Source organism: Cylas formicarius, unplaced genomic scaffold (genome assembly GCF_029955315.1).
Source record: "Cylas formicarius isolate icCylForm1 unplaced genomic scaffold, icCylForm1.1 PGA_scaffold_10__41_contigs__length_53128322, whole genome shotgun sequence".
In the NCBI taxonomy this organism is placed as follows: domain Eukaryota; kingdom Metazoa; phylum Arthropoda; class Insecta; order Coleoptera; family Brentidae; genus Cylas; species Cylas formicarius.
In genome coordinates, this window is record NW_026844214.1 from 44,860,724 (window position 1) to 44,932,812 (window position 72,089).

General features: G+C 33.6%; 5 protein-coding genes across 8 annotated transcripts in view; 2 read left to right on the forward strand and 3 right to left on the reverse strand.

The window, feature by feature from the left end:
- LOC132708277 (protein madd-4) overlaps nucleotides 1-4,595 on the reverse strand; it is a 535,295-nt gene extending 530,700 nt beyond the window's left edge. For all 4 annotated transcript variants that reach the window (XM_060680501.1, XM_060680499.1, XM_060680500.1 and 1 more), the window contains exon 1: nucleotides 4,329-4,595. The gene's annotated coding sequence lies outside the window, so the exon portion shown is untranslated. The remainder of the gene's footprint in view (nucleotides 1-4,328) is intronic.
- Nucleotides 4,596-20,706: 16,111 nt separating this feature from the next.
- LOC132702463 (uncharacterized) lies at nucleotides 20,707-21,618 on the reverse strand. Its single transcript, XM_060671134.1, has one exon. The coding sequence runs from the start codon at nucleotides 21,616-21,618 to the stop codon at nucleotides 20,707-20,709; it is 912 nt and encodes a 303-aa protein (XP_060527117.1).
- Nucleotides 21,619-39,145: 17,527 nt separating this feature from the next.
- On the forward strand, nucleotides 39,146-40,315 carry LOC132700878 (uncharacterized). Its single transcript, XM_060668458.1, has 2 exons — nucleotides 39,146-39,559; nucleotides 39,620-40,315. The coding sequence occupies exons 1-2, from the start codon at nucleotides 39,146-39,148 to the stop codon at nucleotides 40,313-40,315; spliced, it is 1,110 nt and encodes a 369-aa protein (XP_060524441.1).
- A 1,323-nt stretch (nucleotides 40,316-41,638) lies between these two features.
- Nucleotides 41,639-42,705, reverse strand: LOC132705919 (large ribosomal subunit protein uL24m). The gene is made up of 2 exons (XM_060676887.1): nucleotides 42,203-42,705; nucleotides 41,639-42,147 (listed from the first exon to the last, which is right to left on the reverse strand). The coding sequence occupies exons 1-2, from the start codon at nucleotides 42,492-42,494 to the stop codon at nucleotides 41,687-41,689; spliced, it is 753 nt and encodes a 250-aa protein (XP_060532870.1). The 5' UTR covers nucleotides 42,495-42,705; the 3' UTR covers nucleotides 41,639-41,686.
- Nucleotides 42,706-42,831: 126 nt separating this feature from the next.
- LOC132705910 (lysosomal aspartic protease-like) lies at nucleotides 42,832-46,967 on the forward strand. Its single transcript, XM_060676875.1, has 9 exons — nucleotides 42,832-43,036; nucleotides 43,295-43,436; nucleotides 43,758-43,884; nucleotides 43,940-44,058; nucleotides 44,116-44,303; nucleotides 44,379-44,534; nucleotides 46,339-46,498; nucleotides 46,556-46,648; nucleotides 46,705-46,967. The coding sequence occupies exons 1-9, from the start codon at nucleotides 42,942-42,944 to the stop codon at nucleotides 46,858-46,860; spliced, it is 1,236 nt and encodes a 411-aa protein (XP_060532858.1). The 5' UTR covers nucleotides 42,832-42,941; the 3' UTR covers nucleotides 46,861-46,967.
- Nucleotides 46,968-72,089: the final 25,122 nt, after the last annotated feature.

Below are 72,089 nucleotides of genomic sequence, written 5' to 3' on the forward strand. Positions count from 1 at the left end.
AGTCCGAAATTCCGAAAAAAAAAACTTGGAAATAGATTCGTTACTGAGAAATCAATTTACAATTAAAAAATATGTATATCACAATTAAACGAGCGGTACATCTTTAAAATTGGATGCCAGGATTGAGGGGCCCCTTTTTTGTCGGTGAGTGTATAAAATTCAGCATTATATTAATTTTTCTGTTCCCTAAAACCAATTTTTGGACTATCCTCTTACATTTTAGGATCCACTCAAATGCAGTTTTTTAAATAAATTCTTGAAATTACTAGACTTGCAATAATAGTAGTTTTAAAAAAAGTGCAAATAAATTGTAAGTAATCTCAAAGCAAGGTTATTAAGCACTGTTTAAAGAACTTGTTATATATTACTTATTAAATTAAAAAAATAAATAAATGTTTTCAAAAATATTGAACAACAAGTTTGGTAAACGCAATTTTAATTACCGAATTTGATTTGGTGCGAGTGGAGAGGTTAAACGACTGAAGAAGTTTATCAACGTGCTTTATATTGTACTTTTTCTGGTGAAGCGACCGCCAAAATTAGCAAAGTCAAAAAAATGGCCGATAACTTCCACACCCGTGGCTAAAGTACGTAGCTCATTCTTAATGAAGCAGATATCTTAAAGGGACGCTTTTCGCATGTTTGATTAATGTAGCAAGGAGCAGAAAAAAAGTATTTACACTATCCATAGTCATCTTTGATGTTTTCAACATTTTTCGTTGTAGTAAACTTGTAAAAACAAACGTCTTTCACGCACATTTTCTCAATTGGAATATGGAAATTGAATCGTCTCTACGGGACCATTATAATGTTTTTTCTTGGGAAATCCTGTTTTAATTGTTTAGTATACTTACACAACCTACCCACTATAAAAATGAAAAATAAGTAACTATTTATATAAAAAAAATTCCAGCTAGGCCAGTCATCCTGTAACATATTTGATTTTATAAGTTAAAATAATGGTTTTTTGTACAACCCCCCCGTATCACCGTCAAATTTCTTCTTTCACGGGTGTTCTAGAGAAATCGCCACGCAGGCACGTAAACTCTCTTGTTTTAAAGGGTTATTAACTAATATCAGGCAACGGATAACGACAATTTGGACGATTTATGGATATAAACGCGAAGTCTTTAGTGTAAACGTATTCGTTAAGGAACATTAGGAAAGAAAATTTTCATTATTTCTAATGGACGCGGCTTTGCAACTTTGGCCGGGTTCGATTGCCGCTAAAGAATAGAACAACCATTTTGCTCATGAAAAAATCGCGCTTCTTTCGTTTATTCTATTTTGAAATTAAAAAAAAAATTGTAGAGTACTGAGAAAAGACGAACTCGTTCTTTGACGCGTTTTCATTTTTACAAGACGACATGATCAAATTTTGAAAACAACGTATCCTTTCGATACGACCGTCATCTAGATTTTGGATAAGATGTATAAAACGCTGGAAAAATAATGGTATCTGTCCCAAAACGACACAATTTAACTGTATCAAATTAAAATTAATTATTATGCCACATCTTGAAATATTTATGTACTGTATTCTTGTATAGTTTGTTGCAAGTTTGGATTGTTAAAAATTATTACCAGATTGAAAGTCCCAAGCAATTTAAATTGAAATAAGGATCGTATAAGGTAACTGCTGACGTGCGTCTTGGACACTAATTCAATTTCGATGTTATCAGATAATGCAAAAAACATTCCTCAAATCTATTGCCCGTTCAAACCTTATATGTGGAGAACAATAGAACTCGAACCTTATATGACTGTATAGGTCTGCTATAGACTGTTTTGACTGATATCGGTTTGATAAAATAGCGGTAGCGGCTGCATTTGTCGAAATGTCAACCAAATCATGATTTTTTAGTATTTTATATGTGTATAAAAGCAAAAATCAAAATTATATCGACTTTATCAATTTTGGTATATTTTGATAAGAATGAAAATTTTAAACAGAAATTGTTAAATATAATGCTGGAGTTGTTCTTAGGTGGAGGTTGTAATCGTAAAATTCTATAAATTTTTAATTTTACTCCATCACAGTGTAGATAGATCTTTATCAAAAATCTAAAATACATACTAGTATTATATGAATTAAATATTTCATCTAAAATATTTACATATCTTAGTGATATTTTGAAATAATTAAGAAAGGGCAACAAAAGTACTGACATCGATCTCTTAATTTTGAAGTTTATGTTTATTTTATTATTAATTGCTAAGAGCTTAATTAGTAGTAGGTATATTTTCAATTTTAATTTGATTTTTAATTCGGACTAAGTTATTAAATTTAAATTGCCCAACAAAATGCAATAGTATAAATAGACATAAATACATAAAAACACATCCACTGCTTCACATAAACATGAAAATTTTAACACAAGATAATAAGTATCAAAAATTGGCAATCAAAGAAATGATTCGTTTTAAATATGAAATAAATACTCTAAATGATCGAAAATATATTAATAATTTAAGTCCGTTATACCACAATTTAGTAACCTAATAAATTAAAAATCAAATCCACTTTCGTATAATAATAGTGTCATAAATTTGCAACCAATAATAAGCATATATGATAAAAGTATATACGATAGTTTACTAAAAAAATGCAATTTTTACATTTTTAATTATATGAGAACATAGCTTAGGGAGGAGTTAAAAAAAAATTAGGTAGATAATCAATATTTTAATTATTATTACCATTAATTATAATCAGAATTAGCCAAACTTTGTTATAGATGTAATAATAATTTTCATAAAAAACGTCATAGTAAAAAGCGCAAATGGATGGAATATCTATGAAGTTACAATGGTGTTGTTGAAAAATGTGCATTTTGAAAATATCGCGTTTTTGCTATAGAAAATTTTATCAAAACATTTTCAATGCACACTTTTACCAAGACTTTTTATAGTATTAATTAAAAATTAATAGTTCAATGGTTGCCAATAGAAAACTTAACTTTTTGTATGGTAGAGTATGGCATATTTTTGAATTATTGAAATTAAAATGGCCTTTCCGAAAAATATAGCACACTTGATATTGGAAATCGAAGTTTGGTAAAATAAAAATGTTCATAAGAACGTCATGCTTCAATAAAATGACACCACAAAAAGTCATAACCACAGCTTAACAACACAGAGTTTTTTAAATCATTATTCAGGTTTCCGATATACAGGGTGCGTCACTTTATTATTTTAGAATTTAAATATCCATCATAGTGTGTCCTATTTAAGAACAGTCACTCTTGTGAAATCTTTGTTCGTAGATCGATTTTGATTTTTTTGTTTGGATAGATCTCTGAAAGATCCACTAAAACCTTGTTTTGCTTATTGCTTCAACTTAGTCATGCTCACCTATCACCTATAGAGTGTTTATTTATAGTTCAATTTTAATAATTGTTTTGTATGTGATTTTAAAATATTACAAATTTTAATTATACAAATTTCAAAAATAGTGACAAAAAGACTTTTCAAGGGATAATTATTATCTTCTTAAAACATTAATAAATCTTATTATTCGAAAGGTATAATGTAAACAAAATTAAAATATAAATTAGCGAGTGAATTTGGCAGTCCAATATTCGCTTCTCATGGCAAACTTGCAAAACAAATAGTATACCGACGTCAATCAATTTTGATATTTCTGTTATTTTCGTTATTAGATGAGAATTAAAAATCATTTTAAATATAAAATATACAGCGTTGTAAAGTCTCTTTAGTTCATATCTAATCCTCTCTAGTCATATTAAATTTTACGAGAATCGTTAATGTCTTTTAACATAAAAATAATTAAATAAAAATTAAAATTAAAAATAATTAAATAAAAAAAAAATAATAATTAATAATTTGTTATTATGTAGTACTGAATAAGAATTCGTTGCCACTTTGTTCTTAAAGAAATTCCTAATAGCCCTTCTCGATATTTGACATCAAAAAGTAGTCCCAGTTAACCATGGCTTCAGATTGACGCAATAAGAAACATAAGGGTTTAGTGCGTTTTTAAGAGATATATAAAAATCAAACCGTAATCAAAGATTTTACAACGATATACAGCCTTAAGCGGGACGCAAGCGATATTTCAAACACCCTGTATTAAAACATCATAAAAATTGGGTTTTTTTTTAATCCCTTATAGTACTTCTCTCTTCTCTCGCTTTTGTTAAATCGTCTCATAAGTTGAAACAATATGGAAAACAACATCTTGGTTCATTTTCAGAGACGTATAAATAAACTATTTACAAGGATGTACAGTTCATAAGTGGGACACACTGTATAATCAAAGGACAACAAGTTAGTTCAACCTGGTTATTTGATTTTGTTGCACTTACCGGCACTTAGTCGACGCTCGCAGCCGCCTCCGCCGACCCCCTTCGCAAACAACACCCCCGCCACGTATTAACACAACGCAAAAATAGTCGGTGAAAAAATGTTCGCGACACCGGAAATTATAAAAGAGTCTAGGAAAAAGAGCCGTCGGATTCTGTGAAAAAAGCTGCTGTCCCGTCTCCCGATTGTTTATTCCGATCTCCCGCAAAATAAAACTCGACGCCGGGCGTCACTGGTCGCGCGTACGCACACCGTCGTCGCGTCTCTACTTCGAGCCGGCCAAGAAACGAATGAGTATCGCCTCCGCTTTGCTGCTCTACCGCCGCTTGCGGCAAAGCCACCAGCAAATCCGCCTCCATATCGACCGCACTTATTCCCATCATCCCCGTAGACGACGACTACGACGGCGACGATTCGGTGGTGCGTCGCACGTTGTCGACATGGTAATGGACGTATTGGTCACGGATCACCTGGTCACTGATTCCAAGTGATTTTAACCCTGAAATGTGCGAAATTTCGTTGTAAACATTCAAAAGATTTGTAAAATGATAATACATACTTTTTATAAGGTGACTTTTAAGTTTTATCAAAAAGTATTTATTTATTCATAAAAATCAATGTTGTCCCCTTCAAAGTAATCCCTCCGAGATATAAGACACTTGTACCAATGTTTTTCCCAATCCTCGAAGAACTTCTGGTATTCACTTTCTGGTATAACCTTGAGTTCTTCCTTTTATGAATTTCTTGAGTTTTGGGAACGAAAAAAAGCGGCAAGAGGCCATATCCGGTGAATATTATGGCTGAGGCATTGTGGTTTTGTTTTTGACCAAAAAGTTAGGCACAAACAACAATGATTGAGCAGGTGCATTATCGTGATCCATGAATTGTTTTCCAGACGTTTTCTTCATATTGCTTCTCGCAAACGGCGCATAACTTTAAGGTAATACTCCTTTTAGACCGTACGACCTTGTGGTAAGAACTCTTGATGTACTACGCTACGATAGTTGAAGAAAAGAGTAAGCTTCTATTGGGACGACTGGGCTTTGATGTCGACGTCCTTACCATATACCTATGATTCGTCACCAGTTATTTTTTCTCAAAAGTGTAAGTCATTTAACTAATTACACCTTTAATTTCCAAAGTTTAATATAAGGTATCCCAACAATGGGTCAGGTGATAATTGATGTCTTGGAAACTAAAATTTTACCCTAACCATATGGCTATTAAATAATATAGTGGCCCTTCAAGGGTAAAAATTGATGCACATTCGGCTTTGATATTTTCGAAGAGAATGTTATGATTTTCCACGCATGACTCTACCACCTCTACCACACTGCGCCATTTTCTCTCTAACCAGCGATTTCCGCACACTAAAATGTTTTCACTGAACATTTAATGAGAACTAGGGATATTTTGAGAAAATATGTTGATTTTTTAATGTCGCAATGTCATTAAAAACGAAATTTTAAATCTTGGGCATGAGCAGGTTGATTGGCCTTCTCAAAAATCTGTTCATATTTGCCTCATACATTCCTGTAGTATCGGTATATAGGGCCTCTATATATTTCTTATATTTCGAGTTAAAATACGAAATTTTAAGGTTTGTGGTGTGTTCCTTCTACTATAACGTCGTATCGGAAAACTCCAATAAATTTTATTTCACTTTTCAAAACTTTTATTAATAGATCAAATATGAAAAATTACAAAATAATTGCAATTTTACATCTGTTACTCTGAAATTTCGAAAAAATTAGCAATGATATTCAAATTATTTTTCGTTTTGGTATTAATATATGTACTTTTTGAATTGAATGTATTATTGTATTATCCTAATCATACGAAATAAATCAAATTAGAACTTAGACTTTTCATGATGTATGTTGACAGTTGACGTATTCCCGACAAAATTCCGATTGGAAAAAAATGAACAAAAATCTGGTTAATAAAATTTAATAAAGTTAGAGAAAAAACAGTTCACTTCTTCTCTTGAATATTGAGGGCCATAGTTGATAGTAACTGGTCTTTATTGAGTTATACATTTCCATATTTAGCATGGCTTCCAGAAAGAGAGCATCGCTTCGATTTTTATTCAGATGCAACCAGAGACCTTATTACCACAGAATATATACTTGGGACAAGGCACTCGCTCATTACGTCGTTTGGTTGATTCCCTAATAACAGAACAAAAATTAGACTACTAAAATAGCAGAAAATTAGGTCCCCAATGAATATAACGATCAAGGTGTTATATGTTTGTCCTTTACCTAATAACGCCTGAAACGCTTACCTTTACCGTAACAACAAAATAATCACGTTATTATTGTGTAGGTGTGTAAATTGCGGAACAACGGGGCAAAACTTTTAACGAGATTCCGAAAGCTAGAAATTTCTCCCTTTCAAATGCCAACCAACTTTACGCAATCCTTACCTGGCAAGGCAAACGTTTATAATGTAATTGACGATTAACTTCGTTCAAAAGTTCTGTTGCTGGATTGTTTTGCGGGATACACCATTTGCATAATTTTTGTTTCGAAGTCCGCGACGATAGATACAAAACAGCCTCGTTGAATATCATTTCATCGATACAGTTTTGCTTCTTTAAAACTATTTTTTGTGAGTTTAAAAACAGAAATGTCAGAAAGTGTTATACTAGCCATCTAGTTAATTGATCTGCATCGTTGATTTTCCTTCGTCCAGGTGTATCGCCAACCCACTGTCGGTATGCTTACTTAATCACGTCACAGTCACGTTCATGTTAACATAACCTCAAAAAAACATAACCCCCTGTAGTATATATCTTGCAGTCAAAGTGTACATTCCAGTCAATGTATACATTTACTAGCCAATGCATATATTCTCTTCCCAATTTATTGGAATGAACACTTTAACTAATAACTGCATGCATTAACTAAGTAATGCATGCAGTTACTAACCAACTGCAGTCAAAGCGTTAATTGATGAATTTCAAAATAAAATTTAGTCTCGATGATTATTGCACTAGAGCTAGTTATAACATAAAAATACAAAAGCACCTAACATTTATAAATAAAAAAACACTTTATTTGTTTCAACAATACAAACTTCCATGGCACTTGGAATTGCACATTTTTTTTGATTTAAGGCATGCAACTCAGCTTTATTCTTAAGAGCTCTAAGAATGACAAACTTTGTTAAGTGGTCCTGGTATACCAACATAAATTTAAATTTATCATCTGGCTGTGATTGGAAATGAATTAAATCTACTTGACATCTTGAATTAAAATGAGAAAACAACATTGGCTTAACCACCAAGCCTTTCTTTTCATTCGCCCTTTTTTTAAGTCACACTTCACAATTATTTAAAAATGTTTGAATATCTTGTGCTGTTAGATTTTTAAAGCGAAGGTTGAGTTCCTTTTTCATTCTGTCTCGTCCACCACGTCCAATTGATAAATGAGTTTCATATAAAACTTCAAACAATTCTTCAACAGTAACATAATACAGCACTTTTTCATTTGCTATTGGTGCAATTAGTTTATCCACATCACATACATACACTATATCATAATGTTTTAGTAACCAGAAGTGAAGATTTTTTTTCTGATCAGATTTAGCGGATTCAACATCATTTATTAGTTTTGTACATCTTTCCACAGTCAAACGAAAGCCGTTAGCTTTTTGTGGAGTTATGTTAATATATTCGTAGAATTTAAATTTCATCGCTTCTTTATCCATTTTATATTTATTACTAAAAAAATAATTAATAATTATTAATTACTCTGGACACATACAATTTAATCAATTCACTTACCAAGAATCTCAAACGGAAAAACAACAAACAGCAAACGGTGCAGCATGAATAAAGAGGTTAATTTAACCCACTTCCCACTTTGACTAGAAGCAGTCCGTGAATGCATACATCCACTAGCAAATGTGTTCATTTCGGTTAAAATGAATACTTCATCTACGGAGTTTAGCAAATGTATGCATTTACTAAATGAATGCTTTGACTGCAACATATATACAAATATTGAATTGTATTGAAATCAATGTCTGTGCTGATTTACTCTAGTTTTCTGTAGATGATCCATCTTTTTATTTTATATACAAATATAAACCACTTTTAATTTTTTTTTGGCATTTCTGTTTCTGGTTTGACAAAATTATTGCCGGTATGATGGTTAAAAACAGACAAACCCAAAGTTATTCGTAGAAAACATCAGAAATAATAACGGTCTGAGAATTATTGACTCTTGCGTCCAGAATGACCTGCTAGTGATGAATACTTTTTTAATCAAGATGTTCTTAAATACACTACAGAAGTAATCATTAGAAAAGAAAAATCGATATTTGACTGTGGGACATCTTTTTAAAGTACGATACTAAAAACAAGCGCAGAAGTATGTGGAGTAACAAAAATTAATAGAAACATAAAAAACACAGCATGGTGGAATTGATAAATTAAAATAAAAAAAGAAAAATGGAAAAATGTCTAGCAACTAAAAACAACGACAGCTATCAGGAAAATAAAATACAAAAAGAAAAAGTTAAGATGGGAAGATTTTGAAAATAAAATCTACTTAGACCATACCAACCATTGTTCTACAAAACGCAAAAAAATTTAAGGACCAAAGATAAGCTTGGAACTATAAAACAAATAAAAGACATAAATGGAAAGATACTGGACAACGACAACGATATAATCGACAGGTGGAGAACATATTTCAAAAATTTATTGAATAACAGCGATGAAAATGATGGAATTGAACAGGGCACTGGCGGCAAGAGCACAAACCACTACCTAAGGGAAAGGTGCCCGAGCATTGGAAAATAGGAATCATTGTGACAATATTTAAAAAAGGGGGATAAAAGAGATTGCAGTAACTATAGAGGAATAACATTATTGAGCATATCATCGAAAGCATATGAGCAAGTCTTACAAGAAAAACTTTCTAAAGTCTTAAAACCACAACTAGAGCAATTTCAAAGCAGATTCGTGGAAGGAAGAAGCATAAAGGACCACATCTTCAATATAAAGCAAATTATGGAAAACGTACAGAGATCTATCGAGCTTTCCTAGACCTAGAGAAAGCTTTTGACAAACTTCCAAAATACGCTATGAGGGAGAGTGTGATAGAGCGAGGGGTTCAAGGAAGACTAATTTTAGCCATAATGTCCACATATAAGAGCAGCAAAAATTGCGTCAGAACCGACAACATCATACTTCACTGCAAACGAGGGAGTTTCACGGGGAAGCGTGTTATGTCCGCTACTACAACAACAAGAACCACTACATCCGGTTTCTTAGTAGGGTATAAAGATCTGTAAGGGAACTTCAGAAGAACTTGGAAATATGGAACAACAGGCTAAATGAGAAAAAACTTAAAATCAACGATTAAAATAAGAAAATTATGGTAATAAAACAATTCTGAACATCGAATTAAATAAGAAATGAATAAAGCAAGTTGAAGTTTTTAAATACAGTACGACTAAATAGCAACGGGTGCCACCAAACAGAACTAAATGCGAGAACCGAGAGTGCCTCAAGAGTATTTCACACCTTAAAATCAAGCTAGGAAAGAGGAAAATATCAACTAAAACCAAAATAACAATATACAAGACAATATTCATCCCATTTTTAACAACTATTTGTAAACATTAGGCGAACAGTCAATAGTCAAATATTCCATCACCCATCAAGGTCCGTTTATGGTCATTTTGAAGGGACTTAGAATAAAATTGGCCTTATTTATCTCATGAACATGGGTAAATCATTCTTCCAGTCCCAAATCGAGAGCATATCAGAAATTAATCTGAAGGACAGTAATAAGATCGATATTGAGTTCAATACTTCAGAATTCATTCGCAAACGCCTATATCGCCAATGAAAAATTTGGTGCAGCCAGCTGGTGGAAATCCTACATTCCTCATCGCACATTTCAGTGGGCAACCGAAAGAAGCAAATTCAGATGAAGAAAGGTTCATTTAGTGGACGGGTCTGTCGTCTTTAAAACCGAACCATCGAATAATTCTGTCGTAACCTTCGACGGAAATCCCTTTCTGAGCATGTCTCAGTCTGCAATAACAATCGTGTCGTTCAAAAGTATATTGGCTCGGTATGTTATTAAGAGTCAATATACTTACTAGAAGGATATGATCAAAGAGAGTATAAAAGGGCTCTCCTTGCAACTTCAAACAGAGTCAGTTCCACGCTACTAGATCAGTCCCAAAATGACAGCTAATCGGATTCTAGTATGGAAACCAGCGAATGCTCAAGAAAGTTGTAATTGGTTCAAAGACTTGACGGAATTTGTCAACCCTTTAGATGAAGAATCAGTAGCCTATATTTATCAAATTCTGGTCCAAGTACAACTCAGGGAGGCTGTTTTCCGACTGAAGTAAGGACGTAGTTTAAAAAGGGTAGAAAAAAATTAAAATCTTTACCAGCCTACTTGATCCCCAGTCTAGACTCCTGCAAATAAGAGACTTTTCCCGCCGTATCCTTTTATTTAACGAAACCCGTTTAAAGATTGGCATTAATTTTTTCCAGGTTCCGGAGGATAGAACACGCGGATGTGGTAAAGTTGCGGCCTTTGTGAGGAAATCCACTAGATAATGCCGTAAGTACAAACAGAATTAACAACGCTGATAGATGTCAGATTGTTGCTGTTGAGCTGCGTGATTTGCACGTAATCTTTCAATAGATAGCTAATCTGAATGTGAGAAACCCTCTATTGTTGTGGGTGCTCTTAATGCACTTAGGTTGGATCCAGGCCAATAATCTTTTTATTTTAAATGATGGCGGTCACTAGATTAACAGAACCTGAGGTTCCTAGCGCTCCGGACATTTAAATATGCTCACATAGTCTGGGCTCGTGTACTTCCTTTAAGGGCTTAGATGATGGAATTAACAGCGATCACTTCCCTCTGCTCTGTATAGAACTAAGCCAAACCACTATTGCAGCCCCTCCTAGGAACCAATTGGCCTCAATACGCTCTATAGGTTTCGATATTCATAAATAATTCTCCGCCTTCCTCATGTAGTGATTTTTATGACATTTTCTATAAAGCAATCACCAAAACTGTCCCTGAAAGATTGGAACCCTTTTTAAATGAAATTCTAGGAGGCTGTGAGCAACATTAGACCCGCATATAGCGAATTTCTTCTTAGACTGAAGAATAACGTTTGAATCGCCTGGTGCCAGCGCTAGCTAGGACAAGCTTCAAGCGAAGGTCTAAATTATTGTGTGCACTTTGAAAACCCCCAAGAAAACTTGGTGCAATAATTTTCTTCTTAACCGAAAGGAAGTCACTCCCATCTGTCGCATGAGAAGCAAGCAAGCATTATAACTCTCCGGAACATCTAGGAAGAATAAACGACGGAGATTTAAGGAACTGTGTCTGCGGAGAGCCAGGAAATCTCCGCCACATATTATTTGATTGTCCTTTGCGATTGAGAAATTCTCACCCCTTGTATGAGGCGCTTGCTTCTTTTCTGCCATGTCCATTGTCATATAATTTTATTGTTTTCCACCCATCCGAGATCGAATTGGCTAGAGGGCGTGACGTTCCACTTCTATAGAATGTACCGCCTACTCGCGATGGGGATTTAATGAGTTCTTGGAAGCGTTTCCGAACACCACTGGCACGTGATCTCCAAAGGTGGTGACGTCTTGGGCAGCCAAAGCCCTTTGACTTCAAGAGTTTTACGTCAAATATTGTCTCAAAAAACAAGCGAACACCAGCAAAAGTTATGGACTTCCCAGAACCGGCCAGAAACTTTTAACTGAAATAATATTATTTAGGAAGCGATTGTGATGTACGATTCTTCATTATGTAATATTAGATTTGCCATTTTTCTATTTTACATTGCAGATCTGTGATGCACGGTTTAATACCAATATCCAAGTAATTTTGCCATTTTGTTACAGGAATATTTTTTTCTACACATATTTATCACTAGACATTTTTTTGTCATTTTTTAAACAAATTTTCACATCAATGTAAATCTCCTTTTATAAGTTATTGTTTCTCCGACTTTTCACTTAAATACTTAGTGGTTATGAATAAACGTTCTTGTAAAAACATCTTGCTGATTCATATTTTAAAAAAAATCCCTTACTTTTGTGTCTTTTAGGACTCTGTTAAATTAACTAAAAATGAGAAGGGGTTAAACGTTCGACTTCAATCCTTTATTACCAAGTTGTAAATAGTGGTATAAATACTCATCTCTCCTCTCTCCTCTATCAGCACAACATAATAACATAGTATAATAATAGAAACGAACTAAAACTAACCTAATACTAGCTTATTTTGGTACAATTAAAATGCAGAAAGCTAACATCAAGAATGGATCAAAATTTTGTAAAATGTTCGGAACAAGCACGACATTGACATTGACATCTGAATCCAGACTTGTTAAGTTAAGTTAAGGTAATACGCGCATTGCGGAGCTAGGATAAGCTGAACTAAATCATTATTTTATTTAAAAAACTTCCACTTGGATTCCACCTGCTTTGGTTGTTGACGAATCGAACTTGCTGATATTTACCCAATCATCCTGTTGACTTCTTTACAGCTCAAGTGAAACTGACTCGCATTGTACTCCGTACCTGCTTATATACTATTGGAAGGGGTTATTGGAAGGGGTTAAGATTATTTGCTTGTTTAGAAATTTCTGTGGATTCTCGGATTTTTCTTTGGCAAGAAGGATCGATTACATTCAAGGATTTTAGTTTTATCGAATAAGATTTGATGGCCGTTTTCATGATTGTATTCGGCAACTTCTGATGAGTTATGGTGTATTTTGGAATGGAACGCTTAGTATCTCTAATATGGAAATTATTAGAGAAAAGAGCAGATGTAAGGTGTTTTAATTATGGGTTCAGTGACTCGGGTTAAGATAGTTTTACCGATATGTTTGTTCTGTTGGGTTGTAATGCGACAATGCATTAAGTATCGGTCTGTGATCGTCGAATTTCTGTAAACAGAATAACCCAACGTTCTTTTCTTTTTATCTATAAATTTATGGACCCAGCGACATATTTGTATAACTATTTTTCTGTGATATAGGTATATTAATCATTTGTTTTTTGAATGCAGATTTTGACATCATTAAATTTTGGTAAGAATGACAATTTAATTATTTCCAAATATAGTAAATGTCAAATTTTTCAAAGTGCTTAGAAAATTTTTGTTTAATCTTAAACGATTAGGTTATTCTGTGAATAAATTATTGGTTGTACAGTAACAAAAGGTTTTAATTACACTTTGGGGCGCGGTCCGTCAAAAGCCAAATATAAGACACACTATAGAGAATCCGACACACTCCTAAATTAGTTTTGAAATAATTTGCGAATGCGTATATTGAATGTCCGTTCTCAACATTTTCTGATGTTGATATGTTTAGTAAACTTAGTCACTAAAATTGCTGATGTTGACTAATATTTTTTTACAAAATCTTGAGTATTTCTATTTATTGTAATTGTAATTCCGGTAATGTGGTATGAAACAAAAATGTTTTTAATGCTTTCGTCGGTTCCAAATCAAAAAGTATGGGTCACATCGTACAAAGAAGAATGTTCGTTGATCTATTATAAAAAACAAACGTGGTAGTGTCGATATACTGTGGGAATAAGAAAGGATATCGCACGAGGACGTTATTTGTGTACAAGACGGTAAGCTTACGCGTCATGTCGGCCGTTATTTGGATATTTTATTGGTTTTGAATGAAATTGGAAAGATTTCGCGGGCGTTGTTTGTCTTGGCGACGAGGCTCAAGACTTTTGCTATGATGTCACGTATACGACAATGCGGGAAAAAATCTTTGGCCTCGAGTCCTCGGATTTACACGAATACACAGAAGAACAAATTTCGCATTTTTAATTTTCGACTTAAAATTCATAATTTCTAAATTTTGTGTTTTTCTTGAATTTATCGTAAGAATGTCCTATATCTGTCTGTTACAATTTTGGCTGTTAAGGGAGGATTCCGTTTTCAACGTAATAAAATGCAACTGGCAAAAATTCTTCTAAGAACTTATTAACCAATTCGCTGTTACACAAATAAGTGTCATGTATTCCTTTTTATCAACCTTTTAGAAAAATGTTTTTTTTTTTGGAAACATTTCTTGACGTCTGAGTGGGGTTGTGGAATTTTGTTCTAAAAGTTGGTAGATTGTAGCTTTTGTTGGTGTTAAATGGCTAAATTTTATGCAATAACCTTTTTACTACGCATATAATAACTTCAGAGTATATCAGGAAAATCCATAACCCTAACATACTAAAAACGAGAGAAATGAGGATATTTTGAAGTACTGTAAAAAATCCGACATGTATAAAAAGGAATTTTATTAATTGATGTGTTCTCTAAAACTAGTGTCTGTGCAATTCTTTTATAATTTAGACTACATATTGAAATGAGGTTTTTAAAACAAACTGTATATTGACTTGTTTTATAATAGTCTTTAATTTTCGTGGTTATATTATGCTTTTTAAACTAATTGTCCATTGGCACTCTTTACAATTCTATTTTTGGAATGCGAAACTTTCATCTGCAATTACTAGACTTGCGATGAAGACGGTGGTTCTTTTTTATATATATAATATTATAAATTTACAACATAAGTAGAAATTAAATTCACTATTTACAGTACTTTTCAGTGCCTTTTACCCGCCACCGGCGTAAACTAACACATATACTGAAACTGATCTAATTAAAAAAAATGCTAACATTGCTTTTATTCCCAGATTTAAAAAATTGGACATCTTTTTACACAGTTTGAATTATTCTGCAAAAGTACCAGTCACTGTGACGCCGTTATGGCCTGGGGCTGAGTATATGTTTCAGTTCCCGTGCTCATTAGTTAGTTCTTGAAAAAAAACCTATTTCCACATATAATGACTGGAAAATAAGGGCATAGACTTGAATTAACTATAATTTGGTATTTTGGTTATTGAAAGGCGAAACATAGGTATATTTAATTACAACTTATCGTATGAAAATGGCGTTCAATTTAGTAAGTAGATTCAAATCACATATTTTGAGAAGTATTCATTTCTTCCACATATTTAGGACAACCTGTATTGAGTTGGCAGGTTGTATTACCCTGAATGTTGTTGTTGTCTGTGATATTTCTTCCATAAATCACAATCCTAAACATTACTAGGTTTAGCTATTAATATTATACAAAATACGTTCAAAGTTAATCACGGAATCCAGTCATTGGGAAAGGTTTCATTAATTCATTTCATTTCAATTTTAGTTTTTACACCTCGTGTATATGTCCAATTTAATTTTTTCCTATCACGAACCATTTCCGAAACAACAACCGCGGACGTAGCATTGGGACACACTGTATTAAACTTTGAGCTTAAAATTTTGAGTTAAAATACAAAATTATATAAAAAAAAATGTTTTACAAGTGGTTAAGGCATAGAACTGAAAAAATTTTCTGAGATTATTGAGATTATTGGGCTTATATGCTTTGTTAGTAGTTTGTTTAAGTTTGATAGTAGTAGGAGAGATTTATTTATTTGCGGTACTTTTTTATGAATATGATAGCTATTAAAATTAAAATAAACGACAAACTAAGCAACATCAACCAAGGTTTTATTATCCATAATTAAAAATATAATAAATATTCCAAATCCTAAGAAAGCGAAAAATGCCTTTTCCCCTATAATTTTTAATTTGTCTTTTTATTTGTTTGTTTTGAAGTTTGATGATTACTGTGAAGTCAAACCGAGCGTAATGGTGTGGTGTCTCTAGCTTGAATAATATCGACGTTAGAGAGAATATTCACTAATGCTTTCACAGTTTTTTAATTGTTAGAGGCTATTTAACTTACTTATGAGTATTTTATTTAAAATTAAATTGTGCTAAAAATGGGTGTTTTTTTTCGATGTATAGAACTTTATGTTGGCATTACTGTTCAAGATGGAGACCGATTTAACTGCAGTCAAGTGATTTATTCTCAGTTTGGTTTGGCAATTCATCATGAATAGACTCACGCCTGAACAACGCTTGCAAATAGTGCAATTTTATTTCGAAAATAATGGTTCTGTGCGGATTACGTATCGCGCACTACGTCCATTTTATCGTCGACAAAATCGTCCATCAGGGCAGTTAATTCGATTAACCATGGAACGTTTTCGCACCACGTTTACTCTTATTGATATCTCGCATCCCCAGAGACGCCGTACGGTGCGTACAGAAGAAGCTATTGCTGCTGTAGAGCGTAGCATTGAGGAAGACCCGAATGAGTCCATCCGCCATCGAGCACAGGAATTGAATCTGTGTCCATCCACTTTATGGAAGATTTTGGATTTTGGATTTATGGATCTTGGTTTACGTGCTTACAAAATCCAACTCGTGCAAGAATTGAAGCCAAACAATCATCAAGTAAGGCGTAGATTCGTCGAATGAGCGATTTTCATAAGCGAATTTTGTTTAGCGATGAAGCGCACTTCTGGTTGAATGGCTACGTTAATAAACAAAACTGCCACATTTGGAGCGAAGCTAATCTTCAAGTGTATGTCGAAACACCGTTACATCCAGAAAAACTGACTGGTGATGGGCAGAACGTTACAGTCAATGGTGATCGGTATAGAGCTATGATTACTAACTCTTTCATTCCTGAATTGAATAACCATGATGTCCAGGAGATGTGGTTTCAACAAGACGGCGCAACATGTCACACAGCTCGTGCCACAATCGATTTATTGAAAGACACGTTTGGTGACCGCCTAATTTCACGTTTTGGACCTGTGAATTGGCCTCTAAGATCTTGTGATTTAACACCGCTAGACTACTTTCTGTGGGGCTATGTAAAGTCATTGGTCTATGCGGATAAGCCACAAACGCTTGACCATTTGGAAGTCAAGATTCGCCGTGTAATTGCCGATATACGGCCACAAATGTTGGAAAAAGTCATCGAAAATTGGACGTCCAGATTGGACTACATCCACGCCAGCCGTGGCGGTCATATGCCAGAAAGCATAATTCAAATGTAATGCCACAAGATTATCTTTCGGATAAATAAAATTCATGTCAATCGAATAATCCATCGTTGTTTTATTGCAACTTAAAGTTTTATACATCGAAAAAAAACACCCCTTATTTAAGATCAAGCATAAAAAGTGGGATACTAATGTTTAGATCCTCGTGCTATATGGCACCATGAAATAATAATTTAGGAGTACGCTATTGATAAATGATCACGCTCTCTGTTAAATAGCCTTAAATAATTAAAAATTATACAAAAATTGAAACAGCCCTGTAAACTCATTGGCACATCGTTTTGTTTGGATCCCAAACGTCTACAGCTGCCAAAAAAAATGGCCGTCCTTGCCAGCGCTGACCGAAGAAGCGTCCAAGTATTAAAATTGAATACCTCCCCTCCCGAGAGCGAAAAACGAAAAAAAAAGAGCACCGATTTCCATATCCCACGTCGGACGATAAATATAGCAATAAGAGGACCGCGCAAAATCCTCCGAAAATCGTATTAGATTTTTATTATGCCCGTCACAACGGCACGGGATGCCTCGCAAATAAAAAAAAGAAAAAAAATCTCGCCCGTCGCCCTTAGTTAGCATTCATGGAATGAAGGATTTTTCCGTGGAGGCACACGCAGGTATTCGGGTCGAAAGTCTATTTGGTCGAAAACGGCGACTTTTTCTTCTATGTTTGCATAATTTCGTACGTGGTTTGGTTCGGGAAAATGGCGGAGCTTCGAGGGTGCGTATTGCAAATCGTTTTTTCGTACTTTTCGTAAACGGTAGGTGGCAAAAAACTTTGTAGTAAAGTTTGCGACGTTCTGCACACTAAAAATAGTTTTAAAAACAGTACTATAATTTAAAAAAATATTAAAAAATAATGCTAGTTTGGGAAAAAAAAATATTTTTTGTAAATGTGAGAAACTCAATGCTTCGTGAACTTCCCTTTTTTTAAGCCGCGGGTGGAATAGAATAACAGTTTACGTTCACAGGAATAAATCGAAATTAAGAAACTATGTGTATTCTGGAGAAAGACAGTCAGCTCGGATTTTGTTGTCCACTCAAAAAAGACCATTGCAGCAATGGAGTGGGGATTGACATACTAAAAAGATTTTAAAAAATCAAAAGTATAGAATGTTATTTTATTATACGCACACCCTGTATGAAGTGCCTTTTACGAGCTCCGAAATTCATAATCATTTACAATAATATTTTTATTCAGATATCCCGCGCACCGTGCATAATTTGACAGCAACTATAAATCAGTAAATTGTAGCTTTCAATACAGTTTACGATACTGCTTATACCAAATAATCTTATTTCTTCAGTTTTTCATTTAAAACGAATAATTTACCTTAAAAACGAAACACCCTGTATTCAATTCAAAATATATTCCAAGTAGAGTTTATAGCCCTGAATCTCCCACTCTTCCAGGTCCACGAATTTTTCCAATACAGTACATGGTGTTCGAGAAAATAATTATTTTCGTTAACGACGCAGTACTAATGAATCGCGTCATCGCGTCTAGATCGAGTGCGACAAATAGCGATTTTCATATGTATTTTTTTAAATATCTCGAAAACCGTAAATACAAAAATTGTAGCTCTTCGTGTAGCCTATAATACTGTGTAAACTAATTAGCCATATTTTTTACGAATTCTGAATTATGGCCAATAACGTACTCTGTAAGAGGACAATTTTCAGGGTTTTTTAAATTTTTGTCCATATTTGAAAAACTCTGTACATAATCGAAAAAATGCTTGAAATAAAAGTTATAGCACTAAATCTAAACCGTTTTCAAGAAATTATTTTTTTCTTAGACCCATGCAAACGCGATTTTAAAATTTTTCAAAATACTTCCCGTTCACTCAACCCCCCATGAATTCCATTAGGGGACTGCACGCTATTTCGTAGCCAAACTTGAAGTCGTTTTCATAGCGATGTTCAAAAAACAGTCGAAAATCACAAAAAAAGTTTGATCGGAGCCATTTCTCAAAGGCTTATGTATCTTATGGAGGATTAAAAAGGAGGTAAATTTCAATTTTCAAAGTTATTCCTGAAAAACCAAAACACGGGAACGGATAACTGAGAACAGACGACAAAAAAAAATTTGATGCTGATTCGTTCTATACCTGTCCTGTAGGACCCACCGTTACCGAGATATAAAATTTTTATACAAGCGTAAGTCCTAAATTAAAAGGACAAAACTTTTATTTCCTCCAAAGCAAAGCTATTAGCTAATACCTAGACTATCAAGCCGTTAAAATTGTTTCACTTAGCGCCTATGACATTTTCTGCACGTGTCGCACTTGTCGCCACTAACTAATTTCTTATTCGCCTTGTAGTTTTATGACCTCCGAATATATTCTCTAATTCGCGGAAAAAGAACTGTATTATTGCCACTTTAGTTAAAATACGATATTTTTATGACTTATTAATAATAATAAGCGACTTTTATTTCAGATAATAGCATAACAAACATACATAATACAGAGACCAATTAGTTGTACCGTCAACTGGCGCAGCCTAGCTACTCTACTGAACCAGTGTGTAGCACAATATTACTAAACAAAATTAAAAAAGAAATTGATGATGACGTCCTATCCCAGCTACGAATCTCTACAGCAAATTCTGTAGATGCAGTAATTCTTTCTTATATTTAATTTTAAACGTATTACAATTTAAATTTGAGGCATAGTTAAAACTTCCTTAGCCTTGACATTCCTGTTATGTATTTCGAGCCTAAACACTATTCGTTCCCGAATGGAGGTGCATTTATAGTCTTTACTAAAAAAGTACATAAATGTAGTCTTCTACGAGATTCCATTCTAAACCACCCAATCTGTTCATACAAATTAGAATTATCATCATATTTTCTTAAGCCATACAAAAAACAGACACATATAGAAAATTACAGTAATTAAAATTTTATAAGTCAACGCACAACTTTTTCCTTAACTTTTGACCTAAAATTTGTCTGTTACTGTATAATTTTTTTAATGCCGTATATGTCATTTGAAATATGCTTTTTAAATAAATGCCCAAGTTTTTAGCATTTTTAACGAAGTTAAACACTGTGCCTTCAATTAAAATATTTCAAGAATTTTAGATCATATTCTTATTTTTATTACCAAAAAATAATAAGGAATATTTTGTAGTGTTTAACAGATCATCATCATCAAAACAATAATAAATTCGTGTATAACTTCCAATAAACGTTGTGAAGGTTATGTAAAAGCAAACACTGAAAACTATTGAACTAAAGTCAGCAGCCGCGTTGGTTGTCGAACGTCGCTGGTCAAAAGCGGCATTTAAAATGACATTTTTCGCAACTAAAGGTTATTATTATTATTATTATCGTATGGCAATAACACAGTCTAGTTTTAAATGTTAATGTTTACAAAGGTTAAATCTTAATATCTAGGTTTTCAATCCAAACAACAGCCGATGGAGTGGCCCTCAAGAAGGCTGTTGTCGTACACTGGCTCTGTCTTTTTTCGCACTCGTATGCTAGGTAGCGGATGGTTTGTCGCCTTCCACAGTCGCAGCAGTTGGTTTCTGATTTGCCCCATTTGTGCAGAGAGTCCGCACAAACACCGCATTCTGTACGGATCCGATTTAGGGAGCACCAGGTTCCTCTCGGTAGTGTAGAACCTGGAACAGTTTGGTTAACGTGGAAAACGCTGCAGATACCTGGAGGAACGCTATTTTGCCACATCTGAGCCCATTCGTCTTGTAGGTGGAAGTTATTGGATATAAGCGCTGCCGCTGTTTGAATTGGAGGTTTTCCGGAGCGGAGCCTGTGCCCTAGTTGAGCGATATCTTCATGGATTTGGAGTTGGGGATTGTTTTGTATTTTTCTAAATTCTCTGCAGAGAGCTTCCGATCGCCGGAGATGGGCTGGTGGAATGTTGCAGAGCGCGGGGAGCCAATACGTGGGTGTGGATTTGATGGTTCCACTGATCATTCTAAGTGAGTTGTGGATTTGGACATCCACTAGTTTTGAGTGAGGGCTATTCGTCCAGACAGCAGCGCAGTATTCGGCCGAGGAGTAAACAAGGCCAAGAACGGAACATCGGAGCGTTTCGGCTGAGGCACCCCAGCGGGTGCCACACAGTTTGGATATTATGTTGTTTCTTGTCTTAAGTTTGGCGGCTACGTTGCTTAAATGCTTTTTAAAGGAGAGTGTACGGTCTAAGGTGACGCCCAGGTATTTCGGGTGCTTGTTATGTTTTAGTCGGGTTCCGTTAAATTCGACGTTCAGTTCTGTGTTCGCCAACTTGTTGTTAAGGTGGAAGCAAGAAGTTTCAATCTCCATTTCGCAAAGAAATCATTCATGGCCATCAGATCTTCGCACAGTACATCTTCTGCAACGTGCAGGTTTTTATGTCTGAAGCCAAGAGCCATGTCGTCGGCATAGTTAAATTTTTTAGAGCGAGTTTCAGGTAGGTCTGACACATAAAGGTTAAATAGCAGAGGGGCAAGGACGGACCCCTGCGGTAAACCATTATTTAGTACTCTCTTTTTACTTGATTGATCATTCAAATGCACTTGGAATGAGCGATTGCTAAGCATGTTGTCGAGAAGGCTTGTAGTTGCTTTGCATCTGGTGATGTTCAGAAGTTTGTATATAAGACCCTGGCGCCAGACCGTATCATAAGCCGCGGTTAAATCTATGAAAACGATTGCCGATTTCTCCTGATTTTGGAAACCAGCTTCTATGAAGGTTGTAAGGTTGAGAACTTGATCGCAGCAGCTTCGGTTTTTTCTGAATCCCGCCTGCTCTATTGGGATATGCAGCATGATTATATCGGATATGCGGTTGTATATAAGTTTTTCCAGTAGTTTATAGCAGGAGTTGAGTAATGCGATGGGTCTATAGCTCTCGGGTCTGTCTTTATCTTTACCAGGCTTGAGCAATGAGATTATTTTTGAGTTTTTTAGTTTTGGTGGTATATAGCCATTGTGGAGAATCTCAGAGTAGAACTTAGCCAGCCAAGCCTTTGTTACAGATCCACTATAGGACAAGAACTCTACATGCAACCCATCATAGCCGGGCGCTTTACCTGTTTTCATTTCCTTTATAGCGTTTTCAATCTCCTCTGTTGAAAAGGGTTTAGCGAAATCGGATTCTCTTGTGATGGTCTTTTTTAGCTGGGATAGCTCTTTTCTAATTTTGGTTGTGTGACTTTTGTCGTTGGGCGCTCTGGAAGTTGAAACAATATGGTCCGCTATCTGATCTGCGGATACCGCGGGGTCGTTTCTCACAGGTGGAGAACCTGATCCGAGTTTTCTTATGAGGCTCCAGGCTTTTCGGCTCGAGTGTTCGAAGTCCACATTGGCGACGGTTTGGAACCATTTATCACGTCTAGCGTTGTCAAGGCTCTGCAGTATTTCGTCAGCGAGATCAGGGTCTCCGCTGTTGAGATATTCCTCATATAAGGATTGACTGTCCTCATGCCAGCCGGGAATGTACTCTTTTCTATATCCTCGAGAGATGGACTTTTTTGCGGCGGCGATCACCGCTCCTCAGAATCTGTCATAATTTTTGGGCTTGCAACTACTTTCCATCATGCCCATGGCTCAGCCACATACGTCAGGAGCACTATAAAAAATGCATCCTTAGTATCATCCAAGTGCACGAACAGTGTCTACATAATAACCGTCAAGATCGGCCTTCTCTCGATAATCAATGTGTACAAGCCGCCTGGTATGACCTAGCCGGAAGCAGCTTTACCAATGGAAACTCGCCCCGCGGTCTATATTGGTGACTTCAACAGCCACAGCACTGCCTGGGGCTACCTTAATGAAGACGTTGCTGGTACCGAATTAACCAGCTGGGCGGAGATCAGTAATCTCTACCTAGTTCACGATGCCAAGCAGCCAGGGACATTTAAATCCGCCGCCTGGAACAGAGACTCTAACCCCGATCTTTGCTTTGTCACCAGAAAACTAGACAACACCCCCATAGCAACAGAAAGGAAAGTGCTGTCATGCTTTCCCCATAGCCAACATAGGCCTGTTCTGGTGACAGTAGGAGTCCAAATCCCACTTATAAATTCAACACCAAAGCCAAGATGGAATTTCAATAAAGCAACTAAAGGTTTTGTTATTGGATAACCGATTTTTATGAAGGATATATAAGAAACTTTAAGTTTTTCTAACAGTTGTTATAGTTTAAAAAAAAACCATTGGTGCTACAGATAGCAAAACACTTTAAGTTTCATAATAATGCATCCAAAAACGTTTCTGTTTCGGTACTAGTTTTCCAGCAATGCAAACTTTATCTGGATTTTTATAAACAACTAAACACATTTCTTGCAAGAGGGTTTTACTAGTTAACTAGTTTACTAGCTAAAAAAAATCATGGGATATAAATTTTTTAAGGTTTTTGCAAAAATTACGTTTCAAAGTGCTCAAAATAATATAAAATTATTGAACAGTTGTTAAGTTTCCAGTGTTAATAAAATAGGCAATCGAAACGAAACCACAACTATTAAACAAAATATTTTTTGGGCTATACGATGTGTGTGACATTCGCTTCTCTATACGGGGATCTCCGCTCCTATTATAACTACAGCAAAAGGATAAAAGTTTTAGAGGAAAATATCGGCGAAAAACCTAAAATTGTGGATTTCGTTGTTCGCCAGTAAATCCAAAATAGTTAAATTGACAGCTATCAAATTTGGAAATAGTTCAAACACTTTTTAACACGAGTAAGATGTATGACATGTCCCAATCGTCTTAACTCACAAGTACAAAAAATATTTTATCGCACTTCGTAAAGTTAGGTCTTAATTATTTTCAAGATTTATTTGTCATCTTTTTTTTTCATCTAAGGAGGGCTCTGACTTTGACATTAAATAATTCAAAGTAACAAAGTTTTCTTTCATCAAAATAAACAGATTGTTGAAACCTGTAGTAAATGATGGGTATTTTAAATTTGACATATTGAACTCCGAGACATAGAGTTTTTAGATACATTAGCGGAAATACATTTTGCTAGGGTTGTACGAAAAACAGTCACCAATTGCTGAAAAAAATGCAAATGGACATTATTTTGCCAATCGGTAAATTGATAACCAGGTTATACTTAGGTGTTATATTACATTACTTGTAAATTGTTTCCGAAGCAATTTTCTGTTTCAATTTGTATCTAACTTGTAGGTTCTTCAAGTTCAAGTTAGCAACGACCTTTCCGACTTACTATTTTCAAAAAATGCACAGAAAAAATTGTAAGGTGTCCTGCAATTCTTACAGGGAAAACAGTATAGAGCAATTTTTTTATTACATCCACAAACCCATTCACTTTTTCAATGGTAATATGATACTGTCATACCTTTTGCTTTTAATTCTAACTTTTTTTCGTATGAATATTTAAAAAATGTTTTCGCATTAATTAAATTAAAGAGTACCTCCATAGGTCACAGTGAATATAAATGTGGCTCGGCTAAAAAACAATTCGGCGACATAGCGCAGTTTTTTTATCATTATAACGATTCGAATGAATTTTATGTTGATAAGAGAAAATATTTTAGTTAGACAATTTAATTATGGTTTTTTTTGTAGGTTCTTAATTTCTTGGGAGCCCTGGAGCACTGCAGCGCATATGCACCAGTCAACGGTGAGAGTTCGTAATTTGATGTGAACTGTTGACTAGTTTTTGCATTTTTTTATGTCTTACTTATTTATGTCTATGTTAAATAAATCATGGCCTACTTATAGAATATTCAAGAAACTTCAAGAAACGATTTTAAGAAAAAACGTACTACTTATTGAAATACAACATTGATAATTTCAATGATGCATTTGTGCACGGAACTGGAAATTTTCAACTCTTTTTTAAAAAATCCAATACGGCGATTAAGACATGTCATACACGCTATTCTTAGTCGTCTTCAAAAAATGTGTCCATAATGTCACATTTTGACAGCGGTCAATTTATCTCTTTTGGATATAATGGCGAAAAACGAAACTAATCTCAAACGATCGTAAAACTGAAACCGGTTGTCAAATACACTAAGTTTCCTTTAAAACTTTCCCCATTTAACCTTTCTTGTGGTTATAAGATTGCATAACTACTAGCTATATCGCCTTAACCGACAACCTAGAGGGGGTAAAAAATGATCCACCTTTGCTTAGTGTGACCCGGAAAAAAAGAAGATTCTAACGGTGTAAACACAACCAAAACCGATCCCCCCACACCCGCCACCCCCTTTGGAGCCCGAACTCCAAGAACTCATTAAGCGAATGTTCGATATCTGGATTATAAACGATAGTGGTAATTCCCTTGAAAATCCCGGTTTCGCGGAGGGGGAGCGTTTGTTTTTCCGCCGCCATTATCATTTTTTCCACTCAAACTTCCTAGGAACGGGGAGGCGGCCGCGTTCAATATGCCCGGAACCTATACCCGCATATACCACGATCGCTAAATTTATGGGCTGCCACAATTAATAACCGATCAATCAACAAGGGATTACAAAAGCATACGCTCTCCATCATTAATGGAAGGCTCCGAACTCAATCACTGCCATCGCGATGCTACCTTAGATTATATGTTCGCAACAGATTGCTCTAATAGTTTTCCCGGTGAAAAATACCCTTACGAACGGGGTATTGAGTAGCGCGGGGAAGGTTAATGGGTTTTTTTTTATGAAAAATAGCTCTAGTTTTCTTCTCGTCAGATTTCGGAATATACAATTTTGGCTTTTTTTACAACCCGTAATCTTTCCACGGGAGTAGATTTGTAAAATTTCTCTTTCAAACGACCCAAGCCGCATATCGCTTTGGGTGTTTTGAGTCACGTGACTTAACCTTACAATTTTTGGGGCCGTTGCCAACAGAATTTAAACTCAGACTAGACATTAGGGATATTCCGATACTAGTAAATACGAGTAGGTACTTGATACTTTCGATTCGGTACCAAGTATTTATAGCATCGAATCAATCTTGCGATACTTAGTCGGTCTCGAAACAAAAGTACTTGGTATCAAATCGAATCAGCCTCACCATTTAAAAAGAAAACCGAACGCACTAGACAAACATAATCTCTCTCTGATCTATGGTGACGCGTTGTCTCGCGCCGGCCAAGCCGAACTCGTCCGACTTCACTCGACCGAGCCCGAACCAAAAGCGAGAAAGACGTCCGCCCTTCATTTTTTTTCAATGTCAATCAACATAAATTGAAACATACAAGAGATTGCTTACGCATAATTTTATTTATTGTAATCATCGGCTTATTATTCCAATGTTATCATAGAATTTTTTGTTTAAAGTACGTGCTTAACGTGACGCAAACCTTTATAATAAAAGTTTTCTTTTCCTTCTTAATTTTGTTTTAATTATTGTCCTTCAACGTTCATTGTTAAGTTTCCTTAAAATAAATAAAAAGATAATAAAGTGCTAAAAGTATCGATATGAGTAAGTATCGATTACCTTAGGAGTATTTATTTGAGTAGTATCGAAAAAAGATTTTTGAGTACTATCGAAATGAGTAGGTACTTTAATGGTATCGGAACATCCCTACTAGACATATAGAGGCCCTGCCTATGCTGACAGTACAGGAACTCATGAAGCTACTATCTAAAATTTTTTTGAGAAGTTCCATTCAACATGCGCATGAGCGAGATTTAAAATTCCGTTTTTAACCAGTGGCAGCTCTAATGGCAAATTCTGACGTTGAACCCATAAGACCTTGCGGCTTTCAACAAACAACATGACCGCTGACATGTTTGGATGCAGCATTTTTTCGGCAGTATTTTCTCAAAATATGTCGAAATACCATTAAATTTTCAATAGTCAACGTGTAGAAAAGCAGTGCATAATTGCAGCACCCGTCTCGGCGTCAGTATAATTCTGTAATTAATTTGGCGTTTTTGTTCTTGGCGTTGCCGAGTATGTTCGGATTTCAGAGATTGATGTTGCGTTCTTATTAAAATTAATCAATTTTCCATAAAAATTACGGCAATGTAGCAACTCAGACAGTTGGGGGGTAACGCAAAGAAACTTGCACCGGCTACTGTAATACTTTGTTTCTACTCCCGTCTGTGAAATACCTAATTACCTACCGATCTAGCGTGCGGGAAGCGTCACTTTACTACGTCAGTTTTATTTCCCCGAGATCCGAGCCACTTCGGACATTTCCGGGATTTTACCGCACGGGTTTGGGAGCAATCGGATGATTTCGGAGATATTTCCCACGCCTTGAATTTGACGTTTGTCAATTCTGACGGACATGTCAGTGAATGTATTCGTGTTGTTTTGCGAAAATGTACCCAAAAACTGACGGTCGTAGAAAAAGTATAGTTCGGTAAACTTTTTAAGTCACTCGTGAGTCAGATGCCGTTTCCCGCACTTGTTGCATAATATACTATTATAAGACTTCTGGATTCCTCCTGAGTCGGTTTTTGTTGACTCGAACTTGTTAACGTCTCGCCTTGACTGACAAGCTCTGAAGAAGCCAATAGGAGGAATCCAGAAGTTTTATAAAAAGGATCAACCCCTTTACGAAAATATCATAGCCACCTGCAGCGCATCAATTTTTACCGTACTATATTGTCTTATAGCTAGATGCTCCTACTAAAAGAAATCTCATAGGTCATTCATAAAATTGAGTGTTGAGTGTCGCAGAAAATAATTTCCCAAGAGGGACAACATATCATTAACATGCGAGGTTACAATGTTACAATATCAAGATTTTCATAGCGTTATATTTATGTTTAAATAATTATTTTTTAATATCCACAATGGCAGATTTTTTGAAGGCAAAATATGATACCTTTAACCTGCACAATAAGATTAAAGATGATAATAACGACAGGATGACGGGCGTCGAAGAGAGATTTTCCATAATGAAAGAGAAACCTGAATGATATGGAGGGGGAAGTCCATATATAAATAGAGAGGCGATTATGCACGCCATAAAGCTCGCTAGAACCGATTACCGGGACAATGTTCATGCTGCAATGTTAAAAATAAAAGCTGAACACTTTTCAACATCGTATACAAAACGGGAAAAATACCATCTGATTGAAATAGAGATATTTCTAAGGATGATACCCATTAGAATTTATAAAAAATGTGATATCCACGTCTATGACCCTCAATTTTGATATAAAAATGGTGTTGGTGCGAGAGAAGCCTTGTTTTCTCTAAATGTTCTCACCCAGAGGTGTAGAGACATGAATGATTTTGATGAGCTTTTGGTAATACTGTCCACCACAAACTAATACAAACCCTAAAATCCCGTGGCATGGACAAAAGAGATCACAGTATCATCAATGATCTGTATTGGAACCAAATAGCTGAAATTAACATTCAGAATACATCAAAATAATGACAGGCATCCGTCAAGGTTGCATATTAGCCCCACTTTTGTTTAATATATGTATACTCTGAAGAAATAATTGGAGAAGCACATGACGAAGAAACGAAAGGAATTATCATTAATTGAAGCTCAATAACTAACATCAGATATGCGGATGATACAGTAACACTATCTGACAATTTAATGAAATTACAGAGTATGCCTGGGTGCTACAATGAATGAAAGTTGCGACCCCCAAATTGAAATAAAATTCAGGATGGAGCAGGTTCGACCAACATTTATAAGCATATAGAAACACAAACTGTTCCTCATATCTAGCCTTAATGTACAACTTAAGATACGAGTGGTGAGTTGTTACATAATGCTTGTACTGCTCTATGGTTGCGAGAGTTGGACCTTAGAGACACAACTAGAAAAGCGATTAGAAGAGTATCAAACGCCGAAGTTTTCAACAGGATAACTTAAAGAAAGGAGCTGCTGTAAAATATTAAAACCCGTAAAGGGGAGACCAGGCGATAGGTTGAACTTGTTAAAATTGATTATCAAAAGCAACAGATCAGTTGAACGACGCCAAAATTCATAACTGGAAATAGTTGGACATGTTAAAAAAACAATTAACTTTAAAGTCACACGAATAATGTTGTTAGACGTAGGCATTCCTTTTATAGAAAAAACGGCAAAAAACAACTGCTACCAAATAAGAAAATAGTTAAGGGACAAGTGGAAATTTGGCAAAAGCGTGAGCTGAATCGGAATTAAGCAATTAAACTTTTGTCGTCCTTCTTAAATTACCTTCGTTTCTTGTTCTTCGTCATTTTCTCCCAATAAAGGAAAATGTATATGCCGACCTCGGCACTAGCAACCAATGCAATTCATTTATCGTTAAGTAGCAAACAATAAGAAAAACAGGTAACTAAACATAAGTCATTTATAAAATTGCTATTGACATATCTTCAGCATTCCTTCTGCGTCGGTTGATGATGAATGGAATTTGCTGACGTCTCGCCAATCTTCTTCAGAACTTAACTGAAGCAGTTTCGGTTAAACTCCGATGAATCGCACTGGCTGTTTTTTTGCCAATCATCCTGTTGGCTTCTTCAGAACTTAACTGAAACTGTTGTGTTTGATGATTAAATAAGAGCGATTAAAAATACCCTTTTCTATTAATAGAAAAGAAATTTTTCGTTGTTATTAGAAAAAAGTCTAAAAGTCCACCCAGAAAAAAGTTGTTGCGGTTTTTGTAACCTTTAGCCCACAAACGTTAGGTCCATGGGCAAACTTTCGGGTCCATTCCGTTCAGAGGCTTTGGCTCGGTTACGGATTTTTTCTCGACGTATAGAAAACTAGGTCTTATTTTAGACGTATAGTATGCTGTTATAGTTTGGCCCACTAATTTCGAGGCGCCCTGTATATTTGTGTGTCAGCCGGTCGAAGAATAATACATATATATATATATATATATATATATATATATATATATATATATATATATATATATATATATATATATATATATATATATATATATATATATATATATATATATATATATATATATATATATATATATATATATATATATATATATATATATATATATATATATATATATATATATATATATATATATATATATATATATATATATATGATGACACTATATTCCGGGATATCATCCGTTCGCTCGTTGAACTCCGACTGGAATCCTGCATCCGACTGGAATCCTGCAGACGTTTCGCCAAAATCTCACTTGGCATCTTCAATGCTCGCGCTCCGAAAACACTCCGAAAACACTTCGAACAGTGTTCGAAGTAGTTATTCACGCCAGTTGGTGGCCGTTTATTTTGGAATTGGTTAAGGATCAAATTGGAACCAGAGTTTATTTGTTTGTGATTTTAAGTCATAGCATATGTGCTGGTATGTCACCTAAATGGAATAAATCTTTGACGGAAGTCGGCAATGGGCGAATGGTCCTAGTAATCGTGCCCAGCGTTACGTACATTGTGAAAGACGAAGAATATTCGTGTTGGTAGAGGTTATTTTGTTAAACTTTTTTGAATGCTGGTTAAATTCATTTCGTTCTACAGACTTTATACAATAAATATTTGTTGTATCTGTTTCGAAAGCATTTATGAGGCAAAAAACTGTATTTATGCGAAATTTTTTCCACTAAAATAAGTTTTGGGAGTTCCGAAAGTTGACAGCCACTAATAACGTTCCCAAGTAACAGAAAACTCATCGGTCGTCGTCGTGCCAGCTCCGAGCACATGATAGACGGTGGACGTCTTCTCTGGCAGTCTCGCTGGCGCCGGAGAAAGGCTTGCAGAATCGATTGCACCAGGACCGCGGACGAACTAGGATCTCTATCAGACATTATCAGTGGCGTATCAGTTTCGATCGGTTCCGCTTTAAATGTAATCGCGTTTCAGCTGCGAAATAAATACGAGCTGCTCGTTTACCACGTTGTTAGTTGTGATTCCGCTATATCCATTCCTTAAACGAATTTCATTCATCATTCCACATGTCAAACACCAAATGCACAAAGTGCACTGATACGATACGGGTTGAAATTACTTGGGTTTATGCAGACGCTGGTAAATAAACCTATACACAAAACAGAAATTTATATTGTCCGGGATAAAGCTGAGTTTCCATCATAGACCTAACAATATATTTTTTACATTTGGATATTGCTATATAAAGCGCAACGAAAAATGTTGCCAGAAATAAAATAAACTTGAAAACTGTTATTTTATATTTAACAAAACGTCAGGAATTTGATTTAGAATATTTGGTAGTTTACTAAGGAAAGTGATATTGGGTAGAAGTAAGGTAGCTTTTACTTAATGAAAATTCATTTAACACAAATAAATTAGAACAACAAATGTTCACATTTGCACAGTTATTTATTGGTTTCTACCCTTATCAAATACAATACATCAAATACATTTGGTAAATGCACGGTCTTGCCAGAACTGTGAAAATCTGAACAGTTGTTTTTCTAATTTAATTGTGATATTCTCTGTTAAAAAGTAGCAATTTTTTAACACTAATACAGAAAAATTGTACTTTTGATAAGTAGGGTAAAGATGACAACATTTATAATAGTTGATAAAAGTTATACAGAAGCTAGAGTTAAAAAAAAACAAGTTCTCAAATTTCTTTTTTTTTGTATATTAAACAGAATCATGTACCAGTTATTTTGGAGAAATTAGCTATAGTTAAATTATATAAAGTTTATCTCTAACATATAACAGACGTAAGCCACATTTTCTGGTCCTACCTGGATTCAAATTATCGTGTTTTCCAAAATGATTTACGATTTGAAATGTTAAAAGAAAATAAACATTCATAAAATTGTAATATCGAGAATAAATCATTTCTTTACTACTGTCTCCCGAAATCTATTTTGTTGGTAAGAAATTATGACTATTTTAAATATAAAATCCGAAAATATCCAAACATGTCTTGCTTAGCAAGTTCCACTTTCCATTTTTTCTGAGATCTATTCCTGGAAGACTGTTTTTCGTAAGATGTTTTCATAGAAGCTGTACCCTCTGACCAAATTTATTGTCATAATCTGTAAAAATTACAACTGAACTGATTGCTGGAATTTTTCCCTCCTAAATGCAATAAGCCACATCTTTTCCGAAATATTATCAACTGAGAAGCTCAAAATAATGAATAATTCAAAACGTCAAATTGCAAAATAGTCTGGGTTTGAATGCATTCACTTCGTAGGTATGCAACTAACATGCATCTCAGATTAATCCACTTATATTGAAATACGTTGTTTATTTGCATCGGGTAATAGACGAATTAGTAGTGTATTTTAAGATGCTTTAAGACATAACGAGCCATATTATTATATCGCGTTTTGTTCTATTTCGGGAAAAGGGATAAATGAAAACCCGGCTCATTTTTAATTCCCTTTCGGTCACAAAATCGTCCGTACAAAATTCTGCAGATAGTCGCAGCTTTCCTTAGAAAGTAGACCCGACCAAACTCGATAACGATTTCTGAATTCCCACGAGACGCGACGCTGGAGCTTTATCCGATATAGAGTCGCTCTAGGTTTATTGAGTATTGTGTCACTTCGATGACTTAACACGGACGATTGCCCCTTTTCGGCTTTTCTCGCTTATGTGACCGTTTTGAGATGGCGTTAACAAAATAATCATATAATGAAAACTATAAAATTTGAAAGTCGAATGTACCGCAATAGCGAGTTTTTTTTCAAAACTTCTGGGAGTAAAGTACCATTGATTGATTGACACATGTCGTAAATGATCTGATCTCCTCATTCTACCTGAATAAGGGACAATAACACATTACAAGTGGATCTAATTTTTTATGGTGTGTGGTTTCTCGAAAACTACGCAACACTTACTATAAAATTCATTTTTATCGTATTTAAAGTGTAATGTGAAAAGCAAAATTTTAATTTTTAATTGAATCTACTGCAGGAACAGTTAGCTTAAGGGACAATTTTTTACATCAATAACCACATTACCCACATAACGTGTCACATATACTAAATAGTTGCTATTAAAATACTTTTAAAAAGTCATAACTTGAATTTTATTCAAATGTGTTTTACCTAATGCGCAGCCGCAAAAACTTCCTGAGGCCACTGATGCTTTAAAAAAGACGCACAGCGAATGGTATAGAGCTGATTGGTTGAAATCTTTCAGCGCAAGCAGAAAGTCAAGTCTCAGAAATCCCGAAACGACTTCAGTGGAACGGCTCCGAGGATTTATCAAGATTGCGATCCAACATTTTTTTCCATTTTAAAAGAGGTTGGGACCAAATACAAATTTAAAGCAAAATACGACGCAGATGAATCTGGTCTCTCGAATGTACCTTGCGTTCAATTTATCTTGATAACATTCTAATTGACTGTAACTTTTTCGTTTGTAAAGATACCAAGGTAAGCCAAAACACAAAATGTAGAGGTAGTAGCTAAGAATATCTTACTGAAATTACAATGATGTAATATTTGAGTCCACTCGTTTTTGACAAATCGGCAAAAATAGGAAATTTTATATATAATTTCAAAATGTGCCGTGACTGACTGCAACAACAATAATGATATCTAAATTAAAGTACAACAAAAATACTAAAAATAACAAGACACACTAAAGTAAAAAAATCTTTAACTATTTTAAATACTGCCCGTATGTGACCACTATTTTCCTGAACACATTTTTCATACACTCTAATTGTATGATTTGTAATTGTATTTTCTCGTAACTGATTGATTGCCTCTGAAATCTTTTGCCGAAGTTCCAGGACATTATTAAAATGAGTTCTTGCACAACATTATGAGGAGGGGCACCGTTTTGCTACCATATAATCAGCGCTGATATATTTAGGAGTAGAGTAAATAATCTTCTATATATTGTTCTGTGCTCTAAAAGTTGCAAATAACGATTTCCGATTAACTTTTGATCTATGAATATCGGACCCAAAATATGCCTATCTATGAGACCACACCATACATTCATTGATTGGTACCCCTAGGTTTTCTGCAAATGTCTCTGTCAGCCTTCAGAAAGTATACTTTGTGCATATTACTCCTTTTACGGATGCCAAATTCGCGAAAAACCATTTTAATGACACTATCAATTTTCTAACATATAAACCTACATCATATATTTTTAAATAGAACATCCAGTATATTATATATGTGTTTAATAGAATATCCTATTCCGATATGATGTAACACACTTTATAAATTGTTATATTTTAGTCCGCCCGTTTTTGACAATTCGGTAAAAATAGGAAATTTTGATATATTGGTAAACAACGTTGATGGTTACAATGGACAATTCTTTAACCATCAACAAACATATTTTTATTTGTCAGTCGGGGCGCTGTTTGAAATTATAGAAAAATTTCCTATTTTTGCCGAATTGTCAAAAACGGGCGGACTAAAACATAACAAAATATAAAGTGTGTTACATCATTGTAATCGGAATAGGATATTCTATTAAACACATATATAACATACAGGGTGTTCCATTAAAAAATATATGATGTAGGTTTATATGTCAGAAAATTGATAGTGTTTTATTTAATACGTCACTTGGAAAAAAACTTGTTTTTTTTTGTTTACCTTGATATCTCTAAAAACAAAAAAGTTACAGCCAATTAAAATGTTATCAAGATAAATTGAACGCATGGTACCAACGAAGTTACCCAAAGTTATCACTCCAAAAGGCCAACGACCAATGTAAATAAACCTGTAAGCGGCTTTAGAGCTCGTGGAATTGAGCCTGTTGACCCTCTCAATAATAACTGAACGTATGCTGCGCGAAGCGAATGCTGCTGTTATGAAAAATTTTGATACTGTCAGAATGTCATTAGGCAAATCAGAAATATTGTTTCTAGAATTGTTCATTGTTATTATGAGATCTTCCGCCGCAGATATTATGTTATTATTATTAACGCGTATGGATAGTGGGAACAGTCCGGCCAAAGAGTGAAAAATATCCTTTATGCCCGTATCGGCCCCAATAAACACCCTAATCAACTGTTAAGAAACTCTTGATTAACGCTTACTGGTAGTTTACTTGATTGACGTAGATACCATTTATTAGTTATATATTTTATACATCTCATCTTCCATTACGTCCATTTTAGCAAATAGCAATTCTGTTTTTTTCTACTTTTTTAACGCAAACTGCCACCACCACAACTTAAGCTCAGTTTTTAAGCTAATAATAGACGGATTATCTTAATAAAGAGCCAAAATGCGTCAGTGAGCTTAACTATAGATTTATATATATAAAATTACATTGGTGGATAAGAATATAACTGCTTAACTATTTGGGATATTTGATGAAGAAGATTAAACATGATTTTCATTAGTGTAACATCATACAGACAAAATTTACCACGTTGCCGTAAGTAGCCCAAAAATATGTAGTTCTTAGATCGGCATGATGAATACGTTGGCTAAAAAAATATAAATCTGTTACTACACCCGATTTAATAATTCCCGATTTAATACTTCAAAAAATGATCAAATAGAGGCACATAAACGTCAGCTATTTGCACACACTTCAATTTATCCTCTTTCAACGATCATGTTAGGTCAATTACAATATCTGAACGATCTTCAAAACCTCGAATTGTCATCGTCTATTACCAATAAAATTGCATCCAGCGAGAAAACAAAGAGATAATAAAGAAAAAGAGAAACAAAAGAAAATTAAACAGAAAAAGAAACAGTTGCAAGGACAAAAGAAATCAGTTCAAGAAAATGAATCACAAACACGCCGGAAAACGTTGCCCAATGCTGCTGAAATTACAGGTATGATCTGTTCATAGATATAAGAAAGTGACCAATTACTTTTTAACAGATTATCCAAGGGTGGTCATTAACATACAATGCAACAAGATTATTACCTTAATTAATAATTAATAATTAATTAATTATTAAATTAAATAATAATAATAATAATCTTGTAAAAACGTAAAATAACATTTTAGACATATAAACACTCGCCCGTCATCTCCTCGTCTTCGACTAGAATCTTCTTGTTGCTTTAATTTGGAAGCCTGTGGCTCACTCTAGAGGAACCGTACGTATCTACTTCCATAAGGCGTTGTGGTCAACGGCTAATTCGTCTACGGGCGGATAGATGGTGGTAGTTCTTTGATACAACTTTTATTGAACTCAGGTTTATATGTGAGAAACTCAAGAGTTTGAAAAGTAAGTTAAATAAAAAAATATGACAATTGTTAATGTAATTCAACTTAGTTCCGCTTTGAAGATTTTCTTCTTTAGGGGTTTAAAAAATATATGATATTTTCTATAATTTCCAGATTGGAATACCTTTTACAACTTTTATAGAAACCCACTGTGTACTTAATTGTATATGAAATCTTTTTATTTTTTTTTAAATTATAACCAACATTGTTGTCTTCAGTCCTTATTTAGCTTAAAAATTTTTGAATATATTTAAAGTTCTTGGTTTTTGAAGCGGTTATTTTTGTTACTGCATTTACTACAAATAAACTTGTGTGGGAACATCCTTAGAATTTATAGTAAATACATGGTAAAAATATACGACATACCGACATTTCGCAGTACATACTCAGTATATAAGTAGAATAAGATATTAGGGGTCGGTAACGTATGCTTAACATATTCTAAGGAGCTGTGCAATGCAAAAAACGCAGATTCCAAGTATAATCTTCTTCTAAGTCAGCATATTCTTGTTACATACTAAGAGCGTACAATTGTTATGTGGGTATTAGAATAATTATTATTTAATATTTTTGAGTCACATCTATCAACAGAGCAAGTTTTGTATTTGAAACCGGTAAGCTTTTCCCATAATGTTGAACACTCAGATGAATCCATAAAGGCACTGTACAAAGGAACTTTTTACAAACAATATCAACATAAAAACTATAACGCAAATATAAAAACCATATGACGGCAATGCAACCAGCAGAGGATAGTTACATCTTCTGGTTAGTTGTAAATATGATCCTTTGCTGTTTTGGTCAGTTTTATGTCAATGAAAAAATTGCTGTTAATTCTATCTTTTGCCCCCAGCAATGTTTTACAGATCTGTATCCTCTCCGGCTGATAAATCTCGCCTAATACACCCTTTCGATTACGAGTGAAAACGACCATTTCGCCTGATTCGAGATATCGTGTCCCCAATTAGCATTAATCTAAGGACCGAAATAATATCCGTGTCAAAAAAAGGACTTGAACAATGGACGGATAAATTGAATGCGATAAACCAGTTTGATTTATAGAAATTTCTTGCGATGTTGTCGGACGTTTTTTTAACATAACTGCTGCGGGTTTTCTCACTCAAATCTAGATAACAATAATTGTTAACGTAAAAAGGAACAAGCGTTTATTTAGAAAATTTAGGCAATTTCTAGCGAAGTTAATTATGTTTAAGTAAGCTGAAGTGGGCCATCGATATTTTGTAAAGAGTAAAATTTAGTAACCCAAGTGTTACCGAATGCAACCTTCCCTCATGTTAGCCCAGGTTTGGTTTTAATTTCTTTCAACGGTTTGGTCGGCTGTGTTTTTAAATTTTATTTTATTATTATTACAACAAGTGCAGCTACGCTCCGCTCGTATCAAATATACTCATAACTCAAATGCCGTTTACCACACTTGTTGCACAATCTATTACATTCGGAAAAAGACGTTTAATAGCAAATATTGTAGTTTATACATCTCTCCTACCGAATTAAGATGATTTTTCCAATCTTCTGACACAGAAAATCAATTGAATTAGCATTATATATGATTCAAAACACTTATATAAAAAGTGTAGGTGGGTACAAATATCAAAAAACGTAAAATAACATTTCACACATGTAAACACTGGCTAACAGCCACCTTCTCGTCTTCGACCAGCACCCTCTTTTTGCTTTAATTTGGAAGCCTGTGTCTCACTCTAGCGGAACCGTACGTATCTACTTCAATGAGGCGTTCTGGTCGACCGCTAATTTGTCTATGGGCGAATAGATGGTAGTGAGGGTTTGTTACACCATGATTTTAAATCTAGCGCATGCGCATCTTGAATGAACCCTCTCAACTTCTTTTCATAGTTTCTTTATAAGTTTCTGTAGTATCGACATAAGCAAGGCCTCCATATATAATATATACTTTTTTAATTTAATGACGAAATAGGCGGCAAATTTTACTTCGTGTAATTTTTATTTTTCGAAAAGCGGGATGTTTGTTTAAAGGCGCGAAAACGAAAGTAATAAAGCGAATTTGTAAGACAAACTGGTGGGAAATTTTCTTACCGAATCTCATTCGAAGTTAAATTATGGTGCGCAATTTTCCCGAAACGTGAATACTTTTAGAAAATATATTCTTCTTCTTCGACTCAGGATTCTTTATGAATTTAAAAAAAATTCCAAAAATTATTTAACCTTTTCTGGATTTCAAGTGAAAACACTTCCTTCCGTGTTTTCAGATTACATGTATGAACGGTTATATTCATACTATTATTATATTTATCTACAACCATTTAATAATAGACGCATAATACTTCTGACAGTGAGAGTATTATGCTACGCATAATACAACAAGTGTAATTATATCATAAAAAAACAAGTGTAATTATATCATAAAACAACAAGTGTAATAAAATATTCTGGAATTCTTAATAATCCGGGCTTCAATTAATCGGCGCAGAATTCACACATTTCATTTATTATTTTTATGAAAATTTACTATAAAGTTACCCATATTAAAGTCATACACACGTTACCAATTCAATTCTATTATTCAAAAACAGTTCAAAAAATACAAACCAATATGACAATAATTAAAAAGAATTAGTAGGCCGTGCAGGCTAAATCTGAGAGCGCGCAGCGGGTATCCATAGCGACAGCTTACCCGACGCGACGCTCATCGTGAATACAAACATTTTCTTTCATGAAATAATAATTGTAAAGTAAATAATATTCATATAGAGAAGCTTTAAAATTTCGCCTTGCAATTAAAACATAAGATTTAATAAAAATGGATTCTGAAAACGAAGTACTAACACCCCCGGAAATTCGAGCGGCAGCGGAAGCTGCGTCTCTGGATTTACTTCCCAAGAAATCAAGAAACAATTATGAAATTGCCTACAACAATTTCATGGATTGGCGATCAAGAAACAAGGCCACCTCCTTCTCTGAAGATACATTATTAGTGTATTTCAAAGAATTGGCTAAAAAGTATAAGTCGTCCTCCTTGTGGACGTTTTATTCCATGCTGAAAAGCACACTTTATATTAAACACAATGTCAAGATCGACCACTACGCGAAGCTACATGCTTTATTAAAAAGACAATCAGAAGGCTATCAACCCAAAAAATCTAAGGCATTTACCGGACAGGAAATAAATAAATTTATTTATGAAGCTCCTGATACAAAATATTTGGCTACAAAGGTAAGGAATGATAAGACGTTACATACCTACGGTATTTACCAAGAGGTGTTAATTTTTTAGGTTGCATTAATTATGGGAGTGATGGGTGCATGCCGCTCAAATGAACTACATGCAATGAAAATACAACACGTTACATTTTATGAAGGTTGCACTAGAGTAATAGTTCCCGTTACGAAGACCAAGATCCCTAGGAATTTTACTATTACTGAGAAGTTCCATGATATTGTTAAAAAATATGCAAATCTGAGACTGCCAAATGCATCAGATTCTTTTTTTATGAATTTTCAAAATGGAAAATGCACAAAACAAGTTATCGGCATTAACAAGTTTGCCAAAATGGGCAGAGAAATTGCAAGTTTCTTACAAATCAAAAACCCAGAAAGATATACCGGGCACTGTCTACGACGATCTTCAGCCACATTGTATGTCGACGCAGGGGCAAGTATGACAGCTCTGAAGCGCCACGGAGGCTGGAAGTCGGCTTCTGTAGCTGAAGGCTATATTGCAGACTCGCAGAAGAACAAGACCGATGCAGCTACTAAAATATTAAGTCAAATCAACCCTAATTGTAATATTAATAACAGTACTTTTGTTTCTACCCCCTCACAATATCCAGGTATGTCTACTATTACGAGCGAATCTTCTCATAACACTTTTTCGATTAGTAAAGACACCACGGACATTAGTATTGGTACTACACCAACTACGATGAATTTCAATAACTGCCCTAATATAACAATCAATTTTATGAAATAGACAGAGTAATACATAATGATCCTATTAAGCGTCAATTTAAAAATAATTGTGTGCTGAAGTGTAAATGTTAATTAAATATTATTAAACTTATTAAATGTTCAATCCAGGACTTTCATTGAATTTATTCCTTATTACATCACAACTCATAACACATAAACATATAACATAAACAGCATACATAAACAGTAACCAGTGTTGATATTGAGTGAATGGTAGAATCTAAAAATGTATGATATTATGTTCCATTTCATATAAAGCAAGTTAACATCCACTTCCGGCCTAACCGGAAGTGCCACCATCTTGAGAATATTCTAGCTGAATTGCTCTGCCATCAGCATTAGCTTCCTACCGAATTTTCAGGTTTCTCCCATGTATAGTTTTTTTTCACAATAAAATGACACATTTCAATTCCGGTGAGGTACCCTATATAAGTGGATGGTTGTAGATAAAGTATAGTATTTGACTCGAGTATTATGGACCATAATAAACTCAGATGATTATAACACTCGCCGCAAGCGGCTCGTTTTATAAATCATCCTCGTTTATTATGGCCTTCATAATACGCTCGTTAAATAATATACTATTATTACTAGTTCCTTGCGCTATAATTATTGTAATTGCAATAGTACTGTCCAAAATCCAGGAAAAGTACTCAAAAGAATCGCTAGCTAAATATTTTCCTACGTTTTAATGGTTATTTAGCGGAAAAATATTTTCAAATTGCGAATACCCTGCAAAGTATTGGCAAAATTAAAAATAATTTTGGCGAATAATACGAAATATTGACACATAAAATATTACTGACATTCTGTCCGCAATCGAGAGAACATGGGTTTTCAAGCTAACGGGATGGAATTGTGTATTCAGTGGCGAGGCATTCGCAACTATGATAATGCGATTGCCAAAGAAAAACAAAATTTCATAGTCTTCTAACCCCACTCCTGTGGGATATAGTCCAAAAACATGTTAGATTCTTAACATGCTGTCAAAAATAAAACCTCAGGAACAGTAAGGTAACATCAACGAAAAAAAACATAAAAGGTTGTCAGAAAAATTAGATTATAATCCGTTAATAACCCGAAACTTCCAAAAAGTAATATAACGTGTGCGAACAGTCCCTACATTATTTTTAATGATTTGATGATCGATGAAGCAATTGGAAAAGCGTTGTTAGGAAGCAAGGTTGTCCAAAAGAGAATTTTAAGTTGCACTATAAATCCTCTTTTATAGTTTGGGCCATTTGTAGTAAACAATTTGATACTTTAAGAGTGACATTTAGATTTCCCACAAACATAAACAATAAGGATAATAAAGAATCCAGTCTATAATTTTACATTTATTAAAATATGATAACATAGTATATAATAAAACCTAATACCAATATGTTTTAGCTGGGACTCTATCCTCTTTAATGCCCATTTTCTCCATAATGTCCATTTCAAAAGTGCACAGTTTAGGTTGAAAGGTTATTTCAATGGCATTATCCTTTGTAGTATCCTTAGGTTGTTCTTTATAAGTATTTTTTGTTTTATAATCTATGGTCTCCTCTGCTGCCTTCGGCATAGGAATTATTCTGCCAGTCCTTGTTGAAACCCTGACTCGTGTACCATCTTCCATGAACCTCCATTCAATACCTGTAGGAGCTAAATCTGAAGGATCCACAAGGCTAATATCAGTAGTTACAAGTAATGGCTGTTCTTCTTGTATCCATACACCAGACAACTCTTCAGTATCCCCCATTTGTTTCAACTTGCAATTTAATCCTTCAACAATAACCCAATTTCGTTCCTGAAATATATCCCTTACATATCCTTGTTTGCCTTTATCTTTACCTGCAACACAAGTGGGTAGTAAATAAACATGTTTATAAAAAAGCAATGTACCTACCAACTAATATTTCCACTCGGTCACCTCGAAACCAACTCCAATTTTTAATTGGTTCGACAAAAACTTTTCTGGGCACCCCTTGGTTCTCGTCCCTAAATGCAGCCGTCCACGGGCGGTTCGTGGTAAAATTGAACTTTTTTCGTTTAATGACAGCATTGGGTTTATACTGAATACCTTTTGGATTTTTCCAATATACCTGCTCCATCGCTCTCTCAATATAGCGGTCGGGTAAATTCGCATATTTCTTTGACCAGTATCCTATTCTGCTCAATAGGCTGTTTGTAAGTCTCATTGTGGGCGAAGAATTGAATAAAAATTATTTTCTTAGATATTTCTCCTAGCGGCCCACTGTTGAGGTTTTTTTGAAATACCTAATTGGACAGTATTTCCCAGGACCATTCGGCCAAACCGAGAAAGTTATAAAAATTAAGGAAATCTGCTGAAAATGTTTCGAGTTAAAAAAAATGTATTACTTAGAAACAATAAGTAAATAATTCAGGTTACTGCAAAATTTGATTACCTATGAATAAATTGAATCACTAATTAAAAACCATGATTTAGATTTTACTTTGGCAAGATAGTGTAACAAAGTAGCCACCACATTAACACAATAGTTTCCTGTTTGCTTGGCGGGGAATCACATTTTTCCCAACATTTATTAATAGGTGATCTGAGTGCATGTATGCTAGTATCTAGTTTTGTCCCACATCTCGTCCGTGTTTGAATTTTAAAAGAAATCATGGTTTTTAAAGTTTTTCGGATGTTTATAATGTCCTGCGTTATTTCTAATATTTGTAATTTAGCCGCTAGGACAGAAGAGCAAAAGGGCTTTACGTAAGTAACCTATCTTTAGGTCCTCGGGAGCCATTCTAAAAAGTGGATGTTTATTCCATCCCGGTTCCAAAAAAATTAGAAATCGGTTAAAAATTATGTTCTTATTATTTTGAATTATATTGACCAATATTTGTAAGCCCGCTGAATGATTTTTAGCAGTCGTGGTCGTGAAAAGTAAAAGCAGTAATGGCAGCGTAATTGTAAAAAACCTATCTTTAGGTTACAATTGTTCCATATATAAACATATGTTACTTATAGGATCGAACTAAAAAGAATAAAATCTCCATTCGAGCAACACTTGAATGCACCAAATTTGACGAAATACGGCATAAATCTGGACTGGTTTTATCAGAAATCAAGTCAAACAAATGACTCAATAGCCCTCTACAGATACCTTGATGTAAGTAGTAAATGATGCAGTTTTTGCGCAAGCATATTTTTGTTTACTTATATTTGTAGGTAACAGTATACAGTTACATATATCTCCTGTTTGTTTAAGAAAAAAAGTTTTAGTTAGTTTTTATCAGTAACATTTATAACCGTTAGGTTATCCGCTATTTATCCTAGTTTAAAAATAAACATTTTATCAGAGTAAGGAACATTTCAAGTGGTAAAATAAGCTGGTTTTTGAAAATATGTAGTAGGAACGCACTTAGATTTTAATTTTGATAACTTTTGTGGGAGTGGATTGTTCAAATTTTTTTTATTTCCTTTATCCCAGAATGAATTTTATGGCGAGATCGTTGTTGGGAAGCCCGGACAGAAGTTTAATGTTGCATTTGATACATCATATCCCATATCGTGGGTGCTGTCAGCCAGATGCTTTTCTTGGACCAATTGGGGTTGCAGTAAGTAAAAATTCCAGATAATTTTATGAATGGCCTTCCAAAAAAACTTTTTAAGTGTTTCACAATAAATATGATGACACCAAATCCTCTACCTTTCAAAAAGATGGTCGTCCTTATGTAGCTGATGATGGTCAGGACAAATTTACTGGTATTTACGCCTATGAAAAGATCTCGGTAAGGTAGGCAAAGAGACTTCAGACAAAAATGATATGTGTGTCGTCTTTCTCTCAGTTTGCCCACTCGAATGTTACAAACCAATCGTTTGTGGAAATGGAACAGGTGCCCAGATCATTGATTTTCAGTAAGATTGACGGAATATTGGGTCTGGGACAGAAATTTAACGACTCGTACCAGCCGTTTTTTTATACCCTTATGAATCAGTCTAATATCCCACCGCTATTCTCAATCTATTTAAATCGGTAAGTCTGTTCCCTAAGTCTTTTGTTTAATCGCACTGAAGAGATTTTCTAAGTACTATTTATTTACAATTTCAGGGATCGTCAGTCCAATAAGGGAGGTAACATCATGTTAGGCTTCATAAATAAAAAGCACATAAGGAAGCACATGAGTCCAAACAATATACCTGTGGAAGACGAGATCAGGTATTTAAGTGTAGAACCCAGTTTTTACTGGCAGTTTAAAATTGACGGGTAAGCAATATTAACCAATATTTTTTGGATGTTATTGCGTGGCATTGAAATTTAATAGTAAGCAAAGTTGCACTTAAAGAAATCAAGAAAACATTTTTAAATAAATAGAAAATAGTCTAATATATCGCAACTTATCTATATAACCTATATATAGTTCGTTTAAAAAAGACGCCAATTTAATTTAGCATCTCTGCTTTGCTTCCAAAATGCAGAGTATTTGCTTGACAAATTTTTTTTTTATATATTGTTTTTATTATCTTAAATATCTTGGCTATTTTTTAAAAATTAGCGGTCTTGTCTAGTGAAAATGATATCCAAAAATTTGCCATTATGTAGTAATCATTTCTGTGATTTCATTAAAACCAGGAAAATATGAGAAGCACAATTAATGCTCAATATTGTTTTTCTTTTTTCGGTGTTTTTACATGAAACCTTTTTGTAAAACTTTAGAAAAGAAGAATTTTGTATAAAAAAAAACTACTCAAACACGGACACTTAACAGTAAAGCAGCTAATGCATAAAATATCTCGTAAATCTGTCACAGTGCAAACAAGTGCACAAAATATTCAGCAAAAAACGACTATATAATTCTGAATTTAAATTAAACTTAGATCATCACGAAAAATAACACCAATTAGGACAATTACAATTTTTTACAATCCACTAACACAAGCAATTCTAATGTTTGAACCAGTGATTCCCAATCTGTTTTGATATTGATTTTCTTGTTAATTACTAACTGCAGTGAATATACGTTTGTTAATTTAAATTAGAACTACTCAAAATAAAATTTTGTATCTGTTTATAACATATACCTAACTTAAAATAAACTAAGCACCAAGTAAACGTTTTTAGTGGGACGATGAAACTGATGCTTTAATAATAAATTATCAACATTTGGCGTCAGTTTCGTTAAATCTAGTCTTAAACCTCCTCAGCTAATTATGTCCAGTTTTTCTTTTTTTCGTTAGAAGATTCGTAACAGCGCTAACCCTCTTTTCCACTAGGTGTTACCATGCCATGGTATTACCATTAAATGCCGCTATATTCCATAATACGGGATGTCACGGGGACGTTTTTAAACTGAACTTTAAGTTCTTCATTTGTACTTAATTGAATCGGTTCTTGTATTGTGATATTCGTTTCTTGTATGACACCATATGGGTTAATTATCCACATTAGTATTACCATAGCCAAACCATCCTCAAACCTAGTTTCAAAATCTGAATAAAGAGCATTTAAATGTTGAACCTAGGTTGAAACGTCGTTTTGCTGGCAGTTTGTCTGTGACCAATTGGGGAACTGGGTAAATCCACCTCGTCCAATATTTCGCTTCATTAGTTCAACTCTGACAAGAAACGCTGATAAGATGGACTTTGTTTTAATTAGGGTTAGACTGTCATCTTGTAACTGTAAATTAACCACATTAAATTGTATAATGCAAATCCGCTCTAATGCACTGAAGTACACTCCTTGCAGGTTGTTATAGATCCCTGGGGATCTATGTAGACCACTTTGGGAATCACTGGCTTAAACCAATAAATCAGCATATCCTCCAAAATCCTAACTTTCTCGATTTTGTGCAAACGGCTATAACAAAATAGTTATATTGTATAATAGTATTACAATTTACAATTACTTGATTATAATTTTATGTTGTTTGTTATTTCTTTTTAATGTTAGACACCGTGTAGAGCATTTTATTTGACCAATTAGCTGTTTCACTGAACGGGGTAATGACTATCAAAAAAAGTATCCATTCTTTTTCTCGCCTTTATCGATTGTCCTAACTACAAACTTTTAGCATATTGTTGAATGATACGAAATCTCCGGTGAAATTGTGTGACAATGGTTGCACCGGTATCACAGACACGAGTTCGAACAAGATACTGGGACCAAAAGAAGAAGTAGATGAAATTCACAGGGTTCTCAAGGCGCGACCTTTCTTCCTGAACCGTTGGAGGGTAACGAAACTCCTCGCCGTCATCGAAACTCTTATTAAAGTCTAAATTCATATACAGGTAGACTGCGATACGGTCAATAAGTTGCCCAAATTGTTTTTTACCTTGGGTGGAGAGGATTTCGACTTGAAAGGGACCGACTATACGACAAAGGTGGGCGTGGTAAGTGAAACGTCAACGCGCACTGTAGCCCCTCTTGCGTATTTTAGATGAGTTATTTCTCGTTTACTATCTGCCTGTCTGCATTCGTGCCCCAAGAAATGTACCCAGACAATTTCTGGGTTCTGGGCGGGGCGTTCCTGAGCCAAATCTACACGATTTATAATGTGGAAGAGAAACAAATTGGATTCGTCCGTGCAGCATAGAAATAATTTTATCATACCTAACTTACCCACCTACTGTATACTTAAGTGGTTATGTTACATGTGCCATTAATACGATAATAATTAAAGCTACTGTAATATATGTCTCATTCGCGTGACCTCTTAACCTTGCCTTTAACGATCCTAGACTTTTTTTAGGAAAAGTAACATGGGAGCGTTGGTGGAAGAAATGGTTGTTAATGAGGTCAGAGTTCTCCCTAGAGATAGAAAAATTAATTACTCAAATGAGGAAAACTATTACACCTTACCATAAGTCAAAGTACCATACATTTGGTTTCTCTTCATCTTCGGTACCAGTTCGGTACTTTTTCAGTTCTTTTCTGAAGCAATGATGTCCTTAATAAAAAATTAAAATTTTTATTGACGCATTTAACATTTACAATATAGTTTAACCTAAGAAAAATAGTAACCACACATGTCAATCGAGTAATAGTACTTAATCCAAACAACACTTACAATTGCCAAACTACAAAGTTTACAAGGCGGCCGGTCTTCTTTGCTTTACAATTAAAACTACTGAGAGAGTCAGAAAATAAATCAATGCGCTCGTTATTTGAGAGTAAAATATTTGCCAGCTTGCACATTCGATTTATAGGCGAGTTAACGCGATAGTTGGTCCTATGAAAATCGATGTTAAAAAGAGCCTTACTTCTTGCATTAATAAGAGAAGTATGAAAACCAACAGATGCAAGAAGATCTGGTGCATCCATCAAGTTATTAAGGATTTTGTACAATGTAGGGATGTCAAAAAATATGCGCCTACTCTCCAAAGATGTCAGATTCAAAAGCTTCATAATCTCCTCGTAGTTTATTTCCTCAAATGAAATTCCCAATTTAAAATCTATCCCTCTAAGGAACTTACGCTGCACAAGCTCTATTTTTTCCTTGTGAATTGCATAGTATGGTTACAGCATACTTTAAAATTCAACTCACAAGCGCACAGTACAGCTCCGTATACGTAAAGATGTTCTCAAAATCCGAAAAACAAACCCAAGCAATCGAATAGCTCTGTTAGTCATAAAATTGATGTGATATGTAAATGTGAGCTCCGAATCGAGCCAAACTCCAAGATCTTTAACTAGGTTCTGTCTCTCGAGCGATCAGATCAGAGAGTTCAAATGATAGATGAAAGGATTTTTGGATCTGCTAAAGCTTACAATTTTGCACTTCTTTGTATTAAGAGTTAAATTGTTCTGTCTGCACCACAAAGAAAACCTATCAAGATCCTTCTGTAATCAATGACAGTCAAGAGGTGATGCTACAACCTTAAAGAGCTTTAAATCGTCCGCAAATGCAAGAAATTGGCAAAAGTGAAAAATATTTTTTTTTAAGTCATTAATGAAAACATTGAAAAGGAATGTGGAAAGCTGTCCCTTGTGGGACACCAGACGTCACAACAGTCTCTAACGAAATGTAATATTTAATTTTAACTGATTGCTGCGAAACCAATTTAGAAGATCTCCAAAGATCCCTGAGAGCTTCCCTACCAAAATGTCATGGTCAACCATGTCGAAGGCCTTGGAGAACTCAGTATATATAGCATCTAGCTGATATCGATTCTCAAAGGCCCCCAATAGCGAACGCTCGTAGCTCAGGAGGTTCGAAACAGTTGACCTTCCCTTGACAAAACCATGCTGTTCGGTTATAATAACGTTTTTAAAATGAGGGGTGACATAATCGGAAACTGTACCCTCAAATATTTTCGAAAACAAGCAGATTTTAGAGATTGGGCGATAGTTTTTTAAGTTAGCCCCATTTGAAAATGGGTGTAACACAAGATTTTTTCCAATATGAAGGAAAAACGCCGTAGGTTAGTGAAAAATTAAAAATTTTACATAAAATTTCGGATAAAACGAATTTACAATTCTGCACCAGTATCAGAGGTATACCGTAGGGTCCCGGTGTGCTTTAAAATACTTACCCTATTGAAAACATCGACAACATTTAATTTTAAAAATCCTAGACTAACAGATTTATCATTTGAAAATGATTTATTGCATTCTGCATGTTCTGAATAGATTGAGAAAATGCTGGTTGAACATATACGCCACTCTCTGAGTGTCGCTGGTAAATTCATCATCAAGCGACATACATTGTGGATACTCAAGGGCTTTTTATCAGTTAACTGATTTTCGAGCATTCCGATGTAGTCTTTATGCCAAGAAACAGATAAATTTCTACGCTGCTCCCTCAGTTGAGAAAAAACACGATAGTCCTCTAAAGAATTTGTGCATTTGAAAGATTTATGAGGTTTTTTCTTTTCTAGGATTAAAGATTTAAGGTTATCATTCATCCACTTGGGAAATTTTAGAGTTCTATAGCGAGCGATAGGTGTAAATAACTCAATAGCACAAAAGAGAACATCATAGAACTGTGAAACCATCATATCAACATCCGCACACTTAAAAATACAATCCCAGTTGACATTTGACAAAAATAAATTAATTTCTTTGTAATTAGCATACTTATAATTATAATAAAAATAATCACATGCGATATTCCTGAGTGAGGTAATGGCCAAGTTGAAGTTGCAAACGAAGGCTGGATGAGGTGCATCCAGCTTTAATACCGTCCTATCACAGATCGTAACACAGATTACCAGGCTGAGTAGAGAATAGCAAATCAAAAAAATTGCCATACTTATTAGGGATATGTATGTTTTCAAATAACCCCAAATAGGCCACACAATCGGAGACAACAATTGCCTCACTTAGATTCCCGCAAAGCGTAGTACCAGTTTCACTGTTGCACCATGATAGTTTAGGTAAATTACGCTTCTGGCTCTATTTCTTTCAATTTATTTGTAACGAATGTGTCGATACAAATCTGTAAATTCCGTTGACAGCAATCTGAGCCCTTTTCGATACAGAAGTACAAACTTTTCCTCAAACTAGTTGACTAAGACGGACACTTTGGTAAGTTGGTACAACATACAATCACAAGAAAAACATACAATAAGTATGCTTGTCTGAGGCAGCCTTTAAAGCAGTTTACCTATGCACAAAGAAGCGCATTTCGACGATTGAATGATATACTTAACTCAATATAATTTTTTATCTTTATTAAATACTTTAAATACTATTTCTCATTACTAGTCTCTGACTTTTAACATGAGAATCGATAACATTTTTTAAAATTTCTACTAAAGGGCGTGTAATACTACAGATCACATAAACACCATTTGCTACTTCCATCTTTAAATACTACCAGAAAACACAGATTTGACTTTAGTTTTGTCATTGTATTAATAAATGGTGAAGGTGCAGGGGAAAATCAAATTTTTCTGAATGATTTTAGGAGTTTGAAAAAACAACGACTATGTATAAAAACACCTTTCTTTTTCTGTTGGTACTTTTCACATTTTAAATGGAAACTGGGGGGTATGTAAGGGAAGAGGCCTGATTTGTACTAACAAAAATTCTGTCGGCGGTTTGGTGCCCGTGGTCTGTGAACTTCGATTGGTTTCTACGGCTATATCAGCATTTGATCAGAAGTGTTTTCCTGTTGAATATCAACAGCTCCCACCTGTCATTAGCATTCTGCATAACTCTGTCAATCGATAAATATCGATTTTGTTATTCCTTTTTGACGTGTCGGTGGTTTCCACTTACAGATTACATGATGAATTTCCATTTAGATTTTTTTACTTTCATCTCTTTATAAACATATATACATTCTTTTTTTATTTCAAACGTTTTTTCCTTCTCATTCTTTTAATTATTGCTATAGTGGTGTTGGGCCTTGCATATGAAATTCTCCGTGAATAACTTTGTTTATAGTGGTGACGCTGAGATTGGGGAAGTTGGAAATTATAGTTTGATATATAAAAACTCGTAATCTAGAGATGATTCTAGAGATGATTTTTTGTTAGGAACCGGTGAACACTAGATATGGTAAACCAGAGCCATTTTAGTATAGGAGTATTACATAATCTAATATCAAATCTTTACAATGAATTAATATGCCAACCAATGTCGCAAAGTTTTACTAAAAATGATAAAAGGGGACAAGTCACAGAGAATTATATATCGTCCGCTGATCAAAAAAACTACTGCTACTACCACTACTATTAAAAAATATACCGAGCCTAAATTTCCGACAAAAATTCTTATCAAAGAAATGCTTAGCTGATCAACGAAGAGTAATTTTTTATTGCACTAGGTGTTGTTGACACTAACGAAGCGCCAATTAGCGCTCTAATGAGTTTTAGATTTCTAATCTGGATCAGGCATACAGACACAAATTCGAAATACTTCTGCTGAAATAATTTATCAAAAAAGCTTATAATTCGAAAGTTCGGTGAATGCGCAGGACTACATTTACTTCATGCAGTTACGGCAAATACAAAAGAAAATTATTTCTACAGTCATATACCACCTTCACCTAAAAACTTAAGCCATCTAACAAACGGAAACCGGTTAGGATTCCGTCTTAAGTTGAGCAATCACACGTTCTTATTTATCCCGTTTATTGGTTAGAGTGCTTAACATGTTGCCTACCTATGAAGCCCAGATTTTGGCATTATTGATTTTAAAGTACTACAAAAAATAAATATTATCCATAGATGCAAAAAATTTTTCCACTGCAGCAAAATGACAAACATTAAGCTGAATTTAACAATGCTTTCCAATAATAACAATGCTGTTAATTTTAATGGTATTGACTTGCACAGCTATGCAGCTCTATTGTATATTTCTTCATTTATAACTTTTCTTTATCAAAAGTAAAATTCCTTGTGGAATGTGCCACGTTCGGGGGATAGAAAATTTCACTTTTTTCCAGAAAAACCCTAATCTGGATCAACCACAATCGCATTAACAAATAACACAATAACAAAACAGTGTTTAACCTGCATACGTATTTTCAATACGGATCTGTAACCACCTGGATCGATGGGCAGATGTGCCTTTTTCCCAGGCGCAAAATGCAGACAAATAACGAATAGCTATTCAAACTCGTATGGTCATATAAGCATGAACGTGAATGCTTGTGGTGCAAAGGGTTCACATTTCGGATTTGGGTTTTGGATTTCGCAAGTTGGGCAACCGTAACAAAAACTACAAAATAAATTACTTTCCCATTAAGGGATATTATTGATTTGTGGGCAAGGAACTATTTCAAGGAAATATTAAAAACATCGAAGATAAGTTTTCCTTTCGACCTTTAGGAACCCCACGTACAAGAGCAGGTATAAAAATCTAAATCTAAATGCTGGCAACGACGTCTACCTACCCATCTCCCGAATATGCAGCAAGTAAAATTTAACCAGCTTTGGAATAGGCTGAAATCGAACTATTAACAATTTATTATATTTCATCACATATTTTGCAGATGTTGGTACAGAAATACCTACATAGTATAGTAATACTAGTAACATTGTTGAGCGTTGAGAAACAATTGAAGCGTGGAAATGCCAAGGGGGAATGTGCTAAAATTACATTTTTGAGATAATCAAGAAAAACCGTTTAAATTTACAACCATGATTATAATTGCCGGTGTTCATAAAAATAAGGCAAATGCACAATTACTACGATAGGAACATTTTCCTTTTCTTAGGACATGCGGCGGGGCGCGTACGACAATTCGAACTCTAAATGTTAATATATATCAGAAAATGGAATATACCCTCTTTGACTCCACTCTTCAATTATTTTTGAAAATTGCGCATAATAAATAAAAGAAAATTGAAAAAATTGCTACGTACCAGGTGGTACGCACGTGTCGGCATATCTATCAAATCAAAATGGCTAAATAAATAGGTAGGCAAATATATTAAAAGGTCTTCGCGGATCAGATGGTTTACGAAATTAGTTTTAGGCTTAAAGTGCATATGAAAATATGGAAACCTGTGATATGTATGTCTATTTTTGACCATAGTAAGATTGTTTTTCCGATATTGAAGCATTATGATGAACTGTAATACCATCCATTTCGGTACACGCAGAAATAACAGATCTAAACGGGTTTTCGATCAGTAATAGCGATGACTCAAGAATTCGTCATCACAAGCGTAATTAAAATCGATGCATTTAATATCGACATTTATTTATTTATTACCAAGTATTCGTTTAATCCAGAAAATTCTAGAACATTATGGAGCACGAAATAAGTATCGCGCGTAGTACGCTGCCGATACTAAAAAAACTAATCGTATGTATGTGTGGAGCTATTTTTTTCCACTCATTTGACACTGTTTTTGATAAAACCCGAAAATTTCCAACGTTTAAATAACGATAACAATGGAAAATTCTAGACCACGCTCTCTCTGGCGGGACGAGGCTGGGGTGAGAGGGGACCGTTGCCGTTGCCTTGTTCTCACGCCGTATCGAGTTGCATCGGGCGAGCACTCCGCCGTTCCTATTCTAATCGTGCGACAGAAAGAGACGAAGATAATGCGAGGCGTGCGTTTCCCAATTCGTATGTACAGATCGATACAGCGAGCGGGTCACGTAGAAACAACCGACGCGCTAGAACATTCTTGGTGGAAGGGGGAACGTTATAAATACGGCGGTCGGTTACGGACGCTTCGCAGTTGAAGTTTCAGTGTTCGACGACGATGTAGTTCCGGTGAGATATTCTGGTAACAAAAATGGTAGTGGTAGGCGAGGCAACGCAGGCGATGACGCGGCGCTGTTTCGAGGATCCGTAACCGTATAAAACCGTATCACCATTTTGTATTAATTACGTTTTCATGTCGTTCTTTGATTATTACGTTACTTCTCTCGGCAATTTTTCTGAAAAAAAAAATGCATGCAACGCGATGCAATCGGTCGCCATTTGCATCTGGCCAATGCGAATGGTCGAGCCGCCTACATGACGTACAAAATTGACCGACTCTATAAGTGTTGTTACGCCGAGTACGGTGTCAAATTGTTGCATTAATTTCAGAGATTTTCACCATAGATACGCAGTTTATACTACCTCGTACCGTAATCCAATATGGCGCCTTAAGCTTAGCGTTAGGGTGCGGTCGTCTCTCGAGGTCGCATGCGCGCGGATAGATGAAAAATTCGATTAAAGGTTTAAGTAAATGGGTATGATCTATATAAATATGAATAATTAGACTTTTTTTTGTTATTATTTTTTTGAAATACGTTTAGCGAAGCGCTCGGCTTCGATTAGATCCTCTAAACTGGCCACTAGCTGGCCGGACATGTTGTAACGTTTTTCTAGATATATTTCCCAGCGTTTCGAAGTAAAGGACGTGTCGGGTAGGATTTCGGGCCCTCATTCTCCCCCTTCGATCGATTATCAGCATCCCCTCGAGCGTTCTGTGATACGCACGTAAAAACCTATGACCGATTATGACGTGACTCATTTTATTGATTAATGGACGAGAGAGATATTTCCCGGAAAATGTGATTTTTCTTTATTGGAGCATATATTTTTTGCATTGACTTTACTATAATATATATATATATATATATATATATTTAATGTTTTACCGAATAAGTTTTATAACATCGAAAGTTATAATTTAATTTTGTCCCCGCGCATGTGCACATGCTTTTATCCTATATCTTATAGTATATTGCTAGAAAAAAGGATTCATCTTTCTATTTTTAAATGCATCTATGTACTTTAGCCCTGATCTATATATATGATTTGCGCGAGAGCTGCAGAAAATATGGCGTTTGTATGAACAATATTTTAAAAACGAAATAAATTTTTTTTGAAACCGACAACGTTCTCGTTAAAAATGTTTATTTTTTAAAACCAAGTTCCTATATAATTGTATACGATGAAAATGGTGTTGCGACAAAATCGATGATTTGCATTTCATTGCCGAAGAGCACTACTACGAGTAATAAGGCATCTCTATAAAGTAAGTAGAAAATTTTTTGAATTTACCCCCGTATATCTTCTACCTGTTTATATGGATTATTCGTAATTTTATTTGCATTTTATTTTTTTACTAACTTGCGCTTGTAACGACGATTTCTTGTGAGGTTTAACATAAATTAACTACACTTCGTTATTTATGGTTTCATCGTGTTACTGATTAGTCGCGCTGGTTGGTATGATCGTATTTTAAAAAATTTCAAAGGCTTTGACAGCGGATTGGCAACGTTGCCCTTGAAAATGTACATAATGAAAGTTTGTCGATAAAAATGCGTTTTGATAATGGGAGTGGCACGAGTAATACTTTGCTACTAGGTCGAAATTCGGCTAAAATTCATTGTCTGACTTATGTCTCGATTTAAAAAGTGTTTAGGATATGTATAGGCACTTGATTGTTTGACAAACGTCAGGGAAAAATGTTCGTTACAGGTTGATATACGATTTAAATAAAATAATGTAATATTGCTGTAAAATCTATTTTTTTACACTTATGGAACAGTTATTACGTTTATGTTTTTTTAAATCCAAAATCGCCGTATACATTGCCATCGCGAAAACATTAAAACTCTAAAAACTATTAATTTCATCGTCCCGAATTTTGGGAAAATAAATGAAACCGTTTGAAAATTTGTTATAAATATTTACTGGCCTGCAACGCCACATCTACACGGCTACGATCCTTATATTAATTAATTTTTGTTTTCAAATTACTGGGCAGCAGACACAAGAATATAAAAGGAAAATACTATAGAAAGTTGATGTTCCAAAATGATTGTTTTTTTTTTAAAGGACGTTTAGGTTTCAAATTTTCAAATCATTTGTTACGAGTTGCATAGTAGCGATTAAGTAAATGAGGGTAAAAGCTTTATTTCGAAATGTTTAGAAAAGTATGTTACATTTATAAAAGGGAACCACATGTTTAAATTTTCTTAATGAAAATAGAATTTCAATTTTTTTTAAGATTTCATTTTAAACAACTATTTATAGGTGGAGAAGACTAAGAAGATCTTAAATGTTGTAATTTTAAGTGATTTAAAAAAATTCGTGCATTTTTTTTTCAAGGCTTTAAGGCGATTTCAGTAATTTACATACATAATTAACTGGCTAATTTACGCGTTGGTTCAATTTTAATTCAATCATTGTTAAATCAAATTTTATTAAAATGTTTCTAGGTTCTTGGTCATTGTAATTTCTATTTTCTTACTGTTTCCCTGTTATAATTAAACTCTAGGTGGAGAAAGGGTTTTAAATACCTAAAATTTAAGTTAATTTTAAAAACTAGTTTTTTTTTCCAATAATTTACCACCACACATAATTTTAAAATTTTCGAATTTCAATGATTTAAATGCGTATTCGATTGATATACGATTTTATTATTGATTATAATTTTTAATTTAATGTCATACTTTAGTCAAGTTTTATCAATGAGATTTTGTGTTTTTTTTATGTGCTTTGTTAAATATAATTTCTATTTTCTTAATATTTTACTTAAATAGGCGACTTCTAGGTGGAGGAAGGTAAAGAAGATTTTTATACCAAAAATTTAAGGTAATTTTACAAATAATGACTTTTTACGATACTTTTACCCCACACATTTTTAAATGTTTTAAATTTCAAAGATTTAAATGCGTATTCGATTGATATTCGATTTGATTATAATATTTAATTTAATTACTGTCGTGCTTTAATCAAGTTTTATCACTGTGATTTTGTGTTTTTATATGCTTTATTAAATATAATTTCTATTTTCCAAATATTTTACTTCAATAGACGACTTCTAGATGGAGAAGATAAAGAAGATTTTTAATACTTATAATTTGAGGTAATTTTAAAAATGATTGCTTTTTCCGATACTTGTACCCCATACATATAAATTTTCAAATTTCAATGATTTATTAAATACGTTTAATTTAATTTGATTTGATTATTCATTGTAGTTTTTAAATTACACGTAATTTTAAATTAATATCTTTGTTTAATCAAATTTTATTAAAGCTATTTTGCTTTTTTAAGTACCTGGTTAAATGCAATTTCAATTTTCGTAATATTTTATTTAAATAGTTGACGAATTCTAGGTGGACAAGATAAAGATTTTTGATATATAGAAGTGAAATTCGCATGCAGAACTTGCAATTTCAAGATTTACGTAAATTAATTAATTACCAATTATTTTTCCTGCCCTGTGTATTTTTCTCTCTTCCAATTTTCGGTAATTTTTAAAAAGCATTTTTAGAACGTACCTCGGGACCGACGTTTCTTCGCATCCGGTTTCGTTTTTCTTCAGGGGATCGTTCTCTTAGATGCCGGGACCATCGTAAATCAGTGTCGTAGGCAATTTAGTGGTACAAACTAAAAAAAGCTATCTATTAGATATAAGATTAGCCCGAAATCGACGCGACTAGTTTAATTTTAAGGCTACGTTCCGTTAAATCGTCAGTTTTCTCTCTCGTTCCGGATATAAGAGTGTCTCTCCTTTGAAGATTTTTTTTATGTACGTTTTTCGCATAGTACGTTGCCGATGTACCTTCTAAATTTGCCGTAACGTTTTCAAGTCGCGGATTCTTTTTTTACAGATGGTTGGAATAATATGGGATACCTATGCGTACGATATGGTCGAGTATTTTGAGTCAACGATTTTTTTCGCAGGTAACATAAAGCTTTTACAAGAATCTATCCAGCGTATTTGCGGAATGAATCGTATATGCTCTGTATTCGAATTTCGTTCGTTTTAGTATCAAAGGTATAGATAAGTATATAACTTATTGCTAAATGCTTATTGCTAAATTGCTAAATGTTATATGAAAATAAAAATTAACGCAAATGAAATTTTGGCGTTTAAGTTGTAAGAAAAGTAACTTAATTTCTGTTTTGCTTTTTAAAGCAATATTTATGTACTGTGACTTTTTGTAACACCAACTTGCGTTTCACAAAAAAACTGAAAAAAAAAATTAAGTAATTTTGCGGTAAATTATTAGTACAATAAATAATTGCATAATCTTTTGTTAATCCCCAGTTCACTCGAAATAATAAAATGTCCTAAAATAACAACGTACTATTATAAGTACGACTTTGCTAAAGGCATGAAAATATATAAATATTTTAAGGTTTTTACGTAAGGGAGACCAGATATTTTTTGTTCGTACGTTTAATTAAGGGCAAGAAGGCCATAAAAAATGAGTAGTCGCAATTAAAATGTTGTGTGCCAATACGAGTATATATCCCTGGAAATATATGCATATATATGTATAAGTAAGTAAGAAACCTAATACAATATAATTTTTTTGTTTCTACTTAACTCACAAGAATGTAACCAGGAAGAAGTTTATTATTTATTATGTTTTCCCAACAATGCGCCAAATATCCATAGAATTTCAAGTTCCCAATAGGAGGTTAAATAAAATAAATATAAAAAGAGTTGTTACAGACATTTAAAACTGAATGCAGCGAAAATGCATCACTGCTTCATTTACGCTGGCCTATAAAAAAATTTCATATATTTAAACTAAAATCACAATCTCTCCTCCGCTCTGTATAAAATCTAGTACACCTCTGTGGCAGTCACCACGAATTAAAGATATAAATACCAGCTCATTTTATAACATCAAAACATTGTTAATGTATTCGATTCCCGCCACACGGCGCTAACGGCCACCACCATCCAAGATTTTGAGCCGTGCTCTTAACACTAATTTTTGTAATTTTGGTTGGTTTTGGACGCGCACGCGCCGGCCGGTTTCGGATGTTTTTGCAATGTTTCACGAACGGTTTATGTAACTCGTATTATGAGAAATTCGGAGCGCTTGCCAAAAAGCACTCGATTTTCTAAAATGATTTATTTGCCTATATACTTAAGCCTGCGAAAACCTGCAATATACCAATACTTTTGTTTAATATCACTGTATAGAATTATGGACTTTTATGTGGTTTTATCAAAACTAAACGGCGGCAACTCTTTCATATCTAATTCAGAAAAAATAGGCAGCTCCACCCTGTGCCAATAGTAGCCTATCTTTCACATTACCATCCAGTAAACATATTGTATGGAAAATAATTTCTTAATTATGAGACGGCTTGTAGAAAAATCCTTATCCAAATTGCATATGCATACCCTGCGATTCATTTAATTTTGAATAGTTAAAACTGATCACCCTGTATTTATGGAAGTTTTATGAACATGGTAAATATCGATATATCAATAAGTGCATATAGCCCACCCTGTACATATATTATTGTTACCTGACTAAACGTAAAATCATTTGGTAACAATTTTGAAAGTTGCCTTTGAGTACCTAATCTATTTCGATGATCTCACATTTTTGAATTATTATATCTGAAAGTTGGGTTGAGAAAACACCTATTGCATATAATAAGTTTTTTAACGGATTATCAAATTATTTATTTATATTAAAAAACGTCACTTGTATTTTTAATAAACGCATCAATTTTCCACGCAAAAGCTAGGTTACACTGACCGCGATAAATCGCGTGCACCTAATTAATGCAACATGCGGAACATACCAAATACATTCCATTTCCTTTGCTCATCTGCAAAGACTGCGTGAGTGTTCTGCCCGTCCCCATTACTTGTTTGTGTTTTTTATGATACGTTAAATCTTGCAGCAATTCATCAAATCCCAAATTAATTGCAAAAACATGTTGTGTGACTTTTAATGAATTTTAATGTAATTTTAAATAATTTAATTTTATTTTTATCTAAATTGCAAAATAGGCTTCTAGCACTACCTGACTTGGAACAAGGCTTTTAGTAACGCTGTTCATGTGTTTGCCCCCATAAAAAGTTGCTACAATTAACCATATGCGAATACTTTCCCATGACGCTATAAATTGCTTTTTAAGGTTTATTTTCCTTTCAAGTTTTAAGGTGGACCAAAACTTTCTATCGTGCACTTAGATTATCATTAGTATACAGAGTGTATTGATGAACATATTTTTTCACAGGTCATTGTAGTTGCTGTTAAAATCTGCTTAAACCTCAAAAGTTTGCGGATTGATTATCGAAAAAATTGTATAATTAAAAAAGTCTGTTTTACTCAATCTATTGTGCTACTTATTCTATATTACATGTAAATGTTATTCACGACGAAGAAGTATATATATAGATGTGAATCATAACAAACAGTTTTATTGTTTTTCCCTTTTTTATTCCTGTAAAGTTTTAAATATAATTTTTTCGTCAACTTTTTTAGAGTAAAATGGTGTTTAAAGAATGGTTGCGCCTTTAGTAGTTTAGCGCAAGTCTTTTCTGAAATGAGTCGTTTTGTTTAGACCTTATTATGGTCAGCAGGCAATTCAAAAATGTATTATTTACGCAATGATAACGCAAAACAACATTTGCATACACATTTCGTGTCGCCGCAGTTACAACTTGCAATGGCGCTGAATAGAAACGTCGACACCCATGCATGCGATTTTTTCGAAAGTCAGCGGTCGGCCGAGTCTGGGGTTCCGAGCTGTTTAAGTTCCACGCTTAACAAACTTTTTTAGCAACTTCATTCCCTCTCGATCGCGAAAGACTTGCGCAAAACTCGTATGTTTCAGTGTCCGTTCACTTCCGTAAAATTAGGTTAGGTCTGTCGCCCAGTTTTACGCGATCACCTCGGCATGCTGAAAGGAACACTTTCTCTAAATCTAAATTGATAAATTAAATTAATACAGGGTGTTGTGGAAATGAAATCTCAATATCTGTCCGTATTTAAATATTACTTTCATATTACAAATGACATGACAAACATCTAGCAAGCTTTTATGAAAGTCTTGTTCTGTAAATGTTTATTTAAACGTTTTATGAAATAATAATAAACACTAATATCTTAGCAACGTTTTGCTTATTTAATTTGAATATGAAAAACTTATTTGTATTCGTTCAGGATTAATTTTCTGACTGATCATTTCCAATTTTCTATTTTATATAAAGTGTATTGCATTTTTTCTCAACGTACTACAAAAGGAGCCTCGTTTGGCCTTTATTAAAATCTATTCTAACTATTGCCAGAAACTAAATCTTGTTTGTAGTCAAATCCAATAAGTCTATAAAAAAATAAATAATATAATTAAATAAATAATGAAATAATTTATTCTCTAAACGAAATCGGTTGAAGACAAAGGGACTAAACATGTTTTAACATTAAATATTTGCCGAAAGTATTTTTTAATCTGTTAAATTATATGAATGTCATTTCAATAACACCCTCATCTTTACAAACCTTTTTTTCTAACTGTTAAAACTTCATATTTTAAAAATTAAAAAAAAAGTTTTGTTATATCCTTGCTTGATTTAAAGATTAAAATGAAATGAGCTCAGAATAGTCAAAAAAAATGTAAAAACGGTTATTTAAGAAAACAATATCTTCATGGCAAAATAAAAGCAATCGACATGATAAATGGCATAAATATCTACTGACTGACTACCTTACGCTCTAAATATATCCGTACCATATCATACATTTTGGAATTTCAATATATTTTATGTGTAAAAATTTGTACGCTTGGTATATTTCTTTGCTTAATAAATTTAAACATGAAAAAAACTGATTTAAGTGTATTTTTACTTGCTGAGGATTCATTTTTAGGTTGATCATTCACAATTTTCTATTCAAGTGAATCGCATTTTTTCTACAAAAAGTCCTCATTTTGCCTTAATTAAAGTCTATTCAAAATAGCAAATACTATTTGTCATCAAATCTTATACCATCTTTGGAGTTCCTTATTAAAATAAACTGGTTGAAAACAGACTAAATATGTTAAATACCTGAATTAACATGAAATATTTCTTTAAAGTATTTCTGTTAAAGATCTAAAATTTAAAAAAACAAAAAGCTTCTTTATGTCCTTGCTGGATTTAAGATTAAAATGAAATGAACTTAGAATAGGCAAAAACTCAAAACTATTCCAATGGCTTGCCCAAACTTCCCTTGTTAAAAGGACTGTACATACTTTTTCGAGTAGTACTAGAGCTATTCTAGGGAAGCACACTGACCGAAGAGAACAGGGTGAGATCAATGAGTGAATACCCAAATATAAAATAATTGCCAGTTGTCTCGAGCAAGGGAGGTGTAAAAAGGTAAAAAGGGTTATTTAGGATAAAAATAGCTTCACCGCAAAATAAAAAAGACAATCGACATGATAAGTGACATATATAACTATTCATTACTCTCTGTATATCATAACATTTTGGAATTTCAATAATATTCACAAAATACCAAGTCTGATGTGATAGATATATGTGTAAAAATTTGTTTACTTGAGTATATTTATCAATACTAATTAGAGATACTGAACAAATGATGACAAAAAGAAAGTGTACAGTTATCCCTTTGGATAATTAGGTTCAACTAAACTAAACCAACAAACCAACCAACAAATACTAACCAAAACTAACCAAACAAATATCTAGTACGTAACAACCATATCAAATTTTCAGCGCTTTTTTTTAAGTAACTGCGCAATATATTGGTACCTCTTAGGTTCTAAAAAATACGTCCCGCAGCAAAAATGGTAAAACATTGAAAGACTCTCGTTACGCCGAGAATATTCAAGTCAATCTCAAATTAGGTAAATGAGAATATGAACAATAAATTATAAAACGGCCAATCTTATTACTTTTTCATCACTTACTCTTCCTCCTTCTACCCTCTAATTTCTTACAAGGTTTGATTAATGGACTGCCTTTCAAAATAAAAAAGCATGTGCGGTAAAGGTTCAACACGATAAATCCTAGCGCATGTATTGCTTTTGTAATGGTGTTTATTTTTCACTACAAAAATTAACGATTTTTTATAAGTAATTTGAAAAACAAATTTGTGCGGCACTCGTTACAATCCTTGCCAAACATATTGTGCGGCTTCGATCTTTTGTTCCTTAACGCATCTTTACTGATTATCATTTCTACTTGTTCGAGCTAAAGTGCGCGTATTTTCTTCCGCTCCTTAAAAACGTTGATCTAAATTGTGGTATTGCCACGCACTAATCGAAAAATAAAAATTTGAGTGATTTGAAAAACGAATGGTTTTGTGAATCTCGGTTTCATCTGTGCCAAGCATAATCTGTGTTCTACATACACAGTAATTGCAAAATGATAAATCATTTGGGTGATCTGTTTAGAACGGCTAAAAAAACTTGCATTATTATTTTTTATTAATGACGTTTGTATCTTGCCTAATCACGACTAAAGCAGGGCTTTAACAATAATGACCAGATTAATATCGAAGATACACTAAATGACATTTGCCATCCTTAATATTATCTCCAAAAATTTTCAAAATCTTGCAATATCGATTTGTCTAACCACAAGCCTCAAGGAATTCCATAATTAAGTATAAATAAGCCAGCCACCAATTAACCAAAATATTTTTGAAGTTACAACGAGAAAAATCTTCATCCATTAAGATAGATGTTTGTTCTATAGATAGATTAAACCGTCAGCCTTGGTAAAAGAAAGCGTGTTGCTTTGGTTGCCGTCTGCGACTATGTTTACGACGTAAAACCACTAGTTACTTAAAATATTACACCCACTTAAGTACTTAAATGCGCAATACATTCTAAATTAACAAGTATTGGTCCATTTTCGCAGTATCAATTCACTGTGAACGTAGCCGATTCTAAAATGAAAGTTTAAAATTTTAAACCACATCATCGATATCGCCATTTATTTTAACATCTTAATGTAAACAAAACCAAATAAAATAGATATTTCAAGTTGCCTATAAGCAAAAGCCCTCAACAATAAAATTAAGTCATTAATTAAATAAATACTTGTTACATTTGTAAAAATCACAATCAATCAATCTATATAGACGACGATCCACCTCTCACTTGACTCTAACGGTTCCACAAAGAAAATCTTCACCCATCAAATATCCAGCATCTCTATGAAATGGAAATTTTTATTTAAGAAAGTAACAAAATTGGCAAAACCTTTATTATAGTAAATCGGAATGATACTCCCAGCCCCTAAGAGACATTCCTTACAGGTAGAAATAACACTCGGCAACTATATATTTTAACTTTTATTTACCATCCATCCCTTTACATCACAACCACTCCACTAAGGTTCCGAAATGTGTCGTTATTAATTAAATATGATGATAATTAAACCGTTCTCCTTGTATGAGAATAAGGTGTGTATAAAGTTATAATTAAAATTAAAAATTGTAAACTAACCGGTATACAACACAAGATCATCTTTGCAAAAACTTTAATCACAATCTTATAATCTGAAATCGTCCCTATTAACTTTACAAAAATTCATCAACAGAATCTTGAAAAATGTTACATTTCAATTGTGAAACTTATTGGTATTGGATGTAATGGGAAGATACATACAAATATGTAGAATTATAACAAATTACAATAAGCCAGCAACAAAACCTTGAAAATTCCACGTTTATATCATGAAAATTAGAAAAACAGATCCGAATATATATATTTGCAACAAATCTACAAATTTGGAATCGTCCCAATTTACTACCCACCCACCTACACTTATATTGCGATAATATTGCACGTCAGAGAAAAATACAAATATATAGAGTCGTAGCGAATCTACCAAACTATTGAGCCTAAACATTCAATACAATCAGTCAGCAACTAAATCTTAAAAAATCTTTTATAAATATCACAAAATTATTGCCAAATTATGACACGCCATCGAAAAGTACAAATATATATATTTATTGAAATCTGAAATCGTCTCTATTAGGCGTAAGGAAAATTTAGTACAATAAGCTAGTAAACAACATTTTGCAAAATCCTGCATTAATCTTGCGAGCCATAAAAAAATCAAATCTACATATCTGGAATCGTCTCTATTAGGTCTTAAAAAATTTTAATATCAAATTTGGTAATATTGTACGTCATACAAAAATACTGCTTTATCTGTTCACGGCAATATTTAACCGAGTCGACCTTTTTTTCCTTCAATGCCTTGATATTCTACGGCAATTCATTCATTTCTTAGCAATCGGTGCGGTATATGACGCATTTTATTTTGGTGCCCAAAAAAATGTATATATTTTAATCAGCTTGTCTTTGGTGATGAAGGTATTGTTACTCTTACTATTCGTATTGTTCATTATTAAATCAAAGTCCTTTTATATTTTAGATGTGAAAACTTTTATCTATGGTTCATTTTTCTATATTTTATTCGGCGAATTAGAAAGCGCTATAGAAAATATTTGGTCAAAATAAATATGATTATACTAAACTATCGGCGTTGTGTACGTATAACCTGTTCTAAAGTGAAAGTTTAAAATTTTAAACTTTTATAGTCCCACATTAATATGATACAGCCATATATTTCATTAAAAATAAATAGCTTTTCGCTATACATAATGGATATCACAAGCGGTATGTATTTCACAAGCAAAAAAAACGAAAAATGAAGAATCGGCCTGCCAGTGCTATTATTTTCTTAAAGATTTTTGTTTAAGTAGCCCTTACAGGATGCACGACTATTGCAAACAATAAAAATTACATTTTCTCCCGCATTTGGTAACTATTGCGGCAATAATTCTAAAATATAAATTAAAAATAAGTATGCAGTTGCATTTGTAGATTAAATATTGTGTAATAGAAACACTAAACTGTTAATGATAACCTAAAATGGTCTTCAAATTCATGTCAGAAATTTTCTCTTACACATTCATAGTATGGTAACATCTCAAATTGAACAATTGAATAATCAGGCGTCGATACTCATGCATGGAAGTTTCCTGAGTTACAAAGGTCGCTCCCATTTGAGGTTTCGAGCCGTTTCAGCACACCATCCAAGCAACATAACTACGACCTCATTTGGCAGCGGCTGCTGACTAAAGTACTCGGGAATGTTCCATGTTTCAGTGTCCGCTGGAAGAACCCGGGATGTCAGCATTCGAAAACTCTTTATATTCAGGAATCTCAGACGGAAAATGCACTTAAATTTCACGGCTAATCTCGAAATTCATCCTTAAGCACTTCAGTTTTGGTCTTGGTCAAATCTTTAATACGTTTACTCTATCTTGGTTTACTTACATACATAACTGGTTAATATGAAACCCGAAAATAGAAGAGTCTTGGAAGAATAAGAGAAGATGAAGAAAGGATGAAGACAAGTAAATAAATTTATAACGGCCAATAATAAAAAGCCTAAAATTTACATTGGTATAGGATAATAAAAACAAAATGATGTCCGCAAAACATTTATAAATAAAACTTTCAAGATTTGGAAAGTTTCTAGTATTAATAAAATTATTATATTTATCATTATTTAGTTATCGTTATTGTGGCACGTAAGGACGTGTCGACAACGAGTGTATTATTTTTTGCTAAATAAATAACTCGCCAACTAAATTACCATTTGAATCAATCATGTCTACTAGCCTCATCTCTATCTCTATCATGTATTCTAACCTATCTCTTCTCGAAACTCGCCACAGTTTTATTTGTTTACTCGTGAACGATATTGAAAATTTGTTGGCAAATAATCTTTGCGGAATATTTAATTAAAAACCCCAGCGAGACAAAGCAGAGAACAAACATTGTTGTTTACTGGTTGGTTGCAGGTTTCTATTTACGTATTTCGTGTATGCAATCCCTGATTTAGCGGTTAAACCTAGCGATATTATTTTATGTTGTTTAAAACTTGTATACGGGGCTGATAAATAAATAAATATTTTTGAAGTAACAGTGAGAAACGTCATCAATTAAGAGAGACATTTGTTCTCTATAGATAGATTAAACCGTCAGCCTTGGTATAAGAAACTGTGTCGCTTTGGTTGCTGTCTGCCGAGTATATTTACGACGTAAACCCACTATTTACTTAAAATATTACCCACTTAAGTACTTAAATGCAATACGTTCTAAATTAACAAGTATTGTCCATTTTCGCAGAGTATGAATTCAGTATGAACGTAGATTCTAAAATGAAAGTTTAAAATTTCAAACCTCATCGATACAGCCATTTATTTCAACATCTTAATGTAAACAAAATCAACTGAAGTAGCTATTTCAAGTTATATTATTATGAAACCCTATAAGCAAAAGCCCCCAACAATAAAATTAAAGTAACTAACTAAATAAATACTTGTTACCTTTGTAAAAATAACATTCAATCAATCTATATCGACGACGATCAACCTTTCACTTGACTGTAACAGTTCCACCGAGAAAATCTTCAAATCATTTCTATGAAATGGAAATATTTATTTAAGAAAGTAACAAAATTGGCAAAACATTTATTATATTAAATCCGAATGATACTCCCAACTCCTAACAGCTAAAAGTAACACTCAGTAGCTATATTTTAACTTTTATTTACCATCCACCCCTTTACATCACAACCACTCCCCTAAGGTTCAGAAATGTGTCGTTATTAATTAAATATGATGATAATTAAACCGTTCTCCTTGTATGAGAATAAGGTGTGTATAAAGTTATAATTAAAATTAAAAATTGTATACTACAGGTATACAGTGATTATACCTTTTTGCTTCAAACATTGTGATCTATATGGAAATAGTATTTTCTCGATTTCTATAGCAACAACACAAGGTTATCTTTGCAAAAACTTTAATCACAATCTTATAATCCGAAATCGTCCCTATTAACTTTACAAAAATTCATCAACAGAACCTTGAAAAATGTTACATTTCAATTGTGAAACTTATTGATATTGGATGTAATAGAAAGATCCATACAAATATATACAACTATAACAAATTACAAATTTGAAATCCTCCCAATTAGGCATTAGAACAATTGAATACAATAAGCCAGCAACAAAACCTTCGAAAATCCTACATTTAATTTGACAAACTTTTGCATTTATAACAAATCTCGTCTCATAATCTTGAATTCTCACAAAAATTCAGTAAAATAAGCGCAACAAAACCTTGAAAAATTCCACGTTTATATTATGAAACTTAGATAGAAAAATAGATACCAATATATAGATTTATAACTAATCTGAAATCATCCCAATAAGGCCTTAAAAAAAATTCAATACAAGAAGCCAGCAACAAAACCTTTAAAAATCCTACATGTAATTATTGAACCTTGAAAAAATCCACATTTATATCATGAAAATGAGAAAAATAGATCCAAATATATATATTTACAACAAATCTACAAAAATTTATCATCAAGCTCTCTTGAATTTCACGGCTAATCTCGAAATTCATCCTTAAGCACTTCAGTTTTGGCCTTGGTCAAATCTTTAATACGTTTACTCTATCTTGGTTTACTTACATACATAACTGGTTGACATGAAAACCGAAAAATAGAAGAGTTTTGGAAGAATAAGAGAAGATGAAGAAAGGATGAAGACAAATAAATTTATAACGGTCAATAATAAAAGGCGTAAAACTTACATTGGTCATAATAAAAACAAAATAATGTCCGCAAAACATTTATAAATAAAACTTCCAAGATTTGGAAAGTCTCTAGTGTTAATAAAATTATTATATTTATCATTATTTAGTTATCGTTATTGTGACACGTAAGGACGTGTCGACAACGAGTGTATGATTTTTTGGTAATTAAATAACTTGCCAACTAAATTACCATTTGAATCAATTATGTCTACTAGCCTCATCTCTATCTCTTATCATCTATTCTAACCCACCTCTTCTCCAAACTCGCCTCAGTATTATTTGTTTACTTGTGAGCGTTATCGAAAATTTGTTGCCAAATAATTTTTGCGGAATATTTAATTAAAAACTCCAGCGAGACAAAGCAGAGAACAAACATTTTTGTGTCATTACTGGTTGGTTGCAGGTTTCTATTTACGTGTTTCGTGTATGCATTCCCTGATTTAGCGGTTAAACCTAGCGATATTATTTTATGTTGTTTAAAACTTGTATACGGGGCTGATAAATAAATAAATATTTTTGAAGTAGCAGTGGGAAACATCTTCATCAATTAAGAGTGACATTTGTTCTCTATAGATAGGTTAAACCGTTAGCCTTGGTAAAAGAAAGCGTGTCGCTTTGGTTGCCGTCTGCGAGTATATTTACGACGTAAACCCACTATTTACTTAAAATATTATACCCACTTAAGTATTTAATGCAATACGTTCTAAATTAACAAGTATTGGTCCATTTTCGCAGTCTAAACTCAGTATGAAGGTAGATTCTAAAATGAAAGTTTAAAATTTTAAACCACATTATCGATACAGCCATTTATTTCAACATCTTAATGTAAACAAAATCAACTGAAATAGCTATTTCAAGTTGTATTACTATGAAACCCTATAAGCAAAAGCCCCCAACAATAAAATTAAGTAACTAACTAAATAAATACTTGTTACCTTTGTGAAAAACACATTCAATCAATCTATATCGACGACGATCAACCTTTCACTTGATTGTAACAGTTCCACCGAGAAAATCTTCAAATCATCTCTATGAAATGGAAATGTTTATTTAAGAAAGTAACAAAATTGGCAAAACATTTATTATATTAAATCCGAATGATACTCCCAACTCCTAACAGCTAAAAGTAACACTCAGTAGCTATATTTTAACTTTTATTTACCATCCACCCCTTTACTTCACAACCACTCCACTAAGGTTCAAAAATGTTCAAAATTTAAATATGATGATAATTAAACCGTTCTCCTTGTATAAGAATAAGGTGTGTATAAAGTTATAATTAAAATTAAAAATTGTATACTACAGGTATACAGTGATTATACCTTTTTGCTTCAAACATTGTGATCTATATGGAAATAGTATTTTCTCGGTTTTTATAGCAACAACACAAGATCATCTTTGCAAAAACTTTAATCACAATCTTATAATCTGAAATCGTCCCTATTAACCTTGAAAAATACTACATTTAAATTGTGAAACTTATTGGTAATGCATGTAATAGAAAGATACATACAAATATATAGATTTATAACAAATTACAAACCTAGAATCCTCTCAATTAAGCCTTAGAACAATTGAATACAATAAGCCAGCAACAAAACCTTGGAAAATCCTACATTTAATTTGACAAACTTTTGCATTTATAACAAATCTCGTCTCATAATCTTGAATTCTCACAAAAATTCAGTAAAATAAGCGCAACAAGACCTTGAAAAATTCCACGTTTATATTATGAAACTTAGATAGAAAAATAGATACCAATATATAGATTTATAACTAATCTGAAATCATCCAAATAAGGCCTTAAAAAAATTCAATACAAGAAGTCAGCAATAAAACCTTTAAAATCCTACATGTAATTATTGAACCTTGAAAAAATCCACATTTATATCATGAAAATGAGAAAAATCTATTCTAACCTACCTTTTCTCGAAACTCGCCTCAGTTTATTTGTTTCCTTCTGAGCGATATTGAAAATTTGTTGACAAATGATCTTTGCGGAATATTTAATTAAAAACCCAAGCGAGACAAAGCAGAGAACAAACATTTTTGTGTCATTACTGGTTGGTTGCAGGTTTCTATTTTCGTATTTCGTGTATGCATTCCCTGCTTTAGCGGTTAAACCTAGCGATATTATTTTATGTTGTTTAAAACTTGTATACGGGGCTGATAAATAAATAAATATTTTTGAAGTAGCAGTGGGAAACATCTTCATCAATTAAGAGTGACATTTGTTCTCTATAGATAGGTTAAACCGTTAGCCTTGGTAAAAGAAAGCGTGTCGCTTTGGTTGCCGTCTGCGAGTATATTTACGACGTAAACCCACTATTTACTTAAAATATTATACCCACTTAAGTATTTAATGCAATACGTTCTAAATTAACAAGTATTGGTCCATTTTCGCAGTCTAAACTCAGTATGAAGGTAGATTCTAAAATGAAAGTTTAAAATTTTAAACCACATTATCGATACAGCCATTTATTTCAACATCTTAATGTAAACAAAATCAACTGAAATAGCTATTTCAAGTTGTATTACTATGAAACCCTATAAGCAAAAGCCCCCAACAATAAAATTAAGTAACTAACTAAATAAATACTTGTTACCTTTGTAAAAAACACATTCAATCAATCTATATCGACGACGATCAACCTTTCACTTGATTGTAACAGTTCCACCGAGAAAATCTTCAAATCATCTCTATGAAATGGAAATGTTTATTTAAGAAAGTAACAAAATTGGCAAAACATTTATTATATTAAATCCGAATGATACTCCCAACTCCTAACAGCTAAAAGTAACACTCAGTAGCTATATTTTAACTTTTATTTACCATCCACCCCTTTACTTCACAACCACTCCACTAAGGTTCAAAAATGTTCAAAATTTAAATATGATGATAATTAAACCGTTCTCCTTGTATAAGAATAAGGTGTGTATAAAGTTATAATTAAAATTAAAAATTGTATACTACAGGTATACAGTGATTATACCTTTTTGCTTCAAACATTGTGATCTATATGGAAATAGTATTTTCTCGGTTTTTATAGCAACAACACAAGATCATCTTTGCAAAAACTTTAATCACAATCTTATAATCTGAAATCGTCCCTATTAACTTTACAAAAATTCAGCAACAGAACCTTGAACAATGCTACATTTCAATTGTGAAACTTATTGGTATTGGATGTAATAGGAAAATAAATAAGAACTAAAAGTTTAGATTTTCACGAAATTATATATTATGACATGACAAATGACCGTGTCTTTATCAAATGTATATATAATTATAAATAATGTAATATATAATTTCGTGAAAATCTGAACTTTTAGTTCTTATTTATTTTGATAAATGGATTTCTATCAAGTAAAAGCCACCTCAGTTCAATTGATGTAATAGGAAGATACATACAAATATATAGAATTATAACAAATTACAAATCTGGAATCCTCCCAATTAGGCCTTAGAACAATTGATTACAATAAGCCAGCAACAAAACCTTGGAAAATCCTACATTTAATTTGACAAACTTGGGCTTTTATAACAAATCTCATCTCATAATCTTGAATTCTCACAAAAATTCAGTAAATTAGGCGCAACAAAACATTGAAAAATTCCACGTTTATATTATAGGCCTTAAAAAAATTCAATACAATAAGCCAGCAACAAAACTTTTAAAAATCCTACATGTAATTATTGCATTTATAACAAATCTCATTTTAATGTTAAGATAATCTTAAATTTCTATAAAAATTCAGCAAACAAACAGCAACAAAACCTTGAAAAATACCACATTTATATCATGAAAATAAGAAGAATAGATCCAAATATATATATATATATATATATATATATATATATATATATATATATATATATATATATATATATATATATATATATATATATATATATTTACAATAGATCTACAAAAATTTATCACCAAGCTCTTAAATTTCACGGCTAATCTCGAAATTCATCCTTAAGCACTTCAGTTTTGG

What these genes read in the sequence shown, in the direction of transcription:
- LOC132702463 (XM_060671134.1), bottom strand. Translation starts at nt 21,618, where the DNA reads ATGGAGATTGAAACTTCTTGCTTCCACCTTAACAACAAGTTGGCGAAC.
- LOC132700878 (XM_060668458.1), top strand. Translation starts at nt 39,146, where the DNA reads ATGGATTCTGAAAACGAAGTACTAACACCCCCGGAAATTCGAGCGGCA. An exon ending in CAAAATATTTGGCTACAAAG is followed by an intron (nt 39,560 to 39,619) that starts GTAAGGAATGAT and finishes TTAATTTTTTAG; the next exon opens with GTTGCATTAATTATGGGAGT.
- LOC132705919 (XM_060676887.1), bottom strand. Translation starts at nt 42,494, where the DNA reads ATGAGACTTACAAACAGCCTATTGAGCAGAATAGGATACTGGTCAAAG. An exon ending in CCGAGTGGAAATATTAGTTG is followed by an intron (nt 42,148 to 42,202) that starts GTAGGTACATTG and finishes CTTGTGTTGCAG; the next exon opens with GTAAAGATAAAGGCAAACAA.
- LOC132705910 (XM_060676875.1), top strand. Translation starts at nt 42,942, where the DNA reads ATGGTTTTTAAAGTTTTTCGGATGTTTATAATGTCCTGCGTTATTTCT. An exon ending in GAAGAGCAAAAGGGCTTTAC is followed by an intron (nt 43,037 to 43,294) that starts GTAAGTAACCTA and finishes TGTTACTTATAG; the next exon opens with GATCGAACTAAAAAGAATAA. An exon ending in ACGCCTATGAAAAGATCTCG is followed by an intron (nt 44,059 to 44,115) that starts GTAAGGTAGGCA and finishes TCTTTCTCTCAG; the next exon opens with TTTGCCCACTCGAATGTTAC.